The 72089-nt window shown below is 41.7% G+C and overlaps 2 protein-coding genes across 2 annotated transcripts; both read left to right on the top strand.

The window, feature by feature from the left end:
• Positions 1-29302: 29302 nt before the first annotated feature.
• LOC308675117 (uncharacterized protein) lies at positions 29303-30049 on the top strand (the record flags this gene model as incomplete). The annotated part of the gene is made up of 1 exon (XM_081340118.1): positions 29303-30049. The coding sequence occupies one exon, from the start codon at positions 29303-29305 to the stop codon at positions 30047-30049; it is 747 nt and encodes a 248-aa protein (XP_081196244.1).
• A 3264-nt stretch (positions 30050-33313) lies between these two features.
• On the top strand, positions 33314-34006 carry LOC308675116 (uncharacterized protein; the record flags this gene model as incomplete). The annotated part of the gene is made up of 1 exon (XM_081340117.1): positions 33314-34006. One exon carries the CDS (start codon positions 33314-33316, stop codon positions 34004-34006), a length of 693 nt encoding a protein of 230 aa, XP_081196243.1.
• Positions 34007-72089: the final 38083 nt, after the last annotated feature.

Here is a 72089-nt window from a genome sequence, read left to right as displayed (position 1 = left end):
TGATTAACCATAAGAGGCAGAGCTCTAGTGATAGAAAAATAGCTGCATTCTATTCCAGAGAAGCTAGTTGGAATACTCCTGGTCCAAAGAATCTTCCTGCAAAGTAATAAACATGAGGTGTACCATCATAGCTTTACTTCTCAGTTTAAGAGACAGCTTTTTCCCCACCACCACCACCACCCTTGTTTTTTTACTGTTTCGTTATTTTTAATTCGCACGCCGCCCAGCGTCTCGTGCCTTCATCAACAACCAATCACGGGGACAAGGAACGGTGTGTCTGAAATTGTCCAGGTTGATCAATACAGCCTCCTTTGATTCCTTTTAGATCTGTCTTTGCTCTGCTCTCCCTTGCCAACATGACCCAGTGCTCCAAATGTGGCTGCTCACCCTGCTGCTGCAAGTGTGGCTGCTCCCCATGCTGCAAGAAGGGCTGCTGCTGCAAGTGTGGCTGCTCCCCATGCTGCAAGAAGGGCTGCTGCTGCAAGTGTGACTGCTCCCCATGCTGCAAGCAGTGCTGCTGCTGCAAAAAGTGTGGCTGTTGCCCCTGCTGCTGCTGCTGCTCCCCCTGCTGCGATCAACAATGCAGCTGTTCTCCCTGCTGCTGCGTTTGTGGTTGCTCCCCCTGCTGCTGCCAACAATCCAGCTGCTCCCAAAGCTGTTGTGGAAAATCCTGCTGCTGTAGCCCCTGCAGCTGTTGCTGCTGTGGGTCTAAGGGCTGTGGGTCTAAGTGCTGCTTCCCCCAACAGTGCAAGTCCTGAAGAGCATTAAAGGAAGCGCCGAAGGCAAGAAGGGAAGGGATGCCAGATCTCCCTCGTATCCCTCGCCGATCCGCCTCCTTAACGATTACTCGAGGTTGCTGCTGCTTTCCACACTCCCGTCCAAGCCACCTGCTCATTATCTTGATTGATTGATTTATTAAATTTATATTATATCTTACTTCTTCCTTCTGTGGCAACTCTTGAAACAATTATTCTCTTCATCCAGAAACTCATTATATAATAAAAAATAATAATAAGCTCGTACACTCGTTTTGTCTTTGTTCGTGGTATTTCCTATCCTTTCTACAAAATCGCCGAAGAACGAGAGTCAAAAGCTTTGACACTTATAAATGTAGATGCGTAACTCCTGATTGTCTTAGAATTGTAGGGTTGGAAGGGACGTTGAAGGTAGAATCCTTCTACCATCTCAGCCACATGGTTGTCCAATCTTTTCTTGAAAACCTCCAGCTCATCCCCCATTCTTCATGCCTCCATTCTTCATCAGATGGTTCCTGATCATTCAAGGAAGCATTCACATTGTCACAAAGCAGGGCAAGAAAAAAAGAGAGACCAGCAAGATAATTCCAAAGCGCTTTAGCATACAAGAAGCAATTCATGCCAATCAAATGCCACCACTCTGTCTTGACATCTGGCAGAATGCAAACACGGAGAGTTCATTTATCTTGTCTCCTTTTTTTAATGTAACCCACTACATGACAGTTGTGCAAATTATATTTAAAGAAGGCATATGTTAAATGGCAAACTTGAGTTTTCTAAGACCCCGATGAAGGCTCAATGGAAATAGTCAGATCGCAATCCTGGTTGGTGGCATGGAAACTTCAAAGGAATTCTTTGAGGGTAACTGGAAATGAAACGCATCTCATCCACTGAAAATTATTTCATATGATCCCAAGATTTCATCTCCTTTTAATTGACATTATGAGGTATTTAACTAGAGAAAACAGATGTTTTCATGCGACAAAAGATATTAATGCGTTTCAGTGTCTCGGTCATTGATATTTTGAATTCCATAGCTCATGTATGAATCTTTCTTTGGTCTCCTTTATTGCAAAATGAACATATCTACCTCCTTAACTCTTCTTCAAGTGATTTGGTTTTAATATTTATTATTCTCCATGACCCTTTCAAAATGTAGCACCCAGAATTCCACAACTGTACTTAAATGTACAGAAGCAATTTAAAGTTCAATGGAACTATTTCTCACTCCTCTGGAGGGAAGGACGAATGGCAACATCATCAGACCTAAAGAAGGCATTACACATAAATATTATGTGGATAGAGAGGTTTGTAACTCATGTGAGCAATCCCATAACTGGCAGGTGCACAGGTCGGAGGCATTCCTGCAATATACTTTAATGAGGATTAGTCCTTTTTCTAGGTTTACACACATAGATCCTAAAATATTTGAGTCTTATTTGAAGATCAGGATTTCACAGCTCAGTCCTATATGCATATTCAGCCAACTGTGATTTATTCAATGAATCATAGTTTATTGTATATATTCACCTAGATTATTACTTGCTGTTCTCTCTGGCTTAATTCCTTGGCACTCAACAAAAGTATGCATGAAATGACACTTTCACCTGCCACGGTGTCTCTGCTCAAGGAGCAATTGTGGAATACAACTTTGCCTTGTCAGTCAACAAAAAGGCAATTGATGTGGAGAATGGACTCAGTCAACAATGGTAGACCTTTCAGTGCAGCCCTGTGCCACCTCCTTCAGCCATCATAACGCTGCATAAAATGGGTGGGTTTCTCCCTCAACCTCAGTGTGGTCCTCTTCCATGTGATGCTTAGGCCTTGGCTGTATTCATTTTCTTACGTCAGGTGCAATGAATCAGGAAACAAGGCAGTTCAAATGACTACACGTTTGCTACATGTTAATACTGTCTTATAAGAATCTGAGCTACTAATGGCCAAAGCAAATTGGCCATAGATAAGAGTCAGCAGAATTCAAGATGGGCTGGATTTAGGTCTCTTGTGGGCACAAAGAGTGTCGAGACTGATGATGTGCTTGACTCCTCCTTCAAGCTCAGTCTGGTCGTCTCCTAGACCTTCATTTTAAACAACAGTATCTTATTAAAGCAATGTCCGTATACCATTGCAGAAGCAGCATGTATGTTGAGATAAACAGCCAAGGCTACATGTTTTTGCTTGTGAAACACCAAATAAAAACTGAGGGGAGAGATTCTAAAAATGTCCAGTTTCCACACCAATCGTAAAAAAAAAAATCAGTATTTGGAGGTCCTTCTTTTCCATCTTACTAAATACAATTAACGTGGAACATAGCTGAAATTCCTGTCTCCATAAGAACACCAAGGAGCCAACACTGGCTCATCCGTTGGATGATATATACATACAGCTTTTAATTTTTGGTTTTTAAGAATTAGAACAACCAGAGGGATGCTTGATTGCCTTCATGCTAATTTAGATCACCTTTTTATTGTGATTCAGAAGAAAAATCTTCCCTTCAACTCCATGCTTGGGTGAGTTCATGGTGTCTGCTCTTCATGAAACGATCACATCATCTGCGTGAGGCTGTTTTATAGATCTGACTCATTAAAAAGACTTTAAAATGGCCACTTTTTAAAAAAAAGTTTTCAAGCCTGAAAGAAGACATGGCTGCTTTAATGAAGAGCAGAAAGGTGTCAGGTTCTCACGCGATCCTAAGCAATCCTTCTGAGTCATTTTCAAAGTGGACAGAACCCTACTGTTTATACAACTTATTTTACCTTTCCTTAGGAAATGAAACATCATTGAAAAGAATCAAATTCATGATTACCCTGTAAAGCAGATGTCCTTGTATCCTCCTCTGTGTTTGTACCTCTCATTAAAGTACTTAATCTGCAATATATTATTACAACCATCTTTAATTAATAGTCTTGCCTGTGACAATTTTATAATAGACTGCTGGATGCACTAATATTAAGATGTTTACTCATTACAAACTAGGACACCAAGAAATATTGTTATAATTATTCCATCATTTCTGGAAGCTTCTGGCTTTATTTTATTTTTATTTTTTTTTTATTTTAATTCCATTTATATCCCGCCCTTCTCCGAAGACTCAGGGCGGCTTTACTTGTTTCATTGTTGGTTGGTTGATCAATATACCCATCTCATCATTCTGAATTGGCTTTTAAATTAAAGGGTTAAAGGGTTGTACCAAAGATTATTCTAAGTTTCCCAGCCTTTTTACAACAGTGCTCATATAAATGGGGGTTTTGTTTTTATTTTATAATGTCCACATCACTCATGCCCATTTTATTACACCAGATGGCTTACAACAGTTAAAACATTCAGTATAACAGTTAAAATGGTTAAAACCTTCCTTAAAAATCTGAAACTAAAGTTATAACAACATATATTTCACCCCCTTTCTAAATGACAGTGAGAGGGCCAGCCTCAACACAGGCACAGGAGCAAAGGATAAAATGTGTGAAATGTGTAAAACTAGCAGAGAATATATGAGAATAAGGGATCCAGCATGTAACATGGTCATGATCCTCATCATTATGTGATCTCTTACCCTAGGACAAGCCCAGAAGAGTGTAAAGAACAGTAAGAGAAGGCAACTGCAAAATTTACCAAGCATTCTTCTGTTTCGATACAGACTAAGAAACTGGACCAGATGCAAGTGATGCATTGCCATTTGCTAGCAGAAATCACCAAAATTATTTTATTTATTTATTTATTTATAATTGAATTTCTATACCGCCCTTCTCCCGAAGGACTCAGGGCGGTGTACAGGGCGGTGTAAATTTTATAACGTTTGTATCTAATCCTCCCAATTCTTCACTCAAATGAGTGCCCAGGATTGTTGTCTAATTGGTGGAGCAGTGGGCTAATGCCTCCTTAAGTAACACCAGCTGCCTGCAATTAGTGCAGGTTCGAGTCCCACCAGGCTCAAGGTTGACTCAGCCTTCCATCCTTCCCAGGTAGGTAAAATGAGGACCCAGATTGTTGGGGGCAATTAAGCTGACTTTGTAATAATGCCGCTTGGGGGTGTGTGTGAAAGCCCTAATAAGCAGGCATATACATAGAATGAAGGCTACTGCTAAGCTTGTAAGCCGTCCTGAGTCTTTGGAGAAGGGCGGGATATAAATGGGATTAAAATAAATAAATAAATAAATAATTGTTGCCATTTACTTCCCATGAAGGCAATGCTTCATTAATTTAAACCCTGCTTGGTATGATATTTCATATTTAATCAGTAGTAAATGACACACTGATTGCCTTGTGCAGTAAGAGAACATGGTTAGCTGCCACAGCATTGGGAGCAGAACCTCCACCCTCCCCTACATAGATTGAGCATATAAAGTAGGATATTCTGTTGTGACTCCCTTTTCACTCATAAATCAATTTCTCTCACTGGCCTTCTACCTGAAGGGCACAGAGCACTAGTCTGTAAAATACGCACACCCTAAACATTAATCCTACTACAGCAATCCTGAATGCCTTTGAGATTCATAAGCAAATTATAACATTCTCATATCAAAGGAGTTTTAATAACAGACCAAACACAACTTAATCATAAATATTAAAAAAAAATCAAAATGGGTAAAGGACCGGATGATGGTGAAGTGACCAGAAATGTGCAGCTTGAGGTCAAGCAGAACTGACCATGCTTAAGTGATGTTTCATTTCCTTGGGGACTGCTACAGGGTGTCATATAAAAAGATTCTTATCCCACAATATTCGCACACTTCTTCATCTGTCAGCCGATACTACGCAAGGTAAGAAGATAATATTGTGCTGAAATATACCTTACAGTATCTTCCAATGAAAGATGCTGCAGTTTGTTTACATAAATCTTAGGAGGAGTACTTTATAATTGCTTCAGTGGCTTTATGAGCTTATTTTTGTGGTTATACAGTATACTACAGGATGGGCTGGAATATACTCGCTTTTACTCTGCAGATTTAATAGTTGCAACCTTTATTGATCAGAGAAAGTTCAATGGGAAATCTTCCATAATATCTTCTATCTAGGATTAACTAAAGTCAGGGGAACCAGATAGCCAGAGAGAAAATGACATAGTGAAAGACAAAATTCTCACGAATGATGCCCATTACTGTAAATACAAATTTCACCAAAATACCTCCATTCAATCCATTTAAAGGAGGGTTTGTACCATCCAACTGTTGCTGATCTGAAGAAACTGTTTGAAAAGGGACAACGGGTAAAAAAATGTACAGATTTCCCTACAATGTTGAAATAGCTCAACAGTTAAATTCAGTGTGGTTTTGTTTTAGTGATTATCCTTTATTCCCTTTAAAAATATGTGTAGGAGACGAGCAGGCAGAGCTGGGGGGAAGAGTTTAATAGGTTATCAGCCTAGAATCTTTACATTCCCACAAACAATCTAAGTCCAACCCCTCTTGATTTCTGTTGACACTTACCTGGTACCAATTTAGTCTGAACTTTAGTTCGAAAGCACGTAAAAATGCAAGTAGAAAAATAGGGACCACTACGGTGGGAAGGTAACAGCGTTCCGTGCGCCTTTGGCGTCTAGTCATGCCGGCCACAGGACCACGGAGACGTCCTCGGACAAGCGCCGGCTCTTCGGCTTTGAAACGGAGATGAGCACCGGCCCCTAGAGTCGGAAACGACTAGCACACACATGCGGGGGAACCTTTACCTTACCTTAGTTGACTAAATTCTTGCATAGAGGCTTGAGCAATAAATCTTCTGAAGTGCAACTTTATGTGTGATCCTGATTCTTTGCTCCTGATAGTATATTATATGTGTATGATTGTCTTTGAGCACCAATTTGGTGTAGTGGGGCTTTAAGTATGAAGCCAGCTGATACTGACTTTGACTCAGTTAACTTCAGCCCTAGAAAGAAGGTGACCACAGCAACCCAGTTGTTAAAAGTTTGCCAAGAAAACTGCACAGACTAGTCCCAGGCAGTTACTAGGACTCTAGAGTGACTGGAGGGTCCTTTAAAAGTCTTTACATCACTATTTGTACCTTTAAAGGAGAATATTTGTAGCTCAGGGTTGAAATGAGAGGTCCTTGATGCTCTCTGAGCTTGGTTGTTTGCTTGCAGATGTTTCATTTACCCAAACTAAGTAACATCATCAGTACTAGTAAGGAGTGGGGTTTGCTAATAGTAAGGCTACTCCTTACTACTACTGATGATATTAGTTTGGGTGATGAAACATCTGTAAGAAAACAACCAGGCTCAGAGAGCCCCAAGGACCTTACTTGTATCTTATCCATCTTATACAATCAAATTTCTAGTTCTTTCATAAGGGTTCACAGAACTAAGATCTCTTCTGGCACTGAACATGTTCACCCAAAATGTGTCTGTGTGCCTCGATTACATAGATGTGTTTGTTTTTTAGTTTGCCTACCAAGATGTCCTGCTGTGGGGATTGCTGTGGCTCTTCTGGGGGCACCTGTGGAACCTGTGGGGCCATGCTTGTGTGTGTGCCCTGCTGTGGATGTCAGTCATGCTGCGTTCCCTGCTGTGGCCAGTCCTGTTGCTCTTCCTGCGGTGGGACTAAATCCAGCTGTGGCCAGTCCTGTTGCTCTTCCTGCGGTGGTAGCAAATCCAGCTGTGGCCAGTCCTCCTGCTCTTGCGGCTGTGGCAAATCCAGCTGTGGCCAGTCCTCCTGCTCTTGCGGCTGTGGCAAATCCAGCTGTGGCCAGTCCTCCTGCTCTTGCGGCTGTGGCAAATCCAGCTGTGGCCAGTCCTCCTGCTCTTGCGGCTGCGGCAAATCCAGCTGTGGCCAGTCCTGCTGTGGTGGCAAATCCAGCTGTGGCCAGTCCTGCTGTGGTGGCAAATCCAGCTGTGGCCAGTCCTGCTGTGGTGGTAAATCCAGCTGTGGCCAGTCCTCTTGCTCCCCTTGCCAATCCAGCTGTGGCCAGTCCTCTTGCTCCCCTTGCCAATCCAGCTGTGGCCAGTCCTCCTGCTCCCCTTGCCAGTCCATCTGTGCCCAATCCTGCTGCTCCCCTTGCAGCTGTGCAATTCCTTGCATCCAGACCTGCTGCCCCGCTGCCTGCCCTCCATGCTGCAAGAAGTAAGACGCCAACCACCGTATAAGAAGACCTAAACTGTGCTAACACAATACTAAGAACAGCCCCGCCAACTGCATCTCTAATTTCTAAGACTGCCAAACTCCCTCACCTGAATTCCTCTGTACCACGGTGACGTTTTTCTCTTCTTCTTCTTCTTCTTCTTCTTCTTCTTCTTCTTCTTCTTCTTCTTCTTCTTCTTCTTCTTCTTCTTCTTCTTCTTCTTCTTCTTCTTCTTCTTCTTCTTCTTCTTCTTCTTCTTCTTTTTCCCTCACTGTTCTCTGAACTGAATTCTCTTGAGCCAAGGAATAAGCTTGTTTGCTATGTTAAGATAAAAGGTATCCTCATTTCCTCCTGGGTGTCTGGAACCTTTCCTTATTCTGAAGATAGCTATGTAGACAAAAATAAAATAAAATGATGAATCATCAAAGTTGTCCTGTTGGAACTTGTTTGTCTCTACCCTTTATCATGTCAAAGCTGGATTTCTACAAATCAAATGACAGACGCTGCCAGGGAAATCAAAGTTTTACCTGATCTGGATATAGTTTATTCAAAATACGACAGCTAAATAGCAGCTTATGTTAAAGCATGATCCATGAGGCCAGTCCAGGTTTGCTTTTAGTTTAGTATGTGAACAACAACTTTATTCATTCAATCATCCATTTATTTTCATGGCACAGACACCCACTTGCCAAACAACTTCCCTTTGGGAACCATATACACAGGGCTTTTTTTGTCATAGAACGCTCAGAACGGAGTTCCGGCACCTTTTTTTGGATGGAACCTTGTAGGGTAGGCAAGGCGGGTTGTATGACATGTGTGAGTTCTGGCACCTTTTTCTTTTACAAAAAAAAGCACTGCATATACATGTGGTATATGTCCCAAAGCCAGCCTCAGTTACAGTACACCTGGTAAACCACCGTTAAGCAAATTATGGTTTTAGTGTTTCTATCAACACAGCTGTTTGAAATTGGAAGCCATGATTTACAGAGGGGCATGTGGGCCAGTTGGAGAAAAGACTGGGGTTCTTGGGGTTCACAGACCTTGGTGGTTTTCTTATAGATGTTTCAAGACCAAACAAGATAATTGATGATGTTACCTAGTTGGATAATGAAATGTCTGCAAGAAAACCACCAAGCTCAGAGAGAGCATCAGGGACCCCCACAGTTCAACCTTATCTTTTATTGGAGAACAAAAAAAAATCCCCTTTCAGCTCCTTTTATAGCGAGTTTAATCCCAGTCTGTTCATCAACCATGAACCTAACATTCACCTTCTAAATATTTGATTTGGGAGAGTCTGCAGTGCCCGGTCAATCATGCAAAGCACACGTTAGCAACATTTTGAAGGTGAAAGACCCCTTCCGCCCCCAAATCTAAGTTACATTTACTTTTCAGAAACAAAGAGACTCTTGATTACAAACCTTTGATCTAAGACACATGTTAAGGAATTCTAAACCTGGATACCAATGACATCCTGGTCAAATATATGAATCTTAGTTTAGAAAAATATGCACTACACAGTGTCTTATCTTGACTCTATATGGGCCAGTCTTACTCTCTTTTCAGCCCAGCCCATCTCACAGGGTTGTTGTTGTGGGGAAAATAGGAGTAGGAAGGAATATTAGGTATACCCACTGCCTTAAGTTACTTATAAAATAATAAAGGTGGAATAAAAATGTAGTAAAGAAATAAACTTATTTGACCTCAAGTTCAAAGCCAATTCCAATCAATTCCATAAACCATAGTTAACCAAGCTTAGGGTTCTGTAGCCATGATTTATCCTGGCATTAATATTTATTATTGTATCTGTTTGATCTTACCCCAGTAAGAAATATTTTCCGCAACATTTGTAGTATACAAAAATCTCTGAAAACAGTCTAAACCACTACCCGCCCCCCCAGGCAGATTCAAAGAAAGGAGAAGGAGGAGTAAAGGCATTATAAAATATAAGTAAATGGCTACACAAAGTAAAGATCTCAATACAAATAGCCAGTTCCGGCTACCTTAGCATTGCTATGTGAGTAAGAATTTTACAAAGACACTGAAAATTTACTGAGGAATAAATACAAAAAGGATGGGAAAACTTCTAGAACTTCAGAATTTTATTGAAACAACAAGCTTATACAAGGATTACAAGAATTGGAAAATGGCGACAGGGCTAAGACTTGCTTTGCCAAAGAAAATGCAAGCTGTCACTCCAAAACTATTGTTTTTGGAAAGAGTAAATGGCTATAGAACCAGTTTGTAGGACGGCTCCAGACCCCGAACAAAGATCACCCAATAGTCATAAGAAAAAAGAAAATTAAAACGATGCCATTTGCCTTTCAGATACGAGCAAACTATTCTAATCTTTACAGGAATAAAGCCAAGAGAAGATCAAAGAGTATTGCTTAATATATGTGTGTCAAGGCTTCTGTTCATCAGCTTGGCAAGATGAGTCAGAGATAATCCAGCAAGTCTTGCAAGTGGAGCATAACATTCTCACATCCCTCTAGCTGTCAAAAGAGAAGACTACATCTATCTGGGTTGCAGTGTTTCAAATGATCACAAGAGGGCCGTGGGATAATGCTGAAAGCATCTGCTCTTTGCTGCCCTCTGGTGGTCGCTGCAGCTTCTGCAGTCTGAATCTGTTAGCTCTAACTTGCAGGTCTTGCTAACGTCCTCAATGTTCCTTTAGCATTTCTTTACTTGGGTGCCATAGGTCTGGACTGGAACTCGATAGTATGGGTAAGATGGAGTACAGCAGCACCGTGGACGGCCGCAGCAACATCCACGAGGCCTACAACAGTACGCAACAGTTGTGGGCCTTGCTACATAGTAAACCGTTCTCGGCCTGTGTCTGTTGCAGCAGCAGCAGCCACGACCTCCACAACAGCGACAGCAGCTCATGGTTGCAGATCTAAAGGCAAACCTGCAAAGCAAGAACAGATTGTGAAGGACCAACTTCAACAAACTCATGCTCCATTTTCTTTCGCATTCCAATTTTCTTAAATAGGAACAAAGGTTTGGTCACAGATCACATGAATAATTTTCACCTAAGCTGAATGAAGATAGGTAATAATGATTTGTGGAATAATCAGCTAGCCTCATGCAACAGTAAGCCATAAACCTGGCCTACCGAGCATCTTTCACTTACAACTGGATCTTACTCCAGTTGATGCCTCTCTTCACCTTAAAAATTTAACCAGCTTGAGAATTATTTTCCTTAAAAGGTGTGAAACATGTCGCACTTTCTTCTGTAGGATTTGCAGTTTTATCTAACCACCCCCAGATTTATCTTAATTCTAAGATAAGGATACAAGGTGCCTATCCACCCTCTGTCTTCTTATTGTAAGAACAAGCAACAAAATATATCTTACCTTCGCTCAACAGAGGAAGCTTTCAAAGCTAGGAAGCTCCGGTGAATGGGTGACAACCGTTCTGACCAGGGACTTTTTATACACAAATGGACACGTGTTCTCGAAGGAAGTGAGATATCCGGGAAAAGCAGCTGATCTAATTGGTTAAGCACAATCCTGTTCTGAATTTCTCCATTCCAGTTTGTGTCATTTATAGTATGTGGGTGTTTAATGCCATCTCCAGTTAATGCATAGGTTATTCAGACACCATAGTTGAGGTTAAAAAGTGTTTAAGGAGGAATTACGTTGTGACATCTGCTGGGTTGCTCAATAGGACATCTTACGTAGTCAGTTCCATAAAACACATGTCTTCCTTTGGATTTAAGCCTTGCCATCCATCACTGATTTTAATTCTTGATGTTCACTCTATTTAATAAACGACTATGATTTTGTAATTCCAACATCAAGATTAATCTCCAATGTTTCCTGGAAAAAGGATGGTATTTTTATATAGCCCCTGGAGATCACTTTTTTTGATGTCACCCAAGGTTCTTTTGCCCAATCTTGGTTTTTAATTTTTTTAAAAAATATTGTTTTCAGTTTTAATTATCAATAAAAAGTTAAGAGATTGCAGAGACAAGGGGCATTTTTACTTGGAACTGGCATTCTTAGAAAATGACAAGGATGCAAGATAATTCAGTGCTTTGGTAAGTTATCTATCCGCTCTCAGTCTATAGATTTACTCTGGAGCTTTTATGAGATTGTACGGTTCATCTTTATCTCATCGTTTTTCTGCTAACTGAAAACTTCATGACTGGGCAAGGTCTTAATGAGATGGTGTGAGAATTATCAGTTTGTATGAAAACTAACCATGTGGCCTTGTAACACAAGGGAATTGATGGATTAAACGGTGTCTCTTTTCAAACAATGAATGACTTATTCAGATTTTAGATATCATACAGGGTTTTTTTAATGATGTACAATATCTATATCCTCTTGTATTCAGAAAAGGCTACATTAAATATACTGATGATGATGGTGGTGCTGGTGGTGGTGGTGGAAGGGATCTTGGAGGTCATCTAGTCCAACCCCCTGCTCAGTCAGGAAACCCTATACCATTTCAGACAAATGGCTATCTTAATATTTTTGAAGAAGTCTCTGAAATGTTGAAATAACAAAAATTAGATACTTAATGACGAAGGGACAACAGGCTGAACTTTGGCATATACTTAAAGAGTTGCAGTGTGAATAAATAAACAGCTAGAAGCCATCAGTAACTAGATATCAGGAAAAATGTTGGATACCAAAACACTCCTAAACAACAAATACAAGTATCTTTCTTGCCACCCTGCTAGCACAGCCCAAAGGATTTAAAATTTCGGGGGGGGGGGAATCATTCCTGTCCAAAATAACTTCTTTTTTTTAGTTAGGAATGGTTAGCCAAATCAACCTTGCTTTGTTCAGTAAGCTAGGCAGAAAATTGAAAGCCAGAGAGAAACTAAATACTAAACAGAGTTGGACCTTTACGTGCACCTCCCTCAATTTTTCCTTAGGAAGTGAGACAGCTTTGAAGAATCATCATTCACTACAAAAACGTTTACCTCTAAGCCAATTTTGCCAAAAAAAATGATGTTAGAACAAATATTCCAACTGCTGATGAATCTGGGTAATTTTATAATTAACCCCTGTGCCAAAACAGGTGATACTTTGGCATCCTATATTTCTTCAAAAGAACTATGGGCATGCTTAGACAAAATACCACCTTCCAATATTTTTTCCTTGAGGCAGCTGCCTCAACCCCCCAAATCAACCTTTTCTTTTAAGACCATTCAAGTGGGCAGCCATTTGTCCAGAATGATATATAGGGTTCTTCCGATTGAGCAGGAGACCTCCGTGGTCCCTTTCAACCCTATGATTCTATGTTCTAATTTAGCAACCATCACCGCTAACTCAAGTTACCAAATTCTACAGGTTGATTACATGCTGTATCAAGGACTTTATTTTTGCCTTTTCTAAATCTCCTTCCTGGCAGTTGCCTTGGATGACCTGATGTTTGGAAGGAAATGTTTTTTTTTCCGCTGCTCTCTTTATCCAAGGTAGATAGCTCCTGGTAGAGGATGTAGTAGCAGTCTTAACTAGGATGTGACTAAACTACAACCATATCATTCTCCAGAAAACAATGCCGGCTAAAGGTGCTCTTGGCTATTGGAGAGTAACCTGTAATCATCTATGTTATATCTTTTAATTAAAATATCTGAATGATACGTCAGGTTCTGCTTGCCTGATCTACTTCTAAGCACATTTTTAGGGGTTATTTTTGTTTTGGGTTGGGTTTGTTGTTGTTTTTTTTTCATTTAATAGGGGACCTAGTAAATATTGCAGTTTTCCCCGAACGATCAGCAGAATTACTTCTAAGTTTCCCAATTATTTGATCGGAAAGTTGTTTTAGAAAATGTCACTTCCTCTCCTTCTAAATGACTTCGAACGAAGCTACACACAATTTGTGGCTCCATTAAACCCAGATCCCAGTTTCTGTATTGACCCAGTTTGGACAATGATCATCACAGCATCACGAGAGGACAGTTTAGCACGAGGAGCAACTTCAAAACCCAGCAAGGTAACCTTGACTCAGTGTTGTCAATTGTTTAAAGGAAGTCTCATCCTCCAAATGGTTGCTAGGATTAACCATCCTATTCACCCCGGATGATGACAAAAATATTCTAGCAAAGATTGGCCCCAACGTTTTGGGCACCAGTTTTGGCTGGTTTTGTGGAGAAAGGTTTTTCCATGAGACGGAAGAGGCGTGGTTTTGCATGTTGCCTGCATCCCGTGGATGGGGCTTCGCTTGTTTGCACAGACTGGTTTCTGGCATGCTGCGGGCCAGTGCCAGTCCACAGACCGTGGGGTTGGGGGGTCCATTCTCCAGCAGGCCAGGATAGCAGACTAGATTGGGATGGAAAATATTCAGGGGACACCCCCCCCTCCCCACAGCTTCCCAGCCTGGCTGATCACCCCACATTTAACGGGGATACAGGCAGTCCTCAACTTATGACAATTTCTGTAGGTAAGCGAGTCAGTCGTTAAGCCAGTTGTTTCTGTAGCGTTGTAACTTCCAACAGTCAGTAAATGAATTGTCGTACGTCAAGGACTGCTTGCAAGCATAGAAGAAATCCAGTCACACTACAGGGGCGGTGATGAAATCTAATTTTAACCTTTTTTAATTTGCTTTTCACTGTTTTTAAAAATGTAGGATAGGATAGATAGATAGACCGTGGGGTTGGGGGGTCCCTAGACTAGAGGATCCTTCCAGCCCTATGATTCTATGTTCTAAAAAAGACGCATTTTTTAAAAAAATCAAAGCGAGTTTTTTTTTATAAAAGTCAACCCAAACTAATTGTTCACTTCACCCCATTCATAATAGTGCAAAACAACTGTTCAGATCACTCAGTAGCCATCCAGATCACTAAGTAGATCACTCAGTAGTGAAGCCGGGGTCTGACTGTCCTTGCATATGAGTACGTGATGTTAACTCCCCTCATCTTAATGAGTAAACCATCTCATGGCCTTAAACATTTATATTCCTCAGCTTGGTTTAATTTCCTCAGGGTTTTCTGGTCATAAAAGATAATTGCAGCATTCCTACCAGGAGATTTTAATCACGCAATATATTTCTCAGAAGGTCTTTAATGAAAGAGGTAAATGAAGCTGGAGAATGGACACCAAATATTATCACATTTCAGGAAATGTCTTTTCCCATGGTTAATTTAAGGTTTGGGCTCCAGAGGATGTGACGTCTTCATCCGCAAAGGGTGTGTGGACAGACAGTATAAAAAGTCCACCACCACTGCAAATTGTTATCTACCGGCATTGGTTGTGAACTTTTCAGCTCCTAGAGATCAACCAGGTATGTTATGGGAACTCACCTGAGCTTTTTTCTGTAATAGGGGGTAGAGTTAGAAGCTTCTGCTGCTGAAATTTCTCTTGGGTGTCCACTTGGTCATCACCAGACATAAGCTGCTGGAGTAGATGGGTGTCTCTAAGGAATGAAGCCAGTTCATGGTGGACTTGATGATGACAACAAGCTTACGTTATTGAGAACTACAAACTGAAAGCTAACTGTGGGGGATGGCCCACCTGGGCTCTGCTAAGTTCATGAGATCTCAGAAACATCTATCTGGTAGCTTTGGGAAGCAGAATAGCTGTGTCTAGTCCAGCCAGATGGTGTCCTGTTCATATGGACAGTAGGGCACCAATGCTAAGCACCAGCCTTACAGAAAGACGTTGAGAATTGGGGTTTTGTGTCTATTGGAAAAATACCAGCCTCAAATCTTGGAGAAAGGCTGTCAGCCTGCAACAATGAATGCCCCCAATTCCATTGAATCAGTCGGGGCACGGAGGAGCTTGCCGGTACCAGTGGAATACAGACGATGTGGCATTCACTTTTGATCCATTTTTCAGACTTTTCATCTGCAATCATGCTGAGTGGAGGTGGATGTGGATGTGGCTGCGGCAATGGCGGCGACTCAGGCGGAACCACCATCATTTGCATTCCCTGCGGGAATTCCTGCGGCTCCATGGGCTGTTGCATGCCCTGTTGTTGTGGCATGCAGAGCTGCTGCAGTCCATGCTGTTACATGCCTTGCTCGCCCTGCTGTTATTCAGGCGGTTGCGGTGGAATAATGGCATGCCGTATCTCTTCCTCCAGAAGAAACAGCAGTTGCTGTGGCTGCTACTGAAGTTGCTGAAATCCTGGCAGTACAGATTAGGGACCTGCCTGTTCATCCAGCTGTTCCTTACCGATGCTTTTGAAGATGTAAAATGTCCTCTCCTCTCCTTTAAATAAGTCTTTCAAGGCCTTTTGTGTTGAAATAGGCCATTGTTTTTGACTACTGGTCTATATTGATGTTCCTCCTGACCTGTCTGACTGTTTCTCCTGCTGCTGCTCATCCTCCTCATCTTTCTAATTCCCCAAAATAAAATAACCTCATCAGTGCATTTTCTCTGGTTTCAGTGTATTCATTTACTTACTTACTTATTCATATATATATATATATATAATTTGTATCCTGCCTTTATTATTTTATCACACCGGCTTTCATGGCTAAGGTGGGACTAGAACTCCCCGTCTCCTGGTGATAGGCCCAAAGTTACCCAGCCAGCTTTAGTGCCCAAGGCGGGACTAGAACTCACCATTACCTGGTGATTGTCCCAAACTCACCCAGCTGGCTTTCATGCCTAAGGCAGGACTAGAACTCACAGTCTCCTAGTAATTGACCCAAAGTCATTCAGCCATCTTGGTCTTCTGCTTCTAGCTTCTAAGTTATTCCCCATAAAACATACATCCCAACAAGCTCATGAAATATTTATTGGTCAGTGGATGTTGATGGAAGTCATCATTTTTAGGAAGATGCTCTACTGCAAAAATGAGATGGTTAAGAATAATTTCTCAAAGATAGCTAAGATATGTTAAAAACAAGGGCGTGCATATTCTAGGACAGGCCTAACCAAACCTGTGAACACCAACCCTTGACCGTAAAATATCCACGTGCTTTTGATTTTCTCACTTAAGGCAAGTGTGGTTTCTGTACAACTGCATCCATTTTTATTTTGAAAAGTTTTCTTTATTGTTATCTGTAGAATTAAGAGTCCTTGATAAAAATAGCAAAATAGCATCGCTTACAATAATTTCAAACCTCTGTTAGCACATATGTGATAGTCCCCTACCTATGATCACAATCATGAGCGGAATTTCTGCTGCTAGACAATGAAGTCGTTAAATGTGTTGTGGGCGATTTTACAACCTTAGATGCCACAGTTGTTATCTACATTTCCCCCCCCCTTTGACTTTGCTTGTGGAAGTCAGCTGGGAAGGTCACAAATGGTGATCTCGTGACCTCAGGATTCCACAACCGTTTAAATACATGCCAGTTGTCAAACACCCAAATTTCGATCATGGGGACCCTATGACAGTCATAAGTTCAAGGAACAGGTTATAAGCCACTTTTTTCAAGGCTGTTGCAACTTCAGACAGTTGTTAAACAAAGGGTTGTAAGCCAAGGACCACCTGTAACAAGCACAGATGGATTCAACACCAACGTCTGATCTGTACTTCAAATCAAGGCCAGTTTTGGATGGCCAACAATGTTTCTGTGTGTGTACGCTCAAGTCAATCTAGACTTTGTAACACGTTCATGAGGTTTTCTGAGCAAACTCCTTGGATGTCGCTTGCTATTCTTCCTAAGAACTGAGCAAGCGACTTCTCAAAAGTCACCCACTTAGTTTTTGTGCCTAAAGCTGGACTAGAAATGTAGGATTCTGCCTTTAGGAAAAAGCAAATACACAGCACAAGACAGGTTTGGCAATTCAACTTGTAAGAAGATTCCAGCCCTTCTGGTAGACTACAACTAAGGATAATAATAATAAGTTGGAAGGGACCTTGGAGGTCATCTAGTCCAACCCCCTGCTCAAGCAGGAAAGCCTATACCATTTCAGACAAATGGCTGGCCAGTCTCTTCTTAAAAACTTCCAGTGTTGGAGCATTCACTGCTTCTGGAGGCAGGTTGTTCCACTGGTTAATTGTTCTAACTGTCAGGAAGTTTCTCCTTAGTTCTAGGTTGCTTCTCTCCTTGACTAGTTTCCATCCGTTGCTTCTTGTCCTGCTTTCAGGTGCTTTGGAGAATAGCTTGGCTCCCTCTTCTTTGTGGCGGCCCCTGAGATATTGGAACACTGCTATCATGTCACCCCTCACCCTTCTCTTCGTTAAACTACACACACCCAATTCCAGCAACCGTTCCCTATATGTTTTAGCCTCCAGTCCCCCGATCATCTTTGTTGCTCTTCTCTGCACTCTTTCTAGAGTCTCGACATCTTTTTTACATCGTGGTGACCAAAACTGGATGCAGTATTCCAGGCGTGGCCTTACCAAGGCCTTGTAAAGTGGTATTAGTACATCACATGATCTTGATTCTATCCCTCTGTTAATGCAGCCTAGCACTGTGATGGCTGCACTGTGCCTAGCACTGTGTTGGATGACCCAGGAGTATTCTGCAACTGCCAAAAAAGCTGATGCAGTCTTGGGCTGCATCAACAGAAGTAGAGTCTCGAGTTCACAGGAAATTATACCTCTGTCCTACCTTGCAGTGTTTAGAAAACTTGGAATACTATGTCCAATTTGGGTTACCACAGTACAAGGAGGACACTGAGGAAATGGAAAGGGTGCAAAGAAGAGCAACAAAGATGGTGTAAGGTTGAAGGCTAAATCCTGAGAATGATGAAAGGAACTGACATAGATTCATTCTACATGCACCAATGGTTGGATGAGACTCGATGGATGGAGACAAACCCAACTCAACACAAGAGTCAATATCCAATATTCCAAGCCATTAAATAACAGGGCTGTCTTCCTCCTGAAGTTGTGGGTGATTCATGACTGGAGGTCTTTATGCAAAGCCTGGACATCCGTTTATATTAGATAGTCTGTCAGGTGCAAAGAATCAGGACCACAAGATGCAGTTCAGAAGATTTATTGCTTGAACCTATATGCAAGAATCTAGTCAGCTGAAGTTCAATGCTAAATTGACACCAGATGTGATTTTTAATATAGATTTTATCTGTTATTTATTATTTTACTCTAGAATTTTAACTGGATATTCATTGAGTGTTTTTATTTGTTCCAGTCTCTGGTCTTTGACTGTAATAAACTTGAATTAAATGAAGTGACATCAGATAAGGGTCAATGGAATTCAAGAGGGGATGGATTTAGACATTTGTGGAAATGTAACAACTCTAGGCTGATTACTTTTTAAATTCTCCTTTCCTATCCAATGAGTCTATGGAAAAAAATGTGTTTCTGAACATGCTTCTGTTATTAGATGACCTCATATCTACTGGTCGTGGGATGACCCATGACAACGCATGGTTTTAGAACATGTGACATCGAACCAAACAACAATGGGGCTAGAAACGTTAATTTGAGTGGAACCTGCCAGTTCTCGTGCCTCAGTCTCACAAGTAAATTAGGGCTGGAAATAACCTCCTGGACAAATTTCCAGGCTATATTGTGTACTCTGTGATTCCGCTGGGATTATACGCAGACTATAATTGACAAGATATTTCCTTTCTTTAATCAAACGGGGTGCACCAATTGAGTCAGCAAGCACAATGACAGGGCATCATAGGTCAGATGGGAAATCAAAAACATGTTTTGTCAGGAAAACAAATCAAAGGGCTATTTTCCCCCAAATGTGTCATATCCCGTGAAGGTTCACAGAGATGATTTCTAAGCCTCCTCCCCTATTAAATAGCATTTGCACCCTGCATTTGGCTTGATCTCACCACGCTGTCTGAGCTGCCACACGTTAAAAGGTGAGTTTTTAGTGATTTTTTTGTCTTAGAACTTTCTTTAGCTTCTCCCAAAATCCTCCCAAAAAAATTAGGACTTGCCTCTACTGCTAGGAGGTTATGTACCACCCCATGGTCCAAAATTGTCCACCGGTTCCAAAAAAATAATTGTTAGTAGGAACGGATCGAGGTAGGCATTCTCCTAGAACAGTATTTCTTAATCTTGAGAACTTGAAGGTGGGTGGACTTCAGTTCCCAGAATTCCCCGTGCTTAAATTTCCCATATTAAAGTCCACAAGATTCACTGCTCTAGAATATTGCCGTCTGCCCTAGAACCTGTATAAACATCTAATTCAAAATGTGGAGATGGTTTGAAGGTCAGTTGCCTAATTTCTTACTGTGAGCTGCTCTAGATTCTAAAATTAATTTCCAAGTCTTTTCAAAAGTAAGTTCAGCAGATATGAAGGAGACTGTTCAGTAAAATGGAATTCCCTCCCTACATGAACCCACCGGGCACCTATATTGCCTATTTACAAAAAAGGTGGTCAACATATCCAACACATTTTTCTTCTATTTTCTCCACAACAACAATCCTGTAAGGTGGATTGGGCTGAAAGAGAGGGACGGGCCTAAAGCCACTCAGCTGGTGGGACTAAAGTGGGACTTGGATTCACAGCCTAGTTCGCCGATAAAGAGAACAGACTTAAAAACAATGTGCTTTCCTGTTTCTTTCCTGTTTTAAACGTATACTTTATTCCCGGGTTTATTCTGATTTTTTTTAACTCTTGTCTTTGCTTTAGATTTTTTGTAAATTATTCTTAGCAATTTTTTTTTGGCATTGCCCAGAGACTGTTTTGTGAAGACCATTTAAAAAAAAAATTAAACACGGGGGAGTGAAACTTTCCAAAAATGCTTTTATATTCCCAGATGTCGTGGTGTTGAGATTAGACAGGGGAAGATACTTACAACGTTATAAAATTAACCTTTAACGAGGGCTATCCTGTAAATATCCCAAAGGTGATTTTTTTTTCAAATGGTAAGTAGACTTTGTTTTTCCTTGAAGATGTTTTGCTTCTCATCCAAGAAGCTTCTTCAGTTCTGACTGAAGAACTGAAGTGTTCAGTCAGAACCGAAGAAGCTTCTTGGATGACAAGCAAAATGTCTTCAACGAAAAACAAAGTCCAGTTGCCTTTTGAAACAAGCACCTTTGGGACAACCCTGAGCTGGATGACTCTCCACTGACATGTGATTTTATTTAAAACACTCATCTCGGTGGTGGGGCATAGCAAAGACTCATAGGCTCATACCTTAGATGATGATTCTAATTTGGAACCTTGTTTATCTCTTATTTTCAGGAAAATTCCCTTTCCTACGGCTATAATCTCAGCAGTTGAGAACAATGCCTTGCAATAGTCCACATGAAAGCAGCAAAGAGATCACAGCAGCGCACTTGGTTTGCATCCAACCTCTAGACGAGGTCAGCTTCAGCAGTTGCATCCATCCTGAACACCATGAAATGCTGAGTCTCTCTTCTGCACTAAACCCAGGCATCTTTTTTGAGGACCCAAGTATCATGGACTGTATTCACTTTGAGGATGCCCATCCTCACAGAGAATACTATAGAAGAACACGTATCTTTGAAATGATAGAGCTGCCATTTTCTCCAAGCTCCAAGGAATCTGAATGTCCATTACACAAACATGTAAATCCGGGAACCGAGCAGTCTCAAGAAGATTCTGAGAAGACCGCCTCTCCATCTTCCTCTGAGCCAAAAAATGAAGAGAAACTTGAAAGAGCACATGATGACGATGGCGAAAATGTAGCCTCCAGTGGTAATGCCAATGATTTAAGTGCTTCTAAGGTTCCAGATGCAATGATGTACACCTATACGTTGGAATATCAATGGTCCCCCATGCTGAAATATTGCACAATGGAAGACTTGGGCTACAAATCCCTACAATTGCTGTAAGGTCAAAGCAAGAGCTTCAGTAGAGAGGTCCACAAAATCATCTGCTTCAATCCTTGCATCACTATGATGCTCCATCCTTGAGCAACGTTTCTCAACCTCACCAACTTCCCGATGTGTGGATCTCATCTCCCAGAATCCATAGCCATGGCCGTGTTGTCTGGAGAACTCTGGGAGTTGAAGTCCACACATCCATGTTGGGAAGGAGATGCCATTTCTCAGCAATGTAGAGGAGAAGTGTAACCTTTCTTAGAGCACAAGACCATTTCTAATCAATAAATATTTGTTGTGGTTCTTGATCAGAAATGTTGAGTATGTTCAATTAATTAGGCTCTCTGTAGCCTCGATATTCTACTTTGATGGAACTAAAGCTCCAGTTGAAATGGAGTAGGGCTTGAACATCAGTGATGGGTTTTCTGTCAGTACTTTTTGCAGAGAAACTTTGGCCAATCAAAATGTACCCTTCTTGGCCAACAGGTGAACATCACTGTTTCAACCAATCAGGGCTCAGCCATTGGCCAGGAACTGAGATGTGATGTGGGGCATTGACTGAGATCAAATCCCAGCTCTTCTGTGTGACACATATTTGCAAAGGAAGCTACAACATTGGACAATTGGGTTCCTGAAAAGGGAGGGAGGTCACCCCCACAGCACAAAGTGACATTTCATCTGAAAATGCTCTTGTCTCTAATCCCAGGCATTGTTTTGGATTATGGCCAAATATCCACGCAATAAATAAATAAACAAATATATCGCTGCATATTTTTTTGGATCAGGAAATGGGGTAGCCTTGGCAATAATTCCTAGCAAATCTCATTTCTGGTGACTGACTCTACAAATGTCCAACTCTTTTTCTTAAATCTTAAATCTGGATTTTTGAGCCTCCCGTTCTCATATACCTGAACCATAAATACTGTATGTACATATTAATTCTACCCTACATAATAACACAGTCAATGACTTAAGTGCTGTTTTTGACCTATTTAAAGAGAGAAAATTGAAGAGGTTCAGATGGAACGTACGAGTAGGGTGATTAGAGAAAAGGATTGTCCTTCCCTCCCAGATGTTGAAGAGGCCTTGGAGTCTTCTATGTCTTCGGGACTCTTGAGTTTCCTCATCCTCATGATTAACTCTGTAGATCCAAGTAGAAAAACTGGTCCTGTTTGATGGAAAACACAGAAGTCTCTGCTTGAACTAAAACTGCAGGTCTCATTTGATAGGTCTTCCTGCCTGAGCAGAGGATTGGACCAGAAGACTCCAAGGACCCTTCCAACTCTGCTATTCTATTATTCTGAACGTACGAAAAAGACATACATTTGACAGAGCTTCCTATATTCCTTGCCTCCCTTCTCTACCCACTAGACTAGAGCAGGGAGGCAAGGTATGTTGAATGTTGCCACCCTTCCAAGGTCGGTGAAATGAGGACCCAGATTGTTGGGGGCCATAGGCTGACTCTGTAAACTGCTCAGAAGGAGCTGTAAAGCTCTGTGAAGCAGTATATAAGTCTAAGGGCTGTTGCTACTGCTATTAAGCAAAACCAGTTTTCACCATTGAGTTTGCTTGTCAGAGGTCAACTCGGGGAGGTTGTAAATTGCAGTCACATGACTTTAGGATGCTGCAATTGTTGTAAACCCATGCCGGTTACTAAGCGCCCAAATCAAAATCGTGTGACCGTGGGGGAACATTTCGATGGTCATAAACGCAAGGACCGGTCATAAGTCATACAAGTTCTTTCAGCATCGTCGTAACTTTGAACAGTTGCTAAAATAAAAGTCGTAAGTTGAGGATCACCTGTAGTGGCAATATTGGTGAGGAAGATAGATTCCCCAAGGGAGACTATCTCTTGAGGATGTCTTGTTGAAGGACCCTCTAAAACCGGGAGCCCAGCTATGCTGTGACGCATGAAATGTTGGATGTTGCCTTTCTCCACCAGATGTTCTCTAATTTCTTTATTTCCCACAACCACCAAATTGACACAAGCACAGAACATTCATGCTTCCAAGCTTTATTATTCCCTTAAGGGAGAGTAGAATAAAAAGTAGGCTACAGAGCCCAAGCCGTTGAAGAACAAGACATGGAGTATCTTTCTACATCCCAAGAATGGTGACGCTTCTCCTGTGAGAACACCACACCACCTTTACAAACGGGCAATCAGATTTTAGGCAAGCAGGATCTCTGCACCAGAAACGAAGAAGAAGAAGATGGGAAGACGGTGGATCAGGCTTAGCTTTGAGCATCTCAGCAAGATGGACCCAACCGGACCTCTGAAAGTTGAACTTCGATTCTCCAGTCTTCTTAGCAACATTTCTTAGGAGGACAGCAAGTCTTTGTGTACTGCAGAGGTGGGGGGCATTTCATCGGCGGAGGGCAACAACACTTCATGGGGCTGGGACAGGCCATTTTGGGGGGTGAACAGCAGCTGCTACAACAGCTTCCACCACAGCTTCCACAACAGCTGCCCCCACCATACATACTGCATGATGGAGACACGTAGTAAGATTTTCCGGGAGCACAAATAATCTTGTTGGTGCTGGTTCCACAACATGGCTGGCAACAGTTACAACAGTTGCAAACCATTTTAATTCTTTCTGAAAGGCAGACAGAAAGATGAAGTTCTCTCTCATGCTTATAGACCCACATACACAAATACACAAGAATAGAGAACAAGCATCTTCATGGGTAACAGGATTAGTCTTCAATTGAGATACTCTTCCATCCACGGGACACAAATCCACACAGAAGCTACTGAGAATAATCAAAACATTTTCTAATTTCTGTCGAAACAAATCAACACAAGGCAATAGGTTTGCATCAGAATATCCTTGCAAATATATAACCATAATTTCTGGCAGGGAAGATATTGTGAGATGCAAGACATGTAAACACCATTCCTTTTTTTTAAAAAAAATACCCAAAATAGGACTATCCTTCATGAGAGAAAGCAGATTTGATCTCTGTGGCTTACCATTTTTTCCGAGTGTCCAACTCGCATCCGTCAATATTCCACTGGACGACTTTAAAGACAATGATCGTATTAGATCAGTTCCAAAGCTTGTTGCTTGATGAATGATCTAATGCTACTGTATCTTGGTAGGTTCACTAGTAGATCAGAAGCAACATGGAGCTTCTCTGGTCACATTATTACAGTTAATTATTTGAATCACCCACATGTTTTAATAAGCAATCTTATCAATTCCATCGCTTCCAAATCCCAACCTGAAGACATAAAGACTCCAACTTACCCCGGTCACAAACAGAAGACAAATGAAGATCAAGTCAAATTGGTTGTATGGAGAACTCGGGGCTAAGCACAGCTGTTTTATATGGTTCTGGATAATTCTAGCCCAGGAAATGAGACATTAATAGAGAATGGAGAATTCCTTCTTTGCCAATCAAGAAACGTTTTGTCTGTTTATTGTCTTCGGGCTGGAAATCGTTGATGTGATTTTCAGATCCACATTTTTTTAGAGCTGCAACAGCTAAAGCTGGAATGATGACAGCTGCTCTGCAGATAAGGATCCAGAAAATCCAGTCTTAGTGCTGGAAGACAGAACCTAGAAGAACATATATATTTTTTTAGGATATTGGAATGCAAACATCAGGACAACAAGGTTCAAGGAATTCGCTTTATGAGGCAATGCAATCAGCTCAAGGAGAGCAATTGTTTCTTTATTTCTGGATTTATTCAATTTCTATATCTGCCCAAGTTGAACCGAATGATTCTGGACAGCTTGGAATTATCATTTTTAGCACCTCAATTGATCCAGGTCAGCTGCCAAGAGATACTGCTATGATTTACAAATCTCCTCATTTTCCTCAATTAAATATATAATAATAAATGGCAATTGCAAAGAAAAAGTTCCTCCTTCCCTCCGTCCTTCCTTCCCTCGCCTTCCCTCCCCTCCCCTTCCCCTCCCTCCTTCCCTCCCTCCCTCCCTCCCTTCCTTCCTTCCTTCCTTCCTTCCTTCCTTCCTTCCTTCCTTCCTTCCTTCCTTCCTTGTAATCCCGACAGGAAGCCAAAACCATGAATTCTAACACCGCCTTTATTGTAACAGAATCTTGCAAGTCCAAAAATATTTCTCCCCGCCCTTGCCTTTATTTTCCAGAGAATTAGAGAGAGGGTCCCTTCTGAGTCACATTCCCCACCTCCTTCCCTTCTGCGGGTTGCGATATCTCTTTGACCATTGGCCTGACTGCAGCTTTTCCCCTGTCTCCCAAGGCCATTCTCACAACCCACTACATAAACCACGGGCCCATTTTTCTGAGCAAACATTAGGGGACGGTGGCCCATTCTCATGTTCAGAAATCAGATGTTCCCAGAAAAAAGTTGTTATCTCCACCATGATTCCATTTCAAGCAACTGGGATAGGGGTTATGGGGTGTAAGTGGGAATCTTTTTCACCTTAAATGCTTGCAATTAATTACCCGGCTTAATGACTGTGATTCAACCAGTTCTCTCACTCCCTGAGGTTATCTGTCACCAGTTGGTAGCTGGTTCCTTAGCTCTCATTTGCCAATGGTTGCCTACAGGGCATCATGTGGTACCTACCTAGAGTAAGCCAGGAGGCAAATATGAGCTTTGTTTGATCCATCAACATTCTTTAAAAAGCCACCTCATTTCCGGAGACTAGCAAACCACAACTATATAAAGTTTCCAGCATTCCATTTGTTTCTTCCTATTTTTTTTTATCCTGATCTGCGAGAAGCAGAGTATCTCACCTAGTTTTTCCTGGAGAACTTTTTTTCCCCTGTTGACATTTTTATAACTTGGAATTATTCTGGGATATCCATGAGAAGTAAATCCAGAAACTGGCTTGTGGAACTTCTTGATGCATGATATATCCATGAGCACTAAATCAAGATCTTTTAAAAGAAGGAGAGGAGGAGGAGGAGAAGGAGAGAGAAACGGACTAGTTCTGAGAGAATGGAAGGTCTGTTTAACAAGACTGAACAAATATTTGCATCCGAATTTTTCCCCCTTCCTATTTAAGCAGGAAAAGGATAATGAAAACACTGTAGGAAAAAAATGTGAGAAGCTCAATGTACATTGTGTTTACATCAAAATACTTCTTTTGTCTTTTAACTTAAATATGAAAAATTGTAGTTGGCACATACCCTTGAAAACTTCAGGGAATTTTTTTCTTTTTTAAATTATATCGTGCACTTGTCCCTCCTTGCTAGGGAATGCTAAAACCTTTTCACATTTAGAGTCTTGAAGAAGGATACATGACTTAGGGATTCTACCAAGGTAGACCCTGATGCTTGTGACACAAAGGACTTTGTCTACCCAGTAATTAGACTAAGGACACATGACTTAAAGCTGGATCCTGGTGCCTGAGGTCACACCTACAAGCTCCACTGGCAAGCATGCCTTGAACAACCTCACTTCCATCTTAGATAGCTTTCAAAGGAGCTTAGAGAAATTAATGGAGAATAAGGCTTTTTATAGCCATTCATTAAGACCAAGATCAGTTGATGGACTTGTAGACTTTCCACCAATTCCTAGTTGGACGTTGTGGAACAGAAGACTGATTTAGATAAGCCTCTGAGTTGATCTTGTTGTTAGTAGTAATAGTGCTAGTAGTCTATTAAGGCTCCATTCTTCATTCTTTCCATCTCATCCCTATTTTACACTTTATTAAAGGTAAAGGTAAAGGTTCCCCCGCATGTGCGTGCTAGTCGTTTCCAACTCTAGGGGCCGGTGCTCATCTCCATTTCCAAGCTGAAGACCCAGCGCTTGTCTGAGGACGTCTCCGTGGTCATGTGGCCGGCATGACTAAACACCAAAGGTGCACGGAACGCTGTTACCTTCCCACCGGAGTGGTCCCTATTTTTCTACTTGCACTTTTACGTGCTTTCGAACTGCTAGGTTGGCAGAAGCTGGGATGAGTAACAGGCGCTCACTCTGTTACACTTTATTAGGTTAAGCTAAAAAATAGCTATTAGTCTAAGGTCAACCAGCAGCTGAGTAGAACTTACATTCGGCTGTCTCAGTCTTAAGCCAGCATCCAATCATCATACCCATTCTAGTTTAAGGAGTTTCATGAATGAAAAACCCAGATGGTCGGTAGAAATTTTTCTGGGCCGTAGAGTATAGATAGCTCTTGAAAAACATCTATTGAGATTGCCGGAGAAATATCAAATGGACAATTAAACACACCCTCTCCAAATTTAGGGTCTTTTCTTCTCCAATGGGGTTGCCCAATTTACGTATCTTTGAAGTTTTGTAAGATGACCCAGCCCACTGAAGTCACTGTCACTATCAGATGATCAAAGCAAAAGGTAGATACTCTAATCAGAAGGTCTTTGTTGTACAGCTAATTATAACTCAGCTGCAGGCAGTTTTCAGTAGCTTCGGGCTATTCTCTTACATTATTTATCTTGGCTTTTTTTCCATTGGAATCCAGAGAGCAGATGGTTGGTAAGCTTAGTCACCTCTTTGGATATGCAAAGCATTCGGTTTGCCAAGGCACGAGAAAACACTTAAAATGACAAATCGAGACAACCACTAACAACTGGGTGACGGGATATTTTCTCCTTTTACCGAGAAGGGATCCAGCCAGTCACAAGGGATCTTTCCAACTATTATAAAACCGTCTTGTCATCATTCCTTGCTATCTTTACTGAAGAATTAGAAGAGAAGGACCCTTCGGTAAGTAATATATCTTGGAAACCCAAGGTGTTTTTTTTAATTTATTACCATCCTTCTCTTTATTGGAACATACAAGTTGTAAATTACCTTGATGGGTGTATAAGGCAGTCGTCCTGATGGCTACAATTGGCTTTCAACTTTCCAATGAGACCAGGTTGTGCTGAGAAGGAAAGATTTCGGAAGATAAGACTTTTGATTAAGGGATCAGTAGCAAGATCCATCCATCTGAGCCAACTCTTGATTTGTCCAATTATCTCACAGTTCTTAGGAGGCTAACCTAGGAATGACGGACAGATCAGAACCTACAATATCCTTGATCGCTATATAGTTTTGCGAGTAGTGAAAATGGCAGATAAATTCAGAAAAGCTCCAAGATTGGCTAAAACACATTAAGGGGAATAAGTAGGAACAAATGTGATCAATGTTACTACTCTATCATTGTCCTTCCTTCCCTCCTTCCTTCCTTCCTTCCTTCCTTCCTTCCTTATTTTTGTATTTTATATATGAGTCAAAAATATCAGTACTATATTGCAGCATCTGTGTGGTTAAGATTTGTTGAAGTTGCCATTCCTTTTGAGCCCCCAATGGCTCATATTGATTGCTGTGGGGTGTCTGGCAACCTGGACAGATACTGCGGGGTGGGGGTGGGCGGTAGGTAAGGTCTAGGATTAAAGTAAGGTAGAAAATGAACCAGAAGGAGTGAATCCTGAAACAAACTATTTTGGTCCACAGCCAGGACCTTCACACATTGGGCTAAGCTATGGTTTGTTCATCCATGATTCTGTGAATAAATCACAATTGAGTAAAATCACAACATGCTGTTCTACATGCCACAGTTTACAAGACATAGCTTCAGCCAAACAAAGCACAATAAGCCTTAATGTGTTGTATCACCAAGTCATAATTTTAGTGCCTCTTAACTAACTCCCAAGTAATGTTGAGACACGTTCTTCACAGGAAATGCTCTAGAAAAAGATTACAAAAAAAAGTTCTAGTCAGTCACCAATTTAATTCATCAATTGTGTTTTTAAATCTAAAATAGTTTTATCCTTGTGTTCCTAGCATGTGTATATTTTACAGGTCTAATCCAAAGTCTCAAGAAATGTATACAACAGAATGTGGTGGTGGAGAAGATTCATACAATAATTATATGAGATCTGTAAGTTGGGAACCGTCTAGCTACTCAGTGAGATGGAGGGCTGAAATGGAATGCTGTGATACACCTCCACCATCACGCTGTCCTCCTGTGCAGAGTTATTGTCCCCCAAGACAAAAATATTGTCCTCCAGCTCAAAAATGCTGCCCAACCAAACAGAAATATCCTTTAGTCCAAAACTACTGTCCCCCTGTCCAACGGTGTTGTCCTCCAGTACAGAAGTACCGTCCTCCTGTCAAATCCTGTTGTCCTCCAGTGCAAAAGTGTCGTCCACCTGCCCAGTGGTGTCCTCCAGTGCAGAAGTGCCATCCACCTGTATGTTGTCGTCCTCCAGTACAGAAGTACTGTCGGCCTGTCCAACGGTGCTGTCCACCTCAGCAAAAATATTGTCCACCAGCCCAGTCCTACTGTCCACCAGTCCAACCCTGCTATCCACCTCAGCAAAAATATTGTCCACCAGCCCAGTCCTACTGTCCACCAGCCCAACCATGCTATCCACCTCAACAAAAGTATTGTCCACCAGCCCAGTCCTACTGTCCACCAGTCCAACCCTGCTATCCACCTCAACAAAAATATTGTCCGCCAGCCCAGTCCTACTGTCCACCAGCCCAACCGTGCTATCCACCTCAACAAAAATATTGTCCACCAGCCCAGTCCTACTGTCCACCAGCCCAACCGTGCTATCCACCTCAACAAAAACATTGTCCACCAGCCCAGTCATGCTGTCCACCACAACGTGAGATCTGCCAGGTCAAAGAGGTTTGCAAAGCACCTCCCCATCTTCTGAAGAAATAGCTGCCGAGTTGTGCTGAATATGAACATCACAATCTCGCTCGAAATGTTGTGTTGCTATTCATTTGCTACCTGATATGCTTGTAATTACTTATCCTGGACATTTTGACAATCAAATTTGTATGTAAAAAATACATATGTAACACCATAGAACTTATTAAAGCATTCATCACTCCCAGAATTCTTCCTTTTTCCTTTTTTTCCCCCTTTTCTTCTTCTTCTTCTTCTTCTTCTTCTTCTTCTTCTTCTTCTTCTTCTTCTTCTTCTTCTTCTTCTTCTTCTTCTTCTTCTTCTTCTTCTTCTTCTTCTTCTTTTTTTTAAAGCATCTATTTTTCCTGACCTAACAATTGTCTGAAGTTTTCTAGGAATGTCCTCATGAGATAGAACAAAGATAATGTGAACCTGATAATCCAGATAAATTTGAGGGGGAGGGAGAAAGGACAAGTGACAAAACAAGTATTGTGCCATCCCTTTTTTATGGGTGTCATGGCATGAAATAAGAAGAGGTTCATTAGTTAAATTTAAATGTTCTTCTCCTATTGTTATAATTCTTCTGGCTCCCTCTAGTGTCCAACAGTGGAAGCCTCATCCTATCATGTTTTTTTTTTAAGAATTCAAGAGCAGTTTTCCACAGGGAAGGATTCTCACAATTAGTTTCAAAATCTTATTTCAAACCCATCTGGATCCTTAATCTGTTTGTAACTTTCCAAAATCCACATTCCAGTTAGTCTTTAGCTTTTATTTCAAAAAATAAATAAATCTTTAAACTTGTATTTAAAACTTATTTTGTTAAGGAATGAAGGAAAACCCCTCCAAACTATAAAACATGTCACTCTGCTCCTCTTTAGCTGTAAATTAGTTACATCCAAAAATGATTCAGAAATAAGGCTCAGCTAATGTTAGGTCTATCAAGGCTACATTATAGGCAATCAACTTGGTGGAAAAAAATCCCTCAACCACTCAGCTCACAAGCCAACTGCAAAAAAAACCCAAGTTCTGCAATCTACTTCCATCCGGCAACATCCAATCTCTGTTGCTACATCCAGAAAGAAGATCAGAACATTGTATTTGACACTAAACAAATCCTCATTTTTGCATTTCTGCGGTGACCTCCTAAAATTTCTTTTTTCCCCAACCTGACCATCCTGAGATTCCTCCTAACCCCTTCCATTTCCTCCTTCCTTTGGGTTGATGGCATCATTCTGGCTTTGCTTGGGAACCTTGGAAGCAGAGCAGAAAGGTCCCATTTCTAAGGGGAACTGCAACATGCCAAAGGGACTTCATGTGGATGAATCTGATGTCATTGTGACCACACACTAAAGCATGGGAACTCTCTGCCTCTTACTCTCTGCCATTTACTGAAGATGGCTTTGATGCCATCATGTTCTTGAGAACATTCTCAAGAATGTATGAGGGATACATCTTGTGCAGCTGATAATTTCTGGACTGCTCAGCTCTGCCACATGCTTGGCATGCCCTCCTTCAAGTGATTCACCAGCCAGCAGAAGAGAAATCATCCTGTATTGCCAAGGAGTCAGCTTAGGAACGCTGTGTGGTAGCCCACCAGAATTTTAGCCAGTGGACAGCAAGACAAATTTTGAGTTTAGTTCCAGATATTTCAAGACGAGTATCATTTACAATGCAGCAAAATGCTACTTTGAAGTTCAGCCCGTTATTACATCTTACATAATTGTTGTTCAGTCACTACGTTGTGTCCTACTCTTTGTGAACCCATAGACCACAGCACACCAGCCCTCCCAGTCCTCCACTGTCTCCATGAGTCTGCCTAAATTCACTTCCACATCTTGCATCGGGGTGCCAAAATAGCTACAAAGAGACATTTGGTACCCAGGCTATCACAACTGAGGTTCCTTTGCTGGGTTATACTGGCAGACTTTGTGTTTTGCAGGCGAGCTCATGTTGTAGACTGGCTTTTTTTTTTAACAACCCAGACAACAATAGACTCCACATTTTTAGAAGACCATTAACATTAACAATTGCAGTTAATAACATTCTAGTCATTGTGCACGGGGTGCCATAAATTATTTTGCATAAGAGTCTGGCGTGCAGCTGATGCAATTGATCCCAATGGGGGCGTTGATTGATCATGGCGTCTTCCTTGATTCCTCTGAGCTGTCATCCAATCATCTTCTGTTTGTGGACCCATTGGAATTCTGTCGTCTATCTTCTGAACGCGGGAAAATACTTTGTCATCTACATCACCGATCCAGTAGTGACTGCTAATTGCATGTATCTCCATCCATTGAACCATAGTTAAGTAATGGATCAGGTGTTAAAGTCTCTCAGATCCATGGTTTTGGACCTGCCTACCATTCCCAAGACATTGTATCATCTATATATGAGTACTGAAGCCATATATAAGAACTTCTGTTTCTTAAGTACTTCATTCATGAACATTTGCTTCCTTCATTGATAAGGTAAGTCTGTCTCTACGTCTTTTATCTGTTTATCAAAGTAGATTGTCTAGAGGGTTAGGTGTTCTCCTAGATATGTTGGGAGCAGCACACATGATTCCTTACAATTACCCACACTTAGTGGATCTTATGGAGAACTGTGGTCCAAAATATTTGGAGGGCACCAAATTGCCTTCTTATAGTTGACACATGGCCACAAACAGTGTCAGGGAGAAAGACCACGGAACAAGAAAAGAAATATGGAAGCCCCTTTCAACTTTCTGAAGGTTATGACAGATGAGAGAACAATTTTTGTTTTCTCTTGCTTTAGAGAATAGAAAGACCCACCCCATTGAGTTCAGCTACAAAAGAAGGATGATATAATTTATAAGAAAAATCATTCCTGGACAGGTTGAAAATCAGAGATGGAACAAAAAGCAAGCTAGGTGCGTGTACCAAGTACGAAGTTAAGTGCCCAGTGCCCTACAATATTTTAAAGGGTTTAAAAATTACATGTTTTATTAAAGTTCAGCTGAAGGCTTATGCGAATGTGTGAGTTAAAAGTGTGTACACAAACATGCACGTTATGATAATGGATCAATAAATAGTTCTCCAAGTATTTTAGTATTATTCTGGAATATTGGAACATTTAATAACTCTCCGCGGCCTTATTACATCAGTTCTTTTCTCCTCGATCAGATGGACCCACCTAGTCTATTATAATGTAAATTTGTTCTGTCATAATTTTCAATTCGAAAATCACATTCACGCATTCTATTTTTTGGGGGGTGGGGGTGGGGGTGTCATTCTGATTTCAGTGTATTTTGCTCCTAGGCTTTCAGTTCCACCCACCATGCCAGAAGAAAGAATCTATTCTTCTGGACGAGAAGCCTACTTCAACTTGAACTCAACATGGTACGACCCAGCGGGATCCTGGTTAGATACTCGTCGTAAACCCTTCCGTTATGTTGATAACACCGCCTGTGTGACGTGTTGCAATCCCAGGAGCAATGTACCCCGAAGAGGTGGCCACAACTACCGGTGCTACTGCTACCGCCCGTGCACTTGTACACCAGGAGGAAACCCACGAGTTAGATGTTGTGTTCACAACCCTTCAGGAGGACCCCGAGATTATTGGGGGCGCCCAATTGGAGATGCCTGCGATGGGTGCACTGGGGGGCACTATTCTCATGCGTGCTCAGATCGTGGGTCATGTTGTGGATCTGGAGGAGGGACCGTGGCTTGTGCTCAACCATGTGCTACCTCCGGAGGAGTGTGCGCTGAACCAGGGTGCAGACCTGCGGGGAGAGGTGTATGCGCAGAACCTTGCGTAACATCTGGAAGGTGTGGTAGTGGAAGAGGAGTGTGTGCCGAACCAGGCTGCAGCCCTGCCAGGAGAAGTGTATGCGCAGAACCTTGCATAATGTCTTCTGGAGGATATGGAACAGGAGTATGTGCTGAACCAGCATGTTCAGCTTCAGGATACGGTGGCAGAAGGAGAGGGGTGTGCTTTGAGCCATGCGCAGGAACATCAAGTGGATGTTGAATCTTCTTTTGCTTTTGCTTTTGTAAAAGGAAAGCTTCTTTTTCTTCTTACCATGTGTAATATACGGCTTTCCAGAACAAGGAAAGATTGAGACTCTACCAAATTCCAAAGTCTGTTCCCACTGAAATATCACCATTCTGGATAGCTTGTGTTAAGTTTTAATGTTCCTCTTAAAGCTGTTAATAAAATTTATACATTAAAAAATAATTCTAGACTTCTCCTAGGACAAATTCATTTATTTATTTACTAGTTTATTTCCTTTTTACTTATTTATGAGAATTTATATGGCCTCCCACTCACTCTCAGCGACTCTGATTGAATCATTCAAAAAAAATATACTTCCATGCTGTAACCATATCTAGTGTCATGCATAATGTGGCCACAAGAGGGCACTAGACCTAACTGCATTTGGATAGATCCACAAAATACTGTCTATCTAACGAACATCTAACATCTGGATTAATTTTGGGTTCACTTAGGATCTGGTCAGGAAAAGCTACTGCAATTGTAGATAGCTCCAGCTGACATTACGTCTGTTTTTATACTTCTGTTGTGCAAAAGTTCTGCTCCATGTCAACCTTTCACGTTCTTAACGTTGGGCATCTTTTTCTGAAACAAAGCTTTAGAGAAAAGAGAATTCCATTGAGCTTCTAGGTCTTCAGCTCCAGATACCTCTCATTAGACAATTATTTTAAGTGGGTTATTGGTTTCTATTTTTTTTTATCAAACACACTTCCACTTTTCACTGTGAAAATTTAACTTACTCTGAATACAGATGAAGCAGTGTAAAACATCCAAGGTCCCTTTTTAAACCATAAAGGAATGCCATCAATAAAAGCATCAGAAACCAAAAATCTATTAAAAGACTAAGGTGTCCTGTTCATTCATAGGATAAGTCTGCTCTCTTCTGGCTGCAGAAGTTATAACATGGCTCCAAATATTGTCTATTATCCAAAATATATATTCTAGTAGCGGATTCTTCCTGTCTCAATATATGCCAGAATAGTCACTAAAAATAAAACTAGATCCCTAGGACTCTCCAATTTAATGTCTTTAAATTTAAGTGGAATTAAATCCACTCTATTTCTATGTGGTGGAGAATTACATTCCCTGCTATTTTTCCTGGATGCTAGTTTCTTGAGGACTAGGGACTTTTGACTGTCACAGGGGTAAGAAAGATGTCTCTTTTTCCATCCAATTGTTCTCACAAGATTTTGAGAGACCTTTCTGCAGCGAGGAAAGAAATAGTCACAATTCCTCACACCAAACAATGGCACCCGATCCTTCTCATTAAATGCTACAGTTTTCTGAGACGGCAGCTCCAAATATTTATTGTCAACAACAAGACACCCTCCTAAAAATGTGATCCGTCTCAAACTATGCATAGAAGTATTGAACTTCTGATGTGTAAGTTACATAGTGTGCAACACTTTGCATAACGAATTAGGATTTAAATTCCTACATATATAATTGTAGGTTACTGTGCATATGTTGTCTAAGTATACTATTACTAAGTTTCCCGCGGCTCAAAATCATCTATTAAGCTTTGCTAAAGACTACTTGAGTAAACCTACTCAAATAGTAACTCAGATGAGGTTTTCAATTCTCAGTTCGTCCTACAACTCTCAGATCCTTTGCAATCTCTAAGGATGGCTCATATTTTATGATGGTTTGACAACTGACTCATATTTTGACAACCGACTCATATTTTATGATGGTTTGACAACCGACTCACGTTTGTGGGGTCACGTGATTCCCTTTTGCGAACTTCCAACTGGTGAAGTCGATGGGGAAGCCAGATTCCCTTAACAACCGTGTTACCAATTTAATCATCGCAGTGATTCACTTAAGAACTGTGACAAGAAAGGTTGTAAAATGGGCCAAAGCTCCCTTAACCACTGTCTCGTTTAGCAACAGAAATTGGGGGCTGAATTTCGGTCGTAAGTCAACAACTCTCCATACGGGAATCCTGAGACAGAACGAGAACGAGATTTCTCCATATCGCCATTTTGTTTCAGATTCCAGAAACGTTGCAACTCATTTCAACTTTTTTTTTTAACTAGCAAAACAGAAATCTTAACATTTGAAAGTGAAGACTGTTGGCTTCTGCCTTCTTAAATATATTTGCTTGCATTTTCTGGAACCCAAACATCAGAAAATTACCACCGGATCTCCTTCTGTCCTTTATCAGTGAGCATACAAGAGGGGATTCGGATTTACTCAGTGTTGCCTGAATTTTGATAAGCCACTAAATTGATTCCTTCCAATGCAACTTCCTGAATTCCTTTCATCTTATTCCGAAGCAAGAATGAAAACACGTCAAGTTTTCTCACATCCAGTTTGGTTACCAGCCTCCTACACAGCTACAGTAGATTGTACCTTATCCCGTGGCAGACTTGTCACCCAGCCCGTTTGAAACCAACCTTGAGCCTGCCAACTGAATCTTGCCGTTTATAATATGCAAGGAATGTTTTACCTATTCACCACTGCCTGCCCAGATTCCAAAGCCCATGGATGCATTTTTATAGCCATAACAGTGGAGACAAATAAGGAAGATCCCTATCTCTATCCTTAGCCAAATGAACAAATCCTACATTCCTCAAAAGTTCGAGTAAAATTTTCATCTTTTGCTTAGGGACAAATTAAAGCTGTTGTGGGCTCCCCAAGGGAAAAATATACATATATATATATATTTGCAATGAGTTTAATCCCAGATTTACATCATACAGGATTAAAACATACCAAGTTTCAAGCAAGCGTTTTCTTTTAATTTGAAATCATCTGCGGCTTAGAACATAGAGCGTCGAATCCTAGAAGTGAAAGGGACCTCAGAGGTCTTCTAGTCCAACACCCCCACACACACACCCCCGCTTGAGCAGGAGACTTCATACCATCCAGGTCAAATGGTTGTCCAATCTATTTTGAAAACTTCCAGGGATGGACAAAAAAAAAATCTCTTCAAGATCTCCCCCCCACACACACCGCTCCCAGGTTTTTCTTCCTAGGTGTGCCCGGCATTTACATCCACGAGGTCATGGACTGAAAAAATGCATTCATTTGCTCTTTATTATGATTTTAATAGCCTGAGTCAAAAGGAAGGTTGCAGATCGCGAGCTAATTAGAGTGGTCTTTTATTCAAGAGACAAAGGAAAAATAAACATAGGCATAGCTGGCTGATGTCTCACGCCCAGATGTCCTGAGAAACAAGTATATAAAAAGGTCCCTTGGAAGGGGTGTCCATACTACAGCTCGACGTCCTTCAGCGATCTCCTTGAGAACCAGGTAAGTTCCTTCTGTTCATCTCTCTGACCAAGCTCATTTTTTTTCTCTCCTCCAACTTCTAGGGGAAGGGAGAAGCAAAGCAAAGGGCAAGCAGAAATGTTGAGAAGGTTAAACGATGAGGGAAATGACCAAGAGATGGAAGGGGATATCGTAGAGATATGGACCCCTGGATATTTTAGGAGAATAAGGATGGTGGAAGGTCCTTCGTTTCTAGTAGGGAAATCCATCGCAGAGATTGATAATGGATTAAAAAAAAACGCAGTTATCCAGAGGGGCTTGTTGACACCAGATACAGGGATGGTCATTGAAAAGGATGGTTTCTGTAAAGGGTTGGAAGATAAATTCATGGAGGACAAGAACTACCTCAAGTTTGTTCGATTCAGAGTAGCTCCAGAATCAAAGGTGGCCTGCTTTAAACCCAACGGTTGGAGGATGACAGTGAAAAGGAAGTTAAGATGTCCTCCCATCCATAAAAACCTCCTGGAGGTATCTGGGCAGGCTTTGAATGGGGCTGAATAGTGAACTAGATGTTCCTCTGAACTGGTCAGACAGCATGGTGGTGACAGTGATGGTGAAGTGTTTAGGATTCCTCCCTTTCTGCCTTTCCAGCCGACCTTATATTCATGGATGATTAAAAAAAAAAAGACAGATTCCAGACCAGAAACAAAGTTAAAGCATATGAAGAACGGTTGCAGGATTTTGGAATGCCCAGTCTGGAGAAAAGAAGGACTAGGAGGGGGATATGATAGCAGTATTCCAGTATTTGAGAGGCTGCCACAAAGAAGAGGAGGGGGTCAAATTATTTTCCAAAGCACCACAGGGCAGGACAAGAAACAATGGATGGGAACAAATCAAGGAGAGAAGCAACCTAGAATTAAGGAGAAACTTCCTAACAGGGAGGACAATTAAGCAGTGGAACAGAACTTGCCGCCAGAAGTTGTGGGTGCTTCATCGCTGGAGGTTTTTAAGAAGCGACTAGACAGCCACTTATCCTAAATAATAATAATAATAATAAGTTGAAAGGGACTTGGAGGTCATCTAGTCCAACCCCCTGCTCAGACAGGAGACCCTATACCCTTTCAGACAAATGGCTATCCAGTCTCTTCTTAAAAAATTCCAGTGTTGGAGCACCCACTACTTCTGGTGGCAGATTGTTCCACTGGTTAATTGTTCTAACTGTCAGGAAGTTTCTCCTTAGTTCTAGGTTGCTTCTCTCCTTGACGGGTTTCCATCCGTTGCTTCTTGTCCGGCCTTCAGGGGCTTTGGAGAATAGCTTGACACCCTCTTCTTTGGGGCAGCCCATGAGATATTGGAATGGTATAGGGTCTCCTGTTTGGGCAGGGGGCTGGGCTAGAAGACCTCCCTTCCAGCTGTATTCTGATTAATTAATATAAGATGAAACAAAGAGATACTCTGTCAGGTTTTCAAGAACCTTCAGACACGGAGGGCCAAGGCATCCATATTTGCTGAGGGCCTTGCATTTCCTAGGGATGGGAACGTGAGCTCCCTAATGAAGTCTACATAAAATGTAATTCAACAATACCAAATAAGCCAGCGTCCCAGTTGCAGTCGTAATTTGAGGAGCGCCTACAGTATATGTTTGATGGGGCAAGTAGTTTCTGCCTATAGATGAGGAACGAGAAAGGAAATGGTTTAGAAGAATCGTGAGGTGTCTTTCTTGGTTTTTTGGGGGGGACCTGACCTTTACCATTTTCTCCCTTTCTTTCCAGCATTGCTTCTTCTTAAAAAAAAGGACCAAGAAACATGGGTGCCCAGGAGGACAAACATCACCATCAGGATAATGAGTGTGCAAACTCCGGCCACTGCTGTGTTTCGGATTGTGGAAACCAGGCCGTGCCCCGCCAAAGTTATGATGACAACCAAGAATATGGAACATCGGACCATCAAGGGAAGTCTGATCACCAACACCACCAGGAGTACCATCAGCCACAGCTGAAAAAAAAATCTTGCCCGGCACCACCATAGAAGGAAAAGCCAGAAGAATTCCTAGAAGGGAAATCTTCCACAGGATATGAGAGATCCCACTTCCTGTCTTCTGCCCATCCATTGGCGTTCCCCGAACTCTTGGTTTTAGCTGGGGAGGCTCTTGGGAAGAAGTCCAACTATATCTTCGCTCTGCAAAATCACATGAAAATATAACCTGTAGCTCTGCCTTCTTCCTTCCTTCCTTCCTCCCTGCCTCCTTCCCCAACCCTTATCTGTTTTTTCCTACCTTCCTTCCTCCCTCCATCTCCCTTATCTCTTTTTCCTTCCTTCCTTCCTTCCTTCCTTCCTTCCTTCCTTCCTCCATCCCTCCCCTTATCTCTTTTTTCCTTCCTTCCTTTCTTCCTTCCATGTGTGAATTAATTACGCTTCAATAAAAATATCAATCCCTAAATTAAGTGTATTCCATTCTCTCATTTTTTTTAAAAAAAAAAGCCTGTTCCCAAAGTATCCCATTTCCGTCTTATCTTAGATAAACAGTCTTCAGTGGAGTGTACTCAATAGGATAAATCCAAATGGTCATGTTGGAAGACAATGTGAAGTCCAGACAATTAATCCTTAATCAGCTCGTCAGATGCCCAGTTCATGTAAGGACAAGGGCTGGGTTTCCTTCATCATGCCAACATATCATTAAGGTCATATATAGTATCAACGCAGTAGGTCACCTCAATGTATGGAAGATTGTAGCTTTGAAGAAGGAACAATGGATCAAATTAAAGGGATGCAGAGCCAAGTCTTCTCCTGACACTGATTAATGATCAGGGACCGCTTTCCAATTGGATGAATTTATCCTATGATTCCTACAACTGAGGTGATAACTTGTTGACAGGTCTTGCTCTTCAGATGCTCATGCCCAACTCAGCAGTGATGCAAACACAAAGATCTCTCTAAACTCTTGGTTTTTACCCAAAGATGCTTTTTCAAAAGGCCACAGAACTTTCTTGGTGTTTTCCGTGAAAAGCCGCCCTGAGTCTTCGGAGAAGGGCGGGATATAAATGGAATTAAAATAAATAAATAAATAAAATAAAAAGCTTCATCCAAGAAGCTTCTTCAGTTCTTGCTGAATGGTGGAGGATGGAAGGATTTATATTCTTTGTGGTCATCTGGTCATTAGTACTCTGAAGGTCAGCTGTTAGCTCTTTGAGAGTTGTTGAGGCCACGTGGGGGTTTAGCTGTACCCTCAGGGTCACCTGAATCAGAGTGCAAATGGGTGTGGAGCCTTCTTGGAGCTGCCAAAAGGGCTGTGTTGTAAACAGGAGATAAGACATGTTGTATTTCTCCCCCTCTTTAAGAGAGGCCTAGTCAGTTTTAACATAGATGGCCTCTTTGACAGGGAAGCACGGTGGCTCAGCGGTTAAGATGCTGGGCTTATTGGTTGGAAAGCCAACAGCCCAGGTTTGAGACCCGAGCACCACATGACTGGGTGAGCTCCCGTCCTCCCCTCAGCTCCTGCTAACCTAGCAATTCGAAAGCAGGCAAATGCGAGTAGATAAATAGGTACCACTTTGGTGGGTGATGTCATGCTGGCCACATGACTGTGGAAATGTCTTCGGACAGGCTTGATGGCCTTGAAATGGAGATGAGCACCACCTCCCTAGAGTCGGCAATGGCTAGTGGAGTAAAATCCGCAGGGACTCCTGTCTGTCCAGAATATGGACTTGACTGTCTTCCAAAGAAGATGATGATAGCAGTTCCCATGTCTCAAGTCTTATTGCTGTATTTTTGGGTTTTTTATAAATGTATTGTATTAATTGTTTTTTAATGGGCAACTATTTAATCTTCTTTTAATATTTGTAACTTTGCATTTTATTCTTGCCCTGTTCACCGCCCTGAGTCCTTCGGGAGAAGGGCGGTATAGAAATATTAATAAAATAAAAAAATAAAAATAAAATAAGGGCTGACACAAAGAAGAGGCAGCAAAGCACCTGAAGGCAGGACAAGAAGCAACAGAGGGAAACTAACCAAGGAGAGAAGCAACCTAGAACTAAGGAGAAATATCCTGAAAGTGAGGACAATTAACCAGTGGAACTCCTTGCCTCCAGAAGTGGCGAATGCTCCAACACTGGAAGTTTTTAAGAAGAGACTAGACAGCCATTTGTCTAAAATGATAAAGGACTTCCTGCCTGAGCAGGGGGTTGGACTAGATGACCTCCAAGGTCCCTTCCAACTCTATTCTATTCTATTCTATTCTATTCTATTCTATTCTATTCTATTCTATTCTATTCTATTCTATTCTATTCTATTCTATTCTATTCTATTCTATTCCATATTTTCTATTCTATTCTATGAGTGACCTTTTGTTTTTACATACAGGATCAGATATTTTTAAAAAAGAATCCTGTTCAGAGTCATTCAAGGAGGCGACACGAAAAAAAATGTGAAGTTGCAACCCAACCCAAAGGAATATATTGGGTGTTCACTTCCTCTTTATCAGATTTGTCAATTAACTTATCTCCCCAAATGGAATGAAGGAGAAGAATGTCAAAACGTGACTCACTGAGGAGTGTTTTTTTGTTCATCAGCTAGAGCAGAGGAAGTGATGCCAAAGGATTCTCGGATCCGCTGAAATGAGGTTGGATCCAGTGGGGCAAAATAATTGAGAACAAAAATCCAGAATATCTAGAATTCTCTGTTCCCTATGATGTACGAGAGGAAATTCAAGTCTGGATCTAGAATGTATCTGAACATTGGGGTAGCTCCACTATAATTAACACCTTCTCTTTTAGCTTTGTGGGTGTTATAGTTTTTTTAATTTATTTCGGTTCATCACACAGTCAGCCAGACTGGATTTGGCATTTCTGTTCCCCTTTCAAGTCCTTCCTAAGGACCTGGGATTGGCAGATATTGGTGTTCGATGGTATAGAAGATCTCCTTATAAGATGTCAGCTGTTCCAGGTCAAGCTGCCTTTTGCAATTGACCAATGGGGATTTTGTCAATGCCATCAGAGACAATGGATTATTATTATTATTATTATTATTATTATTATTATTATTATTATTATTATTATTATTATTATTATTATTATTATTATTATTATTATTATTGTCAGTTCCACAGTCAACGAGATATTCAAACTGGAATTCGTCTTTTTTCCACCCATCAACTTCTCCCCAAAGATCTGAGATAGACAGATGTTTGGTGGTGTTGAAGGTCTTGTCGTAGGACGTCAGCTGTTCCAAGTCAAGCTGCCTCTTGCAATTGACCGATGGGGATTTTTGTCAATGCCAATGGTTCAAGGGATGCTCCAGATGTTTTGAGATTACACCCTAAGTGCCTATCACTTTGGGGGACTATCTTCGTTTTCTTTTGCCACAGTCATTCTGTTTCAATTTAAAGGAGGCAGAAGGAGGCCACCTTGTCATGGGCCACAACATCTAGAAGAAGACTTTGCCCCTGGAAAGGTGCATAGTTAGGAATGGGGAAGAAAAAATTTACGGCAACTGACTGTGATTTTTTTCCCCCAGAATGCTCTTTTTCTAGCATCTCACTCTGAAAAATGAACAAGCACCAATAAGCGCCCCTTTTTAATGAAACTGAAACTAAAGTGAAAATGTCCAACTCAAATTGAGAACAGGAGAAGAAGGAATAACGTCTATCAGACGGTGCTCAGAGTCATGAAAATATTCCTCCCTCCTGGTATGAAAAAATAAGAACGTGGCTTCATTTCTGTTGTCTTTAGAGTGTTAAAAGGGCATTCAGATGACCCAAAGGTATATTTTTCAGACTTTTGAGAAGGTAAATGTGATTATCTTTCCTCCCTCGTATTTTTGGGATGCATAGAAGATGTCAGTGCAGTTTGAAAGAGCAAAGGAACGAGATGTTTGCGAGATTCTTTAAATATGAATTAAGGTTGGGCAGTAACCGTATGTATAAAATATTAATATGCATCCCTGAACAAGAGTTGCAAGTTCTACTGCTCAGGGAAAACCTGACCCAATTTAGACTTCAGAGAATGTGTGAAGGGTTGTGTGTTTTGATACACAGGGCAACAAGCCTAGGTTGAGTAAAGAAATCTCTGAAGCTCCTTCAGCTAGTCAGATGGGCCAAGCAACTGACTGACTGGAAGACAATTTCCTACATCCAAAAATTGCTTCTTAATGTAGAATCATAGAAGCTAGAATATTTGTTTTGCGGGTTTTAGGTGTGGTGTGCGATAGGGTTTTGCATCCAGAAGATCAGAGCTAACAATGGTCTTTATCTGGAATTCAGGAGACCTCATGATTAGGTGTATTGCATCATGTAGCTCTGGGCTGTATCATCTTTCTGAGTTGGAAAGACGCATCTTCCATGTGCGTGTTATGCCTACGTCATTGAGGGGAGTCATGAAAAGAATGCCACGATGCTCAGCAACATGCATGATAAGAAGTTTTAATATCTTCACAGAGATGTCCAAAGACAAGAGAGGAAAGGAGGCATCACCCAAGGCCCACCTGGAGATGTGAAAGCATAGTTGGTTTACAAGGAGAGAAGAAATACATGTTGTTGAGTAATGGATTTGTATAGGAGCTCCTTCTTTCAAGGACACGTCTACTTCATCTTCTGTTGAGAAGTTCCTCCACAGCAGCCACCACCACTGCTCTGGCTTTGTTGAGAAGACCCACAGCTACTTCCCCCACAGCAGCCACCACCGCTGCTCTGGCTCTGATGAGAAGATCCACCGCTATTTCCCCCACAGCAGCCACCACCGCTGCTCTGGCTCTGATGAGAAGATCCACCGCCACTTCTCCCACAGCATCCACCACCGCTGCTGCGGCTTTGTTGAGAACCACCGCCGTGGCATCTGCTACCACCACCGCCACCTCCGCAGCACCTGCAACAGCAGCATCCTCCTCTTTGCTGTTGTTGGCTCATGTTTTCTGGGTCTCTGAGAACAAAGCAAGAAGAAAGACAATGGGGTTAGCCTGGTGATAAAGTTGAGAAGGTCTCAAAGTTCCAGGTCTGTGCAGAAGAACTCCCCACATTCCAATCTCTCATTTTCGCTTGGTGTTTGTTTATAAGAATAATGATAATAAGTTGGAAGGGACCTTGGAGGTCATCTAGTCCAACCCCCTGCTAAGGCAGGAAACCCTATACCATTTCAGACAAATGGCAGTCCAGTCTCTTCTTAAAAACATCCAGTTGTTTCCACCCTGTGCGATTCCTAATTTTTCCTGTAAGTATCCAATAAATCTCCTGAAACCCAAAATCGTACAACCGGATTCTTCACAATCCTTTCCAACACGGATCACAGCACTTACTAGTCCTTCCATATTGGTCACCTAATTCTAATGGTCCATGTAATTTATGAGGGACACTTTAAATTACACCGAGAAAAAACTGGTTCTCTTCTTCATTAATTTCATGAAATATTATGCTCACGTTAGAGGGCAAGTTTGGGTCTTGAAACCACCCATTTCTCATCGCCCCTTGAGTTAAGGTTTCCTCCTCCAGTCAAGAAAGAAAAAAATAAATCTCAGCCACCCCAAAGGTTATTGCTACCTTAGACTAACCCAGGGGTAGGCAACCTTGGCTCTTTTATGACTCGTGGACTTCAACTTAAATTGTTTTTAACTTTTGTATTTCTTGTTTTAAATACCCTGTAAACCGCCCTGAGTCCTTCGAGAAAGGGCGGTATATAAATCTAATAAAATAAATAAATAAATAAAATCCCAGAATTCCTGTCTGGCTCAGGAATTCTGGGAGTTGAAGTCCACAAGTCATAAAAGAGCCAAGGTTGCCTACCCATGGACTAACCTAATTACGAACACACAATCTTAAGCAATATTTTTAAAAACAAACAAACACACATACATACATGCTTCTAAGTTTCCAACAAATTCTACTTCCACAGCCCTGCAGACCACCATCGGGTTTCTTTAAAATTTTCTCTCCAAGATGGAGAAGATACAATATTTTAGGAGTCTACTCTGCATGCCGTTAGATTCTCAGAGGCCGAAAGAAAAATCAGCATATTTTCAGGTGATGAACTACTAGTGAGAAGAGAATTCTTCTGCATTAGGTGGTCCAACGATCAACCCTCTGAGAAGGTAGAGCAAGCATCTTTTTGAGAGTTCTTGGTAACATCTCAGAAGCTTGCCAGGAGCAAATCTGGGAAGCTACCAATGTTCCTCGATGAGATGTTGAGGAAGGCCCTTGATGGATCCCGCAGAAGACCAAGTATTTGTGGTACTCACCCAACTGATCACCAAGTTATCTCAACAGGCGTCCGGGAGCTGATGAGGTTCCTTGGGGATGATGGGCCTTTTATACAACGTTCCCACCACCGAGATTGCAAGTCATCTCCGGAGACACGTCAGACCTCACCAGCCAACTATCTTTGGCATTTGTTTATTTTGACTCATTCTTGCCCTGAATACTTGCCTCCTGCTCATATTCTGTACCAGGCCTTCCCTGGGTATGTGGGCTCAACTGCCACCCCAAAATTATGTTAAACCGTTCATTTTGTAGGAGTAGGAGACGGTGTCGCAAGACAAATGAAAATTCATGTTGTGCTCCCCGCATTCTTGCCTGTCTATCAAAAAAAGATGAACAATAACATTTACAAGCTCAACAACCATGGAATGCCCGAATCAAACAGAACATAGAACATGGAGCCATAGGGTTGGAAGGGACCTTGTAGGTCATCTAGTCCAACCCCCTGCTCAGGCAGGAAACCCTATACCATTCCAGACAAAGGGCTGTCCAGTCTCTTCTTGAAGAGACTCCAGTGATCAGTCAGTTCTTGTTTGCTCATTGACCAGCAAAATCTCTCCATTACCCTAGAAGAAACTTAAATTTCAAGAATGGTCTGATTATAAAAGAAGAATGAGGAGGAAGTCTCCCTTGAACGGCTTGGAAGAAACAGAGGGTAGAAATAAACTATAAATAAACAAGGAATACTGGTTTAAAAACACTTTTAAAAAAAACTTCTAAAGAGGGACATCAATGTGAAGCAGGACAGATTTGGTGGGACAGAAAATAATTTCCAGAAATAGACTCTAAAATGTACCCTTGCAAGCCAGAAATTTTAGTTCGTTGAGCAACGAAGACTCATGTTTTAATGCCGCTTGGGGTGTGTGTGTAAAAGCCCTAATAAGCAGGCATATACATAGAATGAAGGCTACTGCTAAGCTTGTAAGCCGCCCTGAGTCTTCGGAGAAGGGCGGGATATAAATGGAATTAAAAATAAAAAAAAAATGTTTTCAAAAATGCGCAGAAGAGAAACGTCATTGGGAGTTTTTGCAATACGGTCTATAAAAATCCTCTCTTGGTCTTTTAAATTCTCATTTCTTCTGACCATCGTTAGATCTTCCAGCTATACAGAAAAGTGAGTACGGCTCCACCATACGGGGTGGGTTTAACTGTTCCGGAGGGAGATCTTTGCGAATTTTCTACCCAGTTTATTTTTCAATTGTTTGGGAAATTTTCAAAGCAGAAATGGCTACTTTTTCGGGAGAGTGCGATTCTTCCCAAACCATCAATTCTCCCATCTTTAGAATCATTTAAAAGACTCACAACTGATCTTTAATTTTTTAAAAAAAATTATTTTTCCAATTTATACGGCCACCGTTCTCACGCAAGGTGACTCTGGGTGGTGCACAAAATTAAATAAAACAATAAAAGTATAAACAGTCATTATTATTTTTTAAAATCCACTCGGGTTATTCCTTTTCGCTCTTTTTTTTCTCCCTTTGTTTGAGTCATTCAGGTTTTATTCATTATCCTAATTATTACTGTTCTTCATCAAAAGCTGGGGCAACGAGAATAACCACTCTCACCCACACGGCCTTAAAAAAATGTCTTTTTAAAAATTCTGTGATTCAGAAGGCCTGTTTTTATTTGTAAAAGAAGTGCTCAGCAGCAAAGAGATGTTTCCCCCGTTTCAAATCCATGGAATCCAAAAGAAGGATTCAGCCAAGGTGGATCAGTTGGGTCTCCTCCAGAAATGATGTTCCTTCATCCTCCTTCTCCTGAGATTTCACCTCTTCCTTTCCAGCTTCATCTAAGTGGTCCAAAGATGTCCACCCAAAGGAGAGACTTCAGATCAAGTCTGCCACCCAAAAACAACCCATCTTCTCCCAAGCAGGAACCTCCAGCAAGCTCCCAGGATGAGACCCCACCTCAGTCTGAAAAACCTTCAGCTCCTCCATCGCAGCAGCCGATCCAGAAGCCCACCTGCCTTTCTTCTGAAGAGAAACAGGGTCTTTGATTGCTTGTCCACTGTCCTAACTAACCCACAAAGTTCTGGAGATGTATTTTTGGGGTCCAGGAATGCAGCCATTAAGAATGACCCAGATGGAGGTTCTGCAACATCTCACGAACTTTTTCCAGCTTGCTTCTTTCCTGTTTCTATGGCAATAAACCGACGCATGCGTTAAAAAAAAAGAATAATAACCGGATGTCGATTGTGTATTTATTCAAAGTTCTGACTTGTTTTCAATCTCCCTTCTGACCTTCCTAGGCAGGAAACAGAGGGAAGAAGACCTGGAGTAGACTTATGGAAAAAAAGGGGGGAAAAAGAAAAATTGAGAATTGGTGGTAATTGTGTATTGTTTTGTTTTGTTGCCCAGCTAGGGCTTTTTTGTGTGACCCATTGGCACACCACGTTCCAATCTCCAGCCACAGTACTCATTACCACTAATTTTAAAAAAAAGTTATCAGGCATGGGAAAACAATTAAAATGAAATTGGATCAAATGTATTTTTTCAGGTCACCGACAATCAGTGTGATCTTCAGATCATTTTAGTGTCTCAGCAAGTTATGCTATCTGACCTGGGTGGAATCCAGATTACATTAACAGACCAAAAGCAGATTCCATGTCTACAAACCAGAAACATCAACCAGGTCCCTCTTAAAAGCCTCCAGTGTTGGAGCACCCACAACTTCTGAAGGCAAGTTGTTCCACGGGTTAATTGTCCTCCCTGCCAGGAAATTTCTCCTTAGTTCAAGGTTGCTTCTTCTCCTTGATTAGTTTCCATCCGTTGCTTCTTGTCCTGCCTTTGGGCCCTTTGGAAAATAATTTGACCCCCTCATTGTTGTAGGAGCCCCTGAAATATCGGAGCACTGCTATTATGTCATCCCTAGTCTTTGTTTTCATTAAATCTACCATCATGGAATCACCAGCTCAAAGCTAATTTGATCCACCAGGGAAGCCCAGTCTTGAAAAGTTGGGGATATCTCCCAGGAGAGAAGCAGAAATAGCAAAAGACCTCCTGTTGAATCCCTCTTTGAGATGAAGACAGATAGGTTTTGCACTAGGATCTTCAGGTCCTTATCCACGTAGTTATGGGGCTCTTCCATCATTATTCATTGTCTGTCAAGAATGAAACTTTGGCAGCTACGTGCCTCTTCGTTTCAACTTGCCATTAGAGTAAAGTGGGGGGGGAGAGAAGGTGTTGCTTTGGAATGCGTCAGATGGAGAAACGAAACCTCTATGATTCCGCTGAAGATCGTGAGAGCCTGGAACCTTTCCAAGGATGCCACAGTAGGTGTGGAGAGGAAGCAGACGGTTCCCATAACAAAGTGAAAATGATTACATAGACCACATGAGAGGCTGGGGGTGGTTAGCTGGGGAATCGATTGTTATCATCTGTGAACTGGTGTTTGGGGACCTCAGAGTTAGTTTTGCTTTGATATTACCATGCAGTGTATTCAATAAACAGTAAGATTTTTCGGAAACGGAATGAACCTGGAGTTTTATTTGGATTCTCAAGCTGGATATTGACATTGTCACTTTATTTTTATATGGAGACAGCTTGGAATAGAATAGAATAGAATAGAATAGAATAGAATAGAATAGAATAGAATAGAATAGAATAGAATAGAATAGAATAGAATAGAATAGAATAGAATAGAATAGAATAGAATAGAATAGAATAGAATAGAATAGAATAGAATAGAATAGAATAAGAAATAGAGAATAGAATAGAATAGAATAGAATAGAATAGAATAGAATAGAATAGAATAGAATAGAATAGAATAGAATAGAATAGAATAGAATAGAATAGAATAGAATAAGAAATAGAGAATAGAATAGAATAGAATAGAATAGAATAGAATAGAATAGAATAGAATAGAATAGAATAGAATAGAATAGAATAGAATAGAATAGAATAGATATTGGAATAGAATAGAATAGAATAGAATAGAATAGAATAGAATAGAATAGAATAGAATAGAATAGAATAGAATAGAATAGAATAGAATAGAATAGAATAGAATAGAATAGAATAGAATAGAATAGAATAGAATAAGAAATAGAGAATAGAATAGAATAGAATAGAATAGAATAGAATAGAATAGAATAGAATAGAATAGAATAGAATAGAATAGAATAGAATAGAATAGAATAGAATAGAATAGAATAAGAAATAGAGAATAGAATAGAATAGAATAGAATAGAATAGAATAGGATAGAATAGAATAGAATAGAATAGAATAGAATAGAATAGAATAGAATAGAATAGAATAGAATAGAATAGAATAGAATAGAATAAGAAATAGAGAATAGAATAGAATAGAATAGAATAGAATAGAATAGAATAGAATAGAATAGAATAGAATAGAATAGAATAGAATAGAATAGAATAGAATAGAATAGAATAGAATAGAATAAGAAATAGAGAATAGAATAGAATAGAATAGAATAGAATAGAATAGAATAGAATAGAATAGAATAGAATAGAATAGAATAGAATAGAATAGAATAGAATAGAATAGAATAGAATAACAGAGTTAGAAGGGACCTTGAAGGTCTTCTAGTCCAACCCCCTCTCAAGCAAGAAATCCTTTACCATTTCAGACAAATGGTTGTCCAATCTCTTCTTAAAAACTGCCAGTGTTGGAGCATTCACAACCTCTGATTATCTGCTCAGAGAGAGGAGGATGTGACAGTTGTGTCAACCAGCCCCATACATTGCATTACCATCTCATTTCAGCATCTGCTCCTTAGCATTCAATTGGATTTGATACACTGGCATCTTGCCAGATCTCCAGATGAGCTTTTCATAGCATTCTTGGGAGGTATCCCTGATACCCACAAATAATAATCTTCCAAATCCTTTATAGCCAGCCGCACCAACAGGCTGAAAAACAGCTTTTATCCGTGGGCTGTTAGGCTTTTGAATGAGAAATAACTTTTGTGAATTTTATGCAGAATTGACTTGGGAGGCCGGTGTGTGGTGTAGTTGGTTCACCTGGTGTAGTAAGATGGAGGGTTTGTTGTCACTGTGTGTTGGGGGGTGGGAGCACAAAGGGAGGCCCAGCTAATCTCAATGTACACATAGTTGTACTTTGACAATAAAGGTTCATTTCATTTCATGTGCGAAATAGGACACCTCCCCTGTAAGATGTGAAGATTAAACTCAAAGCTTCTTGTAGGCAGGTGTCACCTTGAGCTACAACTGAACTTGCTACACCTCATTCAATGAGCTGGATCTCTTGGTTAATGTCATGGCACACTCTCTTCCTCACTCAACCAATGGAGGTTCTCAACAGCCTGGACCATCCAAGGATTATCTTGAGAGGCACCACGTCAACCCTCAGGATTTTCCCAGTGATAGCTCTGTCACTCTGATCTTCATACCCACAGAAACATGTGGGCATCTAATTGCATAGGAAGTGACACAGCGAGAAATTTTTTTCACACACACTCATTTCTGGTGGAATCCAGAATACTCATCCGCTGTCCAGTAATCTCAACAGGCCCATTCTGAAATTCCTTGATTTCCATCCTTATTTTATCACAGTGCTCAACCATACCTATCATTGCCCCAGATAAGAGTAACAGCTCAGTGGCATGTTCACACATACTATTATTGGCTGGTTTATTTTATTGTGCTTTCAAAAAAACACAAGGTGAAATCATCTTCAGCTAAGCCCGGGGAGATCTGAAGGACATCGTGGTGAAGAAATTCACCAGGCCACCTGCCATGATCTTAAGCTAACCTACCTTACATATTTTGTGGTGAAGACGCTCCCAGTTAAGTTATTTGGCATGTCCTGAGATCTCTACTTCCAAAAATAAACTTCTCTGGAGAAAAAATGATCAGTGTGTGGATGGATTTTGCAAAGTACTGCATCTGGTTTTGGTCCCCACATTCTAAAAAAAATGTTGAGACTTTGGGGGAGAAAAGTGCAGAGAAGAGCAACAAAGATGATTGGGGGCTGGAGAACAAAACATTTTTATTTTATTTATTTTTATTTTAATCCCATTTATATCCCGCCCTTCTCCGAAGACTCAAAGCGGCTTACAATTTAAGCACAAACCAATGTGCTTAGCAATAGCCTTCATTCTATGTATAGGCCTGCTTATTAGGGCTTTCACACACACCCCAAGCGGCATTATTACAAAGTCAGCTTATTGCCCCCAACAATCTGGGTCCTCATTTTACCTACCTGGGAAGGATGGAAGGCTGAGTCAACCTTGAGCCTGGTGGGACTCGAACCTGCACTAATTGCAGGCAGCTGGTGTTACTTAAGGAGGCATTAGCCCACTGCTCCACCAAAACATGTGAAGAACGGTTGCAGGAATTAGGTAAGGCTAGTCTTTCTGAAAAGAAAGACCAAGGCAGACATGATAGCAGCCTTCCAATATCTCAGGGGCTGCCCCAAAGAAGAGGGAGTCAACCTATTCTCCAAAGCGCCTGAAGGCAGGACAAGAAGCAATGGATGGAAACTAGCCAAGGAGAGAAGCAACCTGGGAATTAAGGATAAATTTCCTGACAGCGAAAAGAATTAATCAGTGGAACAACTTCCCTCCAGAAGTTGTGGGTGCTCCAACACCAGAGATTGGACAACCATTCATCTGGAATGCTATAGGGTCTCCTGCCTGAGCAGGGGGCTGGACTAGATGACCTCCAAGGTCCCTTCCAACTCTGATATCCTATGTTTTACTATAAGTCCTTGAGAGCTGAACATTAAGAAGAGCTCAACACCATGTCTAAAGATACACACTTTCCAATTTTTGGACACCAATCATCTACAAATCCTTGTAAATTAGAATCTCCAGACAGAGGTTGAAACTCAGAGAACAAGGCAAGGCTGTCATGTCCTACCATTGTGTTTCCTACCTGAACGACCAAGAAAATCTGGAGCCTAAATTTAAATAAACACACAGCCAAAGAAGAAAGATAGGTAAACCATAGGATTGGGCCTATTTCCCACCTACAATTATGCTAGGAGGAAAATGAATAGCTAATGCTTGTAAATTACTCTGAAGTTCTGGATACTCCCTGGAGCTGTTTTCTAAGGAAAGTTACGTTGGCAGGATTAAATTGGTTGTAATTCCATTATCAGATTTCTATGCGGGTCGTCAGAGATAACAAGGAGAAGCCAATGATGGAGATGTAACATTGCTAGATGTTTTTAGGAGAAACCAGGGGATTAGGGAAAGAGATGAAAGGCTGGAGAAGGCATCTTCCAAGCTTTCCTGTCCCATCAAACCTGAGGACTTCACAACTGTAATTCAAATTAACGCACAGCTCCAAATCATACAATCTTTGGGTCTCAAGGAGATCTAGCAAAAGTTCTCCAGACAACATGGGATCCATATTTGTTTTGGGAAAGCGTCTGGCACCTTCTTCCTCAAGTGTAACATTGACTTTTATGGGTTTTAAGGGGACAGCTAAGCGGGAGCATGGACCGCAGTTTTTTATTTCTTTTTTCCCCAAACTCCTAGAAGATACAAACTTGAAAGTCCTAGATGATAAACTTGAAAGTCCTAGAACATACCAACTTGAAAGCCCTAGAACATACCAACGTGAAAGCCCTAGAACATACAAACTTCAAAGTCCTAGAACATACAAAGTGTCAAAACTTGATGAGAAATCTCTGCTTTACTTCCTAAGCAGTTACATCACTTCTGGGTTCACGAGGATGTCACACACAAGTCTTAGTAGTAGAATTGTATGGTTTTTTTTCCAGATTTACCTGCAGATTAGGATCAGAAGTAACAATGAGTCACCTAAGATATGTAAATCACTACATACCATAGGTTCAGGTATAGGACGCCTCCACAGCCAATGGTTTTCTTAGAACGTGCTTCGGTTTCTGAAATGGGACATGGAAAGATAGTATAAAAAGAGAGCTTTGCCCAGAGGTTCTTCATTCACTTGAGAGACTCAACCCAGTCCAGAGTTCCTCTACTTGACAACCAACCGGTGAGTATGAGAAAGATTTCTTTAATCATCTAACATTGAATCGTGATGGACATTAGGTCCACTCTTGGATATGTCCAGAATGGAAGATAGGATTTTCTCTGGGCAAAGGGATTTCCCTCTGGTCAAGAGGTGGTCATTCCTTGCCTGACATTCTGGCTTGATAGAACTGCAATAGGAAGCAGCAGAAATGTAACATTCTCTCTTGAATTTGATTAGATGTTTGAGCAGATAGATTAATTCTTTGCTGGTACCGCTGGAGTTTATTCAAGCGGGGACCTTGACAATTATTGCTCTGATTGATACCCACATGAATTTGCCTCTGTTGAAGTTTTCTTTCAGCTTGACTCTGAGCGGAGTCTTCAAGGCACCGTTAGTGGTTCCAACTCTAGATAAGGAGCATTGTCCTCTTTAAAATAGACCAGGGGATTCTGGAGATCCTTAGATTAACTTGGGCAACCTTCTCCAACGTGGTGCCCTCCAAAGTCTTGGCTTTCTACTCCCATAACTCCCAACCAACAATCACTTCTGCAAACCTTGAAATTTGCTAGCCTCCTCTTACCAGAAGCCTAGGAATATCTTCTCCAACTTAGCTGTTTCAAAGTCGATATCTAACAAAATTAAAGTAGATAGAATGGGAACTCCATCCAGATGGTGCAAGTGAGAAGCAACCTTAATATATATTTAATAACTGAGTTGCCCATCCTTAGAAGCCACAACAGGACACCTGTTGCTCCATCACTTCTTCTCAAAGCTTACCCAGACCACAGAAAACATGAGTCAACCACAAGTCAAATAGAGGGGATGATAGAGTGGTAGATAAGTGTGTTGAAACACGCTTCTTCACTCTGACGTTCTTCTCTGTGGCCTCAAAATAACAACCAAATCTCTATCTTTCACCCTCAGACTTTGTGGTAAACATGAGCCAACAACAACAACAAGGAAGCTGCTGTGGTGGATCTAGCAGCGGCCTTGGCGGAGGTTGCTGCCGCCGAGGAAGTAGCGGTGGATGCTGCAGCCGTGGGACTACCGGAGGATGTTGTTGTTGTCGCCGAGGAAGTAGCGGTGGATGCTGCAGTCGCGGTACAGGCACCGTCTACGTTCAACAGAGCCAGCAGACCACCAGATGCTGTTGCATCAACCGTACAGGGCCCTGTTGTGGTCGGTGCTGTGGCCGGCGCTGCGGCGGTGGCTGTTGCGGTGGAGGATCTACCCAACTGAAGCAGAAGTAGATGCCTTCAAAAAAATCCAGCCAACCGACCTCTATCTTTAGCACGTTCTCCTTCCTCGCAGAAACCCTGGAAAAGTTTCAGCCCCTGAATTCCCCTGCTCTGTTATCCCTGAGAAACTATTAAAACAATCCCTGCCTGCAAAGAGGTGGATGTGGTGTCCTTTTATGAAGCTTGGACGTTGGGGGAGGACGGGGTGAAAGGGGAGGTTCTCCCACCTTCTGAGACCCTTGGGGGTTTTTAGAATTAGCAAAGGGGAACTTCATTTTCCTGACTGGTACGATGCATCACACCTCAGGAGGGGCTTACACGACATGATGGAGAAAAAGCTCAGATTCTGGGAAGAGAGGGCTTCGATTATCAACTCTTCTGGTTGAAGATGAGTAGGTCTATAAAAATAGCCAGAGAAGACCAGAGAAGATGGGAAGTAGGGATGGGGGAAATGTGCTGAGGATCTAGGTGGGTAAACCAGGGTTTTGAAGATGTGTGGACATTTAATTCAGATCACATTCCTGCCCCCCTGGGAAAGGCATTGTGGGAATTGTAGTACAACACACACACACACACCTACTTTACAACCATTGCACTTCTAAATTTAATGGCTTGCCTCCAGAAGTTGTGGGTGCTCCAACACTGGAGGTTTTGTAAGAAGAGATTGGACAACCATTTGTCTGAAATGGCCTAGGGTTGCCTGCCTGAGCAGGGGGTTGGACTAGAATACCTCCAAGGTCCCTTCCAACTCTGTTAAGTCTCTCACTTACCTCTTCCATCCCCAATTTCAGGGCTTCTTTCCGTAATCTCCTTTACTGAGTTGGCTTGATCTTCCGTAGGCGTTAACTAACCCAATCTTGATTTAAAAAACAAAAGTTTAAAACTTATTAGAAGCAAAGCATCCCTTCCCATTAAGTTGGCAGGAGGTATTTTCTCCCAACCCTTGAGGACAACCAACTGAATCCACACCCATTACAATATGATATAACTGTAAAATAGCCAGCCAGAAGAGCTCCGTGTGACTCACACTCACTAACAAAGCTACACACTCACATTCCAACCTTAGGAAGCACCTATGGAAAATCAAGGCAGGAGGTTGCAAAATAGCTCCGTCATGTGACCAACCTGATTTTATAACATTTGTTGTGGCGGTCAATAAGCGAACACCATGGTCATTTAGTGAGCCCAGGGTTCACTAGGGATGCAGTTTTGCGGAAAACCAGGAGTAAGTTCCGGTTTTCAGCAAAACCGTAGTAAAATGTGGTCACATGACCACAAATTTGGCCATGTTGTTGAGTGTCCAAGGCATGGTCAAATGATTACAGAGAGGGCCTGACTGTCTAAGCTTCAAATCTGAGTCATGAGTATCCCTCCAGCTAGGTCTATCGTAACTTATCCCTCCAGGTAGGTCTATCAAACAGTCGTTAAGCAAGCGATCATAAGTCAAGGAATACCTCTATTACATGGCCTCTTCTTGTTGGCCAACCCATGAAGAGTTGACTTAGCAAGATAAGCACACTCATTGGTTGTTTTGTTGTTGTTTTCCCAGCTACTCTATCCCACCAACTCTTTTTCTTGGAGACCCAAAGCATTGATTGATCTGGTTTAGACTTTCCTACAGCCCATCTGACTGATGAGGGTGGGTGAACTAAATTTTATACATTTACTTCTGTTCTGGATTCAATGAAACCTCTTATTCCTCCCTCACTTTTTGCCATTCCCACAACCCCATTTCCCCCCTTGTTGACCCACTTAAGTCTGTGATGGAAACAAGACCAGCAAGTGTGTTCTTTCACTGGTGTGTCTCCTAAGCAGGCAATTAACTATATTGGGTGGAGCTGACAAGCCAAACCCAACCTTCCATCTGCCACTATCATAATAACAGGATAACAAATTTATCAAGCTCTCGTATCTGAGCACTGAAGTTATAATTCCTGTTGTTATAGTTGTTATTCTTGGACTCGTTCTATTGATCGCAGTCACTGCTTCTTTGTCCCAGCCAAGCAATCAATCCTCTCTGGCATCTTGGCCTGAAGAAGTCCTTCAATGTTGGTCTATAAAACTAGCCAAGATTCCACTGGCCTGATTCACCGATTTAGCTAAGGCTGTGTTGCTTTTTGTGTTGTGACAACGCCACGTAATTTTGTACAAAAGATCATTCTTCTGTCCTTTTTCCAGGTTAATTTCTGCAACAGGTCCCTGACTCTCCGATCTTGGCTGCGTTTAGGATTGCAATAGTGGCCAATAGTGGGTTTAGGATCTCTGTTGTAAAGCCAAAGAGATTTTGATATTTCTGAAAAGTATCTACATAGAAACTACTCAGTACTGACTTCAAACTTACTCGATCCTTTTGGATCAAGAACCTAAATAAGTTAATATTACATATTACCCTGACCTCACCCGTAACTATTTGCTTAGATAAACTACAGTGTTTTAATTACTGTAAAAAATAATAATTGTGAAATCATTGCTGCGTCGTTTTCCTTTATGTTTCAGGGATTGTTATTTTTTTTTTAACTCAGCTGAAGTTCGTTCAAAGTTGATTCTTTCTTTAAACAAATTTTAAATACAAAAAGTTTATTTCCGGTGTCCTGTATCTCGCCCTGTTGCATCCCAAACTTTATCATACCTTATTTAAATTTACCAGGTTTAAAAGGAAAGAGGGTCAAAAGTCTAAGGAACTTTTTCCCCCTATCCTGGGACTCTCCAAAATAGACTGTCTCTGTCCATGGAGGTTCTGCTTTGAGGCTTAAAGGACTGTTTAGCTGGCAAGTCCTATCCATCAGCACAGCAGTAGCGCCCTCTGGTGGCATTTTAAAGCCTCTGCTTTTTCAGGACCACAAAATTAGGGAAGAAGCTACCGGTAGTCACAATGGTTACAAAATGGGTCACCCGTGTGACTGAACTGATTTTATGACCTTTTTTGGCAGGAGTCGTTAAGCAAATGCAACAGTTGTAAAAATCCTTTGGGGTCATAAAGCGACTATTGCGGTTGTAAAATGAATAAAGCAAATCCGTTGTTTGCTATGGACCAGTTTTGAACAGTCATCTAGTCGTATCTAGAGGACTAACTGTATTTTATTCCCATTTCTGCGTTATCCTTTTTTAAAAATCCACGGGATTGGGTGGGCCTCCTTTTCCCCTCTGCCCTCTCCAAAATATGTGCGATTCTGTTTTGTTTTATTTTTATTTATTTTTTTAATAAAAAGGTTTATGCCTTTTTTTGGTTCAAAGCTTTTTCCTTCATGTATAAGATGCATTTTCCATCTTTCCAAGCACTGCTGTTTCTCAAAGATGCCACAGGGGGGCAGCAGGCACCAAGTAGTGGAATCTTATAAGTTTGCAGAGATTTTTAACAATGGAATTCAGAATCTGCTTAAGTTCTGCCTGTCTCTTAATTTACCTTAATTTGTCATTTCTCTGCCTCACCCTCTGCAGCTCGTTTCGCTCCAAGAAATTTTCAAAGCTTACTTGCAGCAAATAGGATTCATTCCACTGACGGCGGCCTCCATTTTTTGCCTTTAAATTTTCCCTCTCTTTATTTATAATTGACTTAGGTCCATGGATAAACCACTACCAAAAGTAAGTGATTTATAAGAGGTGGAGAATATCCCCCACAAAAAAGAAATTTAAAAGAGGGGGGGAAAGAATATTAAAACCAATGCAACAAAGCTGTCAAAATTTGGCAGAAAACCAAGGGGGAAAAAATAAAAAGCAAAGGTTCAGTACATTTCATTCTTTTGTCAATAAAGACCTGCTTGATCTAAATAATGCTGCCAGGTGCAATTCTCCACCTTCCTCAAATCTAAAATTAAAATAATTACCCAGTTTTAATACCAACAGAAAGCTTAATTAACTTTGGAGATCTATTACTACAGCTCTTTCAAACAACAGCAATAAATTTGCAACAGCAGAAATTTTATTTCGGAGACAGCCTTAGGACACCGGAGAGATGGATTTGAAATCCGGAATAAACAGAGACTCGGGTGGAAAACTTTGGAATTATGTCACTCTCGCCGCTGGGACATGGTGGCGTGGAGAGCGTTGTGTTTTGTAGACAGGAGTTGTTTAATTGCCACATTAGCTGCCCAATTAAATCCGGTTTGGAAAAATTGCAAAGTGGGGAAACGGTCGGTCGGGATGAGGTTCAGCCCCAAATTAACACTTCAAACAAGCCCCAGTGAAGGTGGCCCTGCCCAGGGAGGCAGCCTCAGCCCCTGAAGAGACAGAACAATCAAAAATCAAGCTGAGGTGTTGGAAATAAATTAGCAACATTAAAAAAATAAAATACAAAATGAATAGTCATGAATTAACAGGCTGTCCTTGACTTACGACCACTTGTTTAGCCACCATCCAGAGGTACAATGGTGCTGAAAAAAAAAAGATTTAAGGCTGGTCCTCGCACTTATGACCATCACTGCCACGGTTGTTGTGATCTCAGTTCGGGTGCTCAGCAACCAGCCCGCATTTACGACGGTCGCGTCATCATTTGCCACCATCCAGCAAACATGGTCAAGGGAGGAAGCCAAATTTGCTTAACGACCATGGCAAAAAAAAAAAGGTTGCAAAATTGAACATGGCTTACTCAATGATTGCCTCGCTTAGCGGCAGAAGTTCCCAATTCTGAGTGTAAAATTAGGACTATCTTTAGCCACGATTTTAGGGCGCAGTGGACTGAAGTTTTTCATCCTTATAGCTTGGCCCAATGTATAAACTCGTCTCGTTTTGAGGTCTGTTTGATTGTTGTTTGTTTATGCCAATGAAAGTTCGGATTTCTCCCAGATAAGGGTCTGAATCCTGGTTAAATACTTCAGGGAGAGCAGGTTATAGGTAATGCCGGAGAAACATGGCTGTGAGTGATGCTGAACGAAGAGACCCAAACTAAGACAGTAGACACCACAAGGACTAGATACTTGGTATATTTTTAAAGGAAGCGCGAATGGTTGGCATGCCGATGTTGGCATCCCGTACCAGGCGGTGTTGGGAATGCGTGTGTTATCTCAGATCGCAGAGATCTGCCCAATTAGCCTTGACAAGCCTGCTACACTGGAAAAGAATGTCCCCAATGCATGTTGTGGCAGTTGTGGTTAACAGGCTACATTCACAGGGAGTGTGTTGTTCGAGAAATGAACCCAGAACACCCTGGGGTTGAAACTTGGCATCCGATACCGAATTTTATTTTTTATTTTTTTGTTAAAGCTCCTTTCCTTCCTGGATAGACCTAAAACACGCACACACACATGTCCACAAACCCAGGTTTGTGAAGAATTGTGATTTGAGGTGACAATATCCATCGAGAAAGGACGGCGTTGCATCTATCAGAAAATTTTCAAGAACCCAGCTTAAGGGGCACAGTGCAAATGACCATTTCTGGTCAATTTCTAATCAATATCTGGTCAATTTCTAGTCAATTTCTGGTCAATGTCTCAGAATGGCTTTCCACTCAAAACCCTACCAGGATCCTATTTTATGCCACAACTTAGATTCCAACCATGGTTTCCTCCAATTTCTGTCTCCCGAGAAATTTTCCCCATCCTTTCTGATTCTCAATGGGTCTTAGGAAAGCCTGAGACTCCATACTCCATTTCTCTCCAGCAATTGCTCATCCGAGGTGGACTGCTTTTAGAAATGGAGGTTCTTCTCTGGACCACCAAGCAGGAAACTTTTTGAGATGAGGCCAGGCCATCTGTTCTTCTTCTTCTTTTTCTCCTCCTCCCTGGCTGTACTTGAAAGATAGAATACCTTGAGGGTGAAAACTCTGTTTACATAACTCCGAGGAGTTAACTCTTAACAACACAAAGGATTTGCAAGGGATCCAAGGTGAGTCAAATTCCTAGAAGTCAGGTAGAAGCTGGCCTGGATGGTCTCCAAGCTGGGGGGAAAAAATATTGGGGAATCAGATCTATCTCTAGATGTGTGGCCACCCTCTGCTCAATCCTTAGCTCATGATTCAATTGTCAGTTGTCATCCTCGTGTGCCTGATAGCTAGCTGGGTCATAAGTTCTCCTCCAAATGTTCCTACTAAGTGTCTGGGATTTTCCAAGGAAGCTTCTCAGGTGTTCCAAATAAACCTGTCTGAACACCCACGGAGAGGGATGAAGTGTCTCCAATTCCAAAGTTTGCAAGGTTTGGGGATGTGTGTGTTGGCTTCCTTCAAGAGCTCTTGTTGGGTTCCTCCCCACAACATCCATTTAAGATCACCCCTCCTCAAAGTTCCCCTTCAGGAAAGCGTAGGGCTGAAGACCAGCTACTCCTGGTGCCTATCTCACCTACTAGAGAGCGTGTTTCCCACAATGGGGTGAGCCAGCCCTGAGAAGGCCTTGATTTCTCCAAGCGTTGGAGAACTTTGAATCAAGAAGTCTTCTCCAGCAGATCTCAAAGTCCGGTCAAAGTAGAAAGCGTTAAGCAGGACGAGTTATGGATTCTCTGGGACATCTTTGTATTTGTGTGGGTGTGTTTTTCATCCGAATTATAAGCATTCCTAAGAATTATTGCCCTCCCAGCAATCGTCTCCAAAAAGTGACTGAATATTTCCCAGGTTGGCACCAGAGACAAATTCCTTGTGTGTCTAATCACACTTGGTCAAATAAAGTATTCTATTCTGTTCTGTTCTGTTCTATCTATTCTTCATTATTCTATTCTGTTCTTCATTATTCTATTCTATTGTTTTCTAATTCTAATTCTATCCTATTCTATTCTATTCTGAATTATTTCCTATTCCGGTAATCTTTTCTATATTCTACTGTATTCAACTCAACTGGACTCTACTTTATTATTCTATTCTATTCTATTCTATTCTATTCTATTCTATTCTATTCTATTCTATTCTATTCTATTCTATTCTATTCTATTCTATTCTATTCTATTCTATTCTATTGTTTTCTATTCTATTCTATTCTATTCTATTCTATTCTATTCTATTGTTTTCTAATTCTATTTCTATTCTATTCTATTGTTCTCTAATTCTAATTCTAATTCTATTTATATTCCATTCCTTTCCATTCCAACTTCCCCCGGACCTGTATACAATTGATACTTAGCAAGGAATAATCCAAAAATTCAAAGGCAAATTTCATATACGTCATGCATGCTTTAATTATAGCTATCAGCCACCGAAAGAGAACATGGAACAGATAAAGCAAGAACATAAAGGAATGCTAGTTTGCAAAACACTGGGTGCAACACACTGGATGCCTCCTGGAATGTGCGTTGGGCAACTTCAGTCAGAAGTACTCCAGAACTTCCAGCTGCCCATCCAGATACCATCCTGAACTCTCAGAGATGTCAAGAGAGGACTTTCAAGCTTTCTTCACCAACGTCGGCCATCAGTCCCAAAACTGCAACCCAAAACATTTGCGGGTTTTGACCACTCGCGGGAAAGATCCCATGGCCCAAGGAACAGACAGAGTCAAGGTGTTTTGAAGCAGACACATCCAGTGTTGAGTTAACCAAGTTGGTTAGAAAGAAGTTCATCCAAGCGTAGAGATCCACAAAGCCCCAAGTGCATCTTCCTTGTTTCTCCACCCCTCCAGCTGAAGGCATCTCAGTAACGTTTTGGATATTGGCCTTGGGGGGAATGGCAGCGTTGCTGGTCTTGGGGGCAAGGTTTGGGTAGACAATCTTGAGGGGGGCAAGGTTTGGGAAGACAACCTTGAGGGGAGCAAGGTTTGGGAAGACAATCTTGAGGGGAGCAAGGTCTGGGGAGACAATCTTGAGGGGGGCAAGGTTTGGGGAGACAATCTTGAGGACAAGGTCTGGGGAGACAATCTTGAGGGGGGCAAGGTCTGGGGAGACAATCTTGAGGAGGGCAAGGTCTGGGGAGACAATCTTGAGGAGGGCAAGGTTTGGGTGGACACACTTGGGGGCACACCGGTGTGGGACAGGTCTTCTGGCACTGAGGAGGGGGCTGGCAAGGCTGTTTACACTGCTGCTGATGGTAAGACATCTTGGTGGGTTGGATATAACTGGAGAAAGAGATTTAAGAAAAGAAAAGCAAACTTAGCTTTTCATTATTCCCCAATTCTTCAGCTCAATTCCCAGCAGCTCAAAACCCTAGCCCACCCCTTCCTCCAGTTTTACAATCATGGTTAGATGTACCCGCTAGAAATAATGTCTCGAGCTATCAAGAAAAGTCTAACCTCTGTACAGTTTTGGCCAGGAGACCTGCTAAATCCCAAAGCAAAGTGAAAATTGACCTGTAAAATCAACCCTGACAATTTGCTAAACACAAACTTCCCTCTTGGGCCACTTTTTTAATTTCATCCATTTTTCTAAAATTTCAATTAAAACTTTGCATTCGTTTCATTCAACGTTTTTCACAGCTGACCTCTCAGTTGACCTATCACACCATACAAACCTATATTTATATGTGCGTTGATCTATATTGAACAGCCCTACATATTCTCAATCCCTGATTGGCAATAATATATAATATATGCACACATCAATATATACATGTCGGATATATTTAGGATGACTACAATGTAAGGGGGGGGAAAGAAATCAAAACTTCCTTAATTAAGGAAAAGAGCTTCATCTCCCTTAACAACTTCATCTGGTTATTACGAACAGGTGATGAAAAATGCATGCCGATTTTTCATAAATAATGCAAAATGCATGCTGTCTTCACGCACCCTTTTCATTCAGATGAGCCACAGGGATTATTAATTCCTGGGCTGCAAATGGCCTGGTTAACAATCTGTGGATTGGGAGCTGAAATTTGCTTGCCCATCATTTTCCTCCTCAGCTAAGGCTGTCCAAACCCAGCCAAGAATTTCTGCCTGCTTTCCACTTTCTCCCTTAACAGAATGACAGAGTTGGAAGGGACCTTGGAGGTCATCTAGTCCAACCCCCTGCTCAGGCAGGAAACTTTATGCCATGCCAGATAAATGGACCTCCAATCTCTTCTTGAAAAGCTCCAGTGATGGAATACCTACAAGTTCTGGTGGCAAGCCGTTCCACTGGCTAATCGTTCTCACTGTCAGGAAACACATTCCTTAGTTCTAGGCTACTTCTCTCCTGGATGAGTTTCCATCTGTTGCTTCTTGTCCTGCCTTCCGGCGCTTTGGAGAAGAGGTTGACCCCCTCCTTTTCTTTGGGGCAGCCCCTCAAATATTGGAGGAAGGCTATCATGTCACCCCCAAGTCCTTCTTTTCATTAAACCAGACATCCCCAATTCCTGCAATTGTTCTTTTTATGTTTTGACCTCCAGTCCCCTGATCATCATCGTTGCTCTTCTCTGCACTCTTTCCAGAGTCTCAACATCTTTTTTATATCGTGGTGACCAAAAACCAAGTGTGGCCTTACCAAGGCGTTATAAAGCAGTACTAACACTTCACATAATCTTGATTCTATCCTTCTGTTAAAGCCTTCTCCTCTCTCTCTCTCTCTCTCTCTCTCTCTCTCTCTCTCTCTCTCTCTCTCTCCCTTGCTCCAAAATCTCCTTTCTTCTCGTCAACTTCATCTCAAATCCATCCATCCGCAGCAACCTCTACTTACCCGCTCGGTGTAGAGAGGATCACACTTGGTGAAGGAGGAACTCAAAAGTCGAATGCAAACCTCAGATTTTGCTTGGGTATTTATACGCTAAACTCTCGCAAAGTGAGGTGTCACTCACTGAGCGGGTGGGAGAGGAAAATAAAATTGGTCTGAGTAATAGATTTTTTTTTTTGAAAAAAAAATTTCTTTTGCAATCCCTACCTATTTATGGCATCATGCCGGAAAGTCACCCGATTAAAGTGTTATTATCTCCTGGTGGTGAAAGAGTTCAGATTAGGGCCTTGTTCATCTGTTACTTAACCTTCCAGCTGACTTTACAATGGAAGTTGCAATCAATCACCGGCTCAGCTACTTTTGATTCTGAGTTGGCTGGCTTACTCACAAGGAAGCAGTTAAATCATCTGGCCGGGCTCTTGCTGGTCAAAATCCACCCCACAATTTCCCAGAGTTGCATCAAGGGAGGGGTCGTTTCCTTCTGTCCCTCGAAGAAGAGCATGGTGGGGGTGAGAACGAGGATGGGGGGGGTGTCAAAGTTCAGATTTACACTCAGTTGTAAGTGAACCAGTGTGTACATCATAGACAGCTTTGTCCATCCGTCCAATAAGAACAGAAGGAGAGCCGTGGAAAAAAGAAGCAAAGAACGGCCTGAATTCGAACTCATGAATTTTAAGCCTCCAATCTCTACAGGGAGTCCCGGACATATTTATTTATTTATTTATTTATTTATTTATTTATTTATTTATTTATTTATTTATTTATTTATTTATTTATTTATTTATTTATTTATTTATTTATTTATTTATTTATTTAGAGACTTGTATGCCGCCCTATCTCCCGAAGGACTCAGGGCGGCTAACAACAATAAAATACAATAAATACAAATATTAAAAAAGAATTAAATTATGTCGAAGTCCCACTAAAACCAATAAAAACATGACCGTTTGTTTAGCGAGCATTCAGATTTACACTCAGTTGTAAGTGAACCAATGTGTAACCAAGAATAGAGACTTTAAAGTTGAGATTTACACTCAGTTGTAAATGAACCAATGTATAAATGAAGATGGAGGTGTCAAAACAAGGTGTTAGAGTTCGGATTTACACTCAGTTGTAAGCAAACCAATGTATAAAAGAGGATGGAGGCGTCAAAGTTCAGATTTATACTCAGTTGCAAAGGAACCAATGTGTAAGTGAGGACGGAGGTGTCAAAATGAGGACGGAGGTGTCAAAGATCAGATTTACACTCAGTTGTAAGTCAACCAGTATGTACATCAGAGCCAGCTTTGTCCATCGGGTCCAATAAGAACATAAGGAGAGACGTGGAAAAAAGAAGCAAAGAACGGACCGGATTCGAACTCGTGAGCCTGAATTTTAAGCCTCCAATCTCCACAGGGAATCCCTGACTTACGACCCATTCGTTTAGCGACTGTTTGATGTCACAACAGTCTGGAGAGCCCAAAATAAATGAATATTATCCTAGTTTGGAAGGGGTGTGTGTGTGTGTGGGGAAATGTCATAGGTTATCCTGACGTTTTGTTTCAGATCTTTGGCTTAAAAGGGAGATGTTGATGAAAGGTTGCTTTGATATATGGATTGAAGCATAGCCTAGGGCTGTGCATTATGGGCTTTACAGCAGCCATGGCTGGGTAAGAGTTAGATGCTGTACAGCGAGAGGCTCTAAAGTGGTTGCTTTAGGGGCAGGGAGGGAGGAAGGAAGGAAGGAAGGAAGGAAGGAAGGAAGGAAGGAAGGAAGGAAGGAAGGAAGGAAGGAAGGAAAAGAAAATGAGAAAGGAGGAAGGAAGGATTAGAGGGGAAGGAAGGAAGGAAGAAGGAAGAGAGAGTTAGAGGGGAAGGGGAAAGGAAGGAAGGAAGGAAGGAAGGAAGGAAGGAAGGAAGGAAGGAAGGAAGGAAGGAAGGAAACCTGCCATGCACCTGCTCTTCCTCGTCACCCCGTCCTGCTTAACGACGGAGGCTCAGAAGAATCCCTCCTATCTCAGGCGCCCTGACCGGACCATTGTGGGCAGCGCCTGGCCATGAGGTCACACCCCCCCCTCCTCCTTTAACGTGCAAATTGGGAGCTGTTTCCCCAAAAGGGTGGAACGAAACAGGCGTGGAAGGAAAGAGAGGATGGCGCCCGAGGCGTTTCAGAAACGACAGACGATGAAGGAGACTCACATCATTTCTGATTTCCTGCCCTCAGAACCGGCCAGGCCCTTGATATGCTGCTTAAAGCAATTAATCCACTAATAAAACGCCGACAAATCAAGGCTGTGACAGACAATTCTGCCTCGTCACATCCCGGGCTGTTAATCTCCCGTGACATATGACTTTTTCACCCCGCTGATGCAAAAAAAAAAGGAACACACAGCAAGTTTGACATGTGTTTAATTCTTTTTTAACTTTTCTATCTTTGTACTTTTATATGTTTGCCCTGTTCACCGCCCTGAGTCCTTCGGGAGAAGGGCGGTATACAAATAAAATTATTATTATTATTATCTTTGCAATCAAACATGCCAAACGGCTGGCTCTGATTCTAGCTGTCACAAACAAACTGTGGTTTGTTTTGTCTCAGTAAGGTGGGCTGACCGTGGGCAAAAACCCCTTTTTATTGGAACAATAATGCCTAATGCATGGTTGACAAGCGAGAAATAGGTCCTCTTTAACTGACTGCCTTGTTTAATGACGGTTTGAAGTTACAACAATTGGGGGGGGAAATAGCTTTGTGGCAAATCTTCCTGTTTGTGACCCTCATCGCATCCTGCGGTCATATTAATTGCCATTTGGACCTATCACAACAGATGTGCCCTTTTGACCGTCACAAGGACCTCCAACCACACAATCAACAGTCAGGAACTTTGCAACCGGTGTGTGTTTGCAACCATCACAGTGTCCCATGCTTATGTGATCACCGCTTGTGTGTTTCACAACCAGCTTGTTACAACAAAGGTGAACAGGGGAGGCAGTAATAAAATCATGCCTTGCAATCACGTGGCGATGTCTTGCTTAATGACTGCAGTGCTTCGTTAAGCAACCAAAGGCAAAGTGAGGTCGTAAGCCCGTCGCTGTCACAGGCTGTTTTGTTTAGTGACCGCAGGCTTCGCTTAGCAACCAAAGAAGAAATAAGATGGTCAGCCCATCACAGCCACTTGATGTTTTGCTTAGTAACCATAGCGCTCAGCCTGTCCCAATTGGAGTCACTAAGTGGGGACGACTTTATCTCTATAAAACAAAGTATTGGAAAGCATTTAATTCCTACTTTTCTTTAAGCAATTTTGTCACGGCCTCGCTGTGCCCAGATTCCGAGTTCCTTTTTTGGTGTGGCCAGAGACCAAAGCACAACATTGGAACAGTTGTCAAAAACAATGAGCCACATTAACATTATTAATGAGGTTAATAATAGGATGTTGTTATTGCCATCCAGATGTGGCAAGCGATTTAGCCGTCTTGGGAGATGTTGAGCGAAGTTACCTCATCCTCACCTGACAGTTGCGACTGACAACGGCAGGAATCTGCCTGGCTGGCAATTTCTATATTTACATGCCATTTCCTACCTTGATCTTATTGTTTGTAAAGGTAATCTGGAGAGTCCATCTGACTGCTGGTTTTGCGCGTTTGGCCTCAATCTTTGTTATGAAACACCCACACAATGATCTTAGGATTCCCTGGGGATGGCCTGGTCCTGGGAATGGGGCGAGAAACACGCTTGAAATGAATAATACTCTGGGTGCAAGGTAGCTATTTCATCATTAAGGGGTGGGGAGGGGAGAGAGAGAGAGAGAGAGAGCTAGTTAGATGGATGGATGGATGGATGGATGGATGGATGGATGGATGGATGGATGGAGAGAGAGAGAGAGCTAGTTAGATAGACGGATGGATGGATGGATGGATAGATAGATAGATAGATAGATAGATAGATAGATAGATAGATAGATAGATAGATAGATAGATAGATAGATAGATAGATAGATAGATAGATAGATAGATAGATAGATAGATAGATAGATAGATAGATAGATAGGCAGGCAGGCAGGCAGGCAGGCAGGCAGGCAGGCAGGCAGGCAGGCAGGCATACATGTTTGTGTGTTTGTGTGTGTGTATATGCTAGATATACAGATGAGGGAGACGAGAGAGACAGCGGCAAGAGAGAGAGAGATGATGATAGACAATGAGAAATATATATATTTATAGAAGCTAGATTGATAGATGACAGTGGGATAAGAGAGAGAGACACACACACACATATATTTGTAGAGAAGCTAGATATATAGGTGACAGAGAGAGACAGAGATAACGATAGACACAGAGAGAGCGATAATGATAGACAGACAATGTGAGAGAGAGAGAGGACACCATAGCCCATTTCTGCTAAGGATTGAAGACCATCTGAGCGCTCTCTCTCTCTCTCTCTCTCTCTCTCTGTGTGTGTGTGTGTGTGTGTGTGTATTCCTCATTTAGCAACAGTTCACAGGACTGAGATATATATGTACAGATAGGCTTTGCTGAACAACCCCTGTTTAGTGGCTGTTTGAAGTTACGATGCTGTAGGAGAAGAGCAGGCAGAGCTGGGTGTAGGTGGAGTTAAGCAGGTCATCAGCTCAGAATCCTTACAGTGCCACAAATGTTCCAGGTCAACCCTCTTGAATTCCCTTTGACCCTTATCTGGTGCCAGTTTAGGTCCTTGCATGTAGGCTCAAGCAACACATCTCAACTTGCAACTTGGCATATGGTCCTGATTCTTTGCGCCCAACAGATGCCCAACTTTACAACCTGTCCTCACACTTTTGACCCTACGGTAACTTCAAACCCTCACTAAGTCACCAGCCATACGTTCAAGGACTCCCTGCATTCTTCTTATTTCCACCTTCTCTTCTTCTTTCCATCCAGAAATGTCATTCCTCCTCCAGAGAAGGGAACTAACCCAGATCTGATAAGGAAGCAAGGCCATTATCTCGGGATGAGCAGCAAATAATTAACCCCCTTCCCAATGATGGTGCAGCCAGGTGGTTCTGAGTAAATGCCAGACCGGCCACATAAACAGGTTTAGCATTGCAAAAGGGATCGTTTCACATTCAGAGAGGGAGTTCCCAGAACTTCTTCTCTTCCCCCTGGCATCTAATAAGGAGGAACTCGAGGCAAACGGAATATTTAGCAGCCGCTTTATAAATTCTCCCAAAGCTTCTGCTTCCTCAATTCACTTCGCTCTCCGAGCTACTGAGGAACTCAGATTGTGTCTCCAAGTCGGTGAGTAGTTTGAGTTGTTTCGTAGTTTCGGGTTGCTTCCGCAGCCTGAGCATTGATGGGCCGGCAAGCTTAAATTAAGGTGTATTTCCATTCGAACTTGGATGAAGGTTGCCATCTTGGTGGAAGAAAGAAACCCAGGTTTTTTTAAAAAAGGAAAACTGAGTTATCGATGGGTGCTTGAACTGAATGCGGCTGTTTTAATCTTTAGCGGGCGCTTCGATGCCCCTTTAAAGCTGAAACTATAAGCTTAAGCCTCAATTTACAGTAAATTCAGATTTATTTCAGATTCGACTCGGATGAAAGTTGCAGCCACAGAGGAAGAAGCATTATTGCAGGGTGCTTGAATTGAATGTGGCTGTTTTAATCTTTAGCGGGTGCTTCGATGCCCCTTTAAAGCTGAAAATTTAAACTTAAGTCTCAATTTACAGTAAATTCAGATTTATTTCAGATTCGACTCAGATGAAAGTTGCAGCCATGGAGGAAGAAGCATTATTGCAGGGTGCTTGAACTGAATGCGGCTGTTTTAATCTTTAGCGGGCGCTTCGATGCGCCTTAAAGGCTGAAGGTTTTAACTTAAGCCTCAGTTTAAATTTGGATTTATTTCAGATTGAACTCGGACGAAGGTTGCAATCTTTAAAGAAGAAGGAAACCCAGTTTTAAAAAGAATTGGGTTACTGGAGGACTCTTGAATTGAATGGGTGTTTTTTTAGTGGTTATTCCTTTTCTCTCTAGATTTACACACCGGGAGAAACCACAGTGAGGAAATAGTTTGATTTATGGAGGCTGTTTAGGGAAGGATTGCCTTATAAACTGAGGATGACTAGAATTAATTTGGGTTGATTTGGGTTAATTTGATTAATGATGGCAATTCAGGTTAATTAGGCCAAAATCATCCTGCTTGGGAATAGATTATTTCATTTTATGAATTTAAGAGTTGGTAATTGGCCTAACTTGAATTATAGTAATAACTATAATTAATTAGCCTTAATTTGGTTAGGGAACTCACTGGCGTGTTAGATTTTGCCCTGGGGTTGATTGAGCCCCATCGATCTGCTGAAAAAGCAGTGAAAACTAAATAAATCCACTTTAGCTTCTGGGCTGAGATCTTTTCAGATCCAGTTTATTGGCTTGTAATTCTGGAAGTTGCCAATGGTGGAGCAGTGGGCTAATGCCTCCTTAAGTAACACCAGCTGCCTGCAATTAGTGCAGGTTCGAGTCCCACCAGGCTCAAGGTTGACTCAGCCTTCCATCCTCCCGAGGTAGGTAAAATGAGGACCCAGATTGTTGGGGGCAATTAAGCTGACTTTGTAATAATGCCGCTTGGGGTGTGTGTGAAAGCCCTAATAAGCAGGCATATACATAGAATGAAGGCTACTGCTAAGCTTGTAAGCCGCCCTGAGTCTTCGGAGAAGGGCGGGATATAAATGGAATTAAAATAAATAAAATATACATAGAATGAAGGCTACTGCTAAGCTTGTAAGCTGCCCTGAGTCTTCGGAGAAGGGCGGGATATAAAAATGGAATTAAAATAAAAAAACAATTCAATCGTTGGGTTGTCATTGTTTTTCCCCCCAAAGGAATCCAGCGGTGGACTGACCAATCCAGGGAGGAGATTAAAAAATTATCTGATGAAATAATACCGATCAGAACAAATTTTAATATTTGCAATGCGGGAATGTGAGCTGGTCTCTTCTTTCCCATCTTCTAGGCATTTGATTCAGTCACTTTAAGAAATAATAATAATAATAATAATAATAATAATAATAATAATAATAATAATAATAATAATGATAATGATGATGATGGAAGGGACCTTGGAGGTCATCTAGTCCAACCCCCTGCTCAGGCAGGAACTTCAACTCCCAGAATCCCCCAGCCTACAAAAGGTGGCCATGTCTTTTCTCCTTGAATTTACGATTTTAAAAAAAGGGAAGGAAATTTGGCCTTTTTTGGGGGGGGTGGGGGTGGCAAGGCAAGCTGTCTCTCATCTGATTTTGATCAGTGTCATCTCCATCGGTGAGGTGAGGGAGAGCGGATCCTCCAGGCTCAGGAGCAGTCCACCCACAAGGGAAGCAGGAAGGCAGGCCAGAGAGGACCAGATGACTAGAACGAAACTTTCCGACGATCGGAAACCACCTGACAGTTTTTTATTTTTTTTTCCATCTCTTTCCCAGGTTTCTTGAAACCCACCGGGATGTCCTTCCAGAGCCAACAGTGCAAGCAACCTTGCCCCATCCCTCCCCAGTGCAAGACCACCATCCCCCCGCCTCAGCAGTGCTGCCCCCCACCCCAGCAGTGCTGCCCCCCACCCCAGAAGTGCTGCCCCCCACCCCAGCAGTGCTGCCCCCCACCCCAGAAGTGCTGCCCCCCACCCCAGCAGTGCTGCCCCCCGCCTCAGCAGTGCTGCCCTCCCAAACAATGTTGCTCTAAGCAGCAGGACCAGAATCCCAAATGCTGTTAAGACGCCGCTGAAGGCGACGCCAGAACCAGGAAGGGGAACCTCTTGGCTTCAAAGCTCAACCAACATGGAAGCCCACCAAGAAAACAAGACCCGGCAACTGACGCTTGAAGAAGACCATCCAGGCAGCTCTGGGGTGGCGGGTGTGTTTGTCGACTTCTCGGAGGCCAAACCCAACCAACGAAGACCCTGAGAACACGGCAGCCCCAACCATCTGGAGAACTTCCGAGAAGAACCGGTCTTGCG

This window comes from Vipera berus (genome assembly GCF_964194415.1).
Source record: "Vipera berus genome assembly, chromosome: 16".
Taxonomy (NCBI): domain Eukaryota; kingdom Metazoa; phylum Chordata; class Lepidosauria; order Squamata; family Viperidae; genus Vipera; species Vipera berus.
The sequence above is the reverse complement of the archived record's forward strand: the minus strand, read 5'-3'. Positions and strand labels throughout refer to the sequence as shown.